A 62,094-nucleotide genomic window follows, 5' to 3' on the forward strand; every position below is an offset into this window, starting at 1 on the left:
AAAAATTGGTTCTCTTGTTTTAAATTTATTGGATTTTAGTTAGATTTATTTTATGATTTTTAACTTGTGAAATTTAATTTGATGTGCTTTCTTAGTATTAATTATTGTTTTGAGTTTAAATTTCTCTTTAATTTAAATATAAATAAGTTTATTTTTGAATTTTAAATTATTGTGTTGTTGGTTTTTATTATTTATTTTTATTTTAGCTACTTAATGCATTTAAATTAATTTATTAATTTTACTGTTTTAAAGTTAATTTCGCTGGATCAGTTTTGTGATCCAAGTGGTAAGGATTGGATCGCATTTATTTCCATTCCTTTTTCTTTTTCTCCTTTTTTTCTCTTATCTTTTTCTTTTCTTTCCCCTTGCTTCTCCCGCGCACGAGCAGCTCCTTTCCGTTTCTCCTTGTGCGCATCCAGCTCGCCGCCGTGTGCCGCCGTCCGTGCGACACCTTCTAGCCCACTAGCTTCCCCTGACCTCTCCCACCCCAACCTGCCTTCCCCACGCTCTCTCTCTCTCTCTCTCTCCTCCCCGTTAACCGTGCAAAACCCATTTGGGTTATGGGTTGTTGCATAGCCGTGCGCCACCCATTGCTGTGGTCGTTGCTCCCATTTTCTTCCCCATCAGCCAGCAACCTCACCCCTCTATTTTCAGCTCTCCAAACGCTGCTATTAGCCTCCACGCATGACTGCAAGCAGCGGCCCAAAATCCTCCCCGCGCCACTGTCGCACCACCATCATCCACCATTTCTTCACTACATCATCACCAGCCTCCCAGCAACCCAAACCACCCTTTCCTAGCCCTGATCCGCTACTTTTGAAGCCTCACCATCTCTATCTCCAATTTGCCTCTTTTGGCCTCCAACCACCGTCTACGCCACCACCCATGCCCAACCACCACCACTAATAGCTTCACCAACACACCTAAGCTCTACCCTAGCTTTCCCTAGTCTTCGTTTGTCCCCATTCAAATTTGCGTATTTTTTAGACCCATGACCACAGTTCATTTTGCACTGTGATGTTGCTTTCTGCCGCCTTTTGGAGCTCAATGATCTTTCAGAAATTATTTTATAGCACTATAAGTATTTTCTGAACAACTCTTAAGATTTAAATATATTTTGCATTAACAATACTTGTGATTTGGTTGGTTGTACCAGACTGAGTCCGAAGAGTTTGGGAGTCGGTTGGATTGGAAGACGGAGTTGTGTATATGATTGATTGATGTTGGGATTTGTTGTTGTGGGATATTTTTTTATCTTTTCCTATGCATTGCATGTTCATGTTTGTAAAATGAAAACTGGATTTTCGGGTAATTGCATTCATGTTCATGTGTTGGAAATGAAAACTGGGTTTTCATGTGTTAAATGGATTTATGAGTGTGTGCGTATCATGACCCCAAGCTGAGATGAGGTATTATCTCGGTGGAGCTTGACTGGTCACTCGGAAGCGGAATATACTGAGTGACATCCCCTGGGTTGTCACTGGGCTACAACGGGATCGGACGGGATAGTAATGCTCTCGTGCCGACTCCATGACTTTTCTACTGGTGGGGGCTAAGGGATGCTTGGCTACGAATGGACTGAGCACTGAATTAGGCTTCGCTCGTTACGAAATCACACACATGGTCATTACCCATGGTGTGGTGAAAGGAGCCAAGCTGTGCGAATGATCCCTAGGGAAAATCATGGTGCATACAGTAAAATGGATAATGGCTCATTTTCTGGAAAAATGGCGAGATTTGGTTAAAGGATATGTGAACATTTTTTTGAGAAAATTGTGGATTTTATGTTAGGCCATTTTCTGGAAAAATAGCAGATATTTTAATGGATATGTTTTTTTGGGCCAAATGAGATTTTGGTACACGTGGAAAATTATTCATTTGGGAAATGATGATTTTTTGGTCTCATGCATATGGCATCACGTTTATGCATATTGTTGTTGTTGGAATGTATTTTTATCTTGTGAGCTATTTGGTTTATTACTTACTTGCGGTACCATTTCTTGGTGCCATTGATTTTGTTGCAGATGGGGATGCAGAGCCTGAGGATGCGGCTCTGCCGGAGAAGTGATTGGGGATCACTTTCTAGGAGGATGGGATTTGTGTCTTTCTTTGGTTATTATATTTTGGTTTGTTTATGTTTTCATTGGATATCTGTATAACTTTTAAAGGCTTTTTATTTTAAAATTTGTATTTTAAAAATTTTAGTACTTAGTTAACTGACTTTATTTATCCGGTGCATTGTTTTTGTTGTACACTTATTGCATGTACACACACTTAGCACTTATTGATGAGATGCGTGACCTGTGTTGTCATCATCCTGACGCCTCGATCTCCACATGTCCGTACTTGGGAGTTGGGGGCGTCACAAGTTGTATGTTACATCAATCTGCACAAAATATTTTCAAATTACTTACCTTAATGGGGTCTTGATATTGTCTAATAACAAAAAAGAATCTATATTATTGAATTTTACATAAAATATTAAATATTATCAAATTTCCTAAGTTTATTCTTTCCCAAATTTATTTAATTCAAAATTTTTTAATTAAATTGGAAAATTCATCAACAATATTTTTGAATTATTGATAATTAGAAAATTATCAATAATAGAAAAAGAGAGATGTTGGACCAGGTATAGTGTAAAACTCATTTTTACACAAAACTACCACATCATAGGTCTATGAAAAAAAATTTACATGCCTACCTTGCACAATCTTGCCTCCCCTCCCATCAACCCCCCCCCCCCCCCCCCCCCCCCCCCCTCTCTCAAGCCTAAGCCTCTCTTTCCTCAAGCAGATCGACATGTATGCAAATTGAAGTGGATCCCACAACAAATCAATTCAACAAGTTTGCAATTCTAAAATCTTAAACTATATTAGAATCGCTTTTTGAAATTTGTAAGATCGATGAACTTATATCCAATAATAAAACAATCGACTCCCGAAACTTTCAAAATCTAAAACATTAAATAATAACAAATCATTTCGTAAAGTCTGTAAAACCTTAAACCTTTGGTGAAATTCTCATAAATCTATCCTTGAATTCCATAGCTCCCACTGTAGGCGAGAATCTCATGTGGGACTACCACAATCCCTGTTTACCACCATCCCTACCACGTACACCGTTGGCAGGAATCACAGGCGGGACTTTACCACCGTCCATGCTTATCACTCTATCTTTACTAACCACCATCGCTACGGTGTGCATCGTAGGTGAGAATCACAGACGGAACTATCACTATCCTTATAGTTCCCACTGTAGGAAGGGATCGCAGGCGGGACTACTATCATCCCTGTTTACCACCATCCCTACTGCGTGCACTATAGGCAGGAATCACATACGAGATTCTACCACCATCCCTACTTACCACCATCCCCACATGTCCTTTTTCCTCTCTCTCTCTCTCTCTCTCTCTCTCTCTCTCTCTCTCTCTCAATCATTTCAATTCATTCATTACAAACATACCAGATATCCTGATGACTTGCAAAATTTCATATTGCAGAATTCACAAGATCGCTCGAGCGGAGGCTTTTGGCCGCTCGAGCGAATTCAGGCAGATTCAAACGCTCGACTACCGCTCGACAGGGAGCTCGAGCGAGTTGCTGGAAAACAAGGTTCGCTCGAGCGGAGACATTGGCCGCTTGAGCGAAATCAAGCAGAGTCGAACGCTCGACGTGCGCTCGATAGGACGCTCGAGCGAAATCAGGCAGAGTCGAACGTTCGATGTGTGCTCGACACCCCGCTCGAGCGAACATCATATTTTGACAGAATTAGGGTCTTCCGCCGTCAGACCATATAAAAGAGATTTTTTACTCTATGGCCGTGAGTTTTGACTGGAGAACACTTTTTGGGAGAGAAAAACATAGCTAGAGGGATTCAAATCATCTGTTTTGGAGAGGGAATTCCAATTTATTGCACGTACGTTGGAATCATACACGATCACAGACGGGAGAAAAGCGTTGAATCGTTCCCTTGAGCTTTTGACGACGAGTTGCGGCTGCAAGGAGGATTTTTCAGTGTTTATTTTCTTCCAATCTTCTCAGAACAATTATGGTGAATTTTTTTATGTTGAATTCCATTTCTAGCATGAGCTAAATTTTCTTCATTTTAGGAAAACGATGTAACCTATTTCCGAACTATGCTTGATTGTCTATGCTAATTTAATGCAATTCTCTCTTTGTTTATCTGAGTTATTCTGAGTTTATTGCTTCTAATTAACTGGCCATTGATTAGATGATAAGTAATCTTGTGATTTGCTATCGAAAGAGGGAATCATAGGGTAGATCTTGAATATTTCAGCATAGGTAAGTATAGAGATCGAAAGACTTGTATGAACCTATGTAGTAATTAAATCATTGATCTTATTGCTTTCTTGATTATTTAATTTGCATACTCTTGTGTGAATTGATAAACTAGAATCACTTCCAATTGACTATCGAAAGAGGCTTTTGGATGAATTAGAGATTTGCTAATAGATAAAAGAGAATTAAATTAAGTTAGCTGGATGAGAAAAACATAGTGAAGAATTAGGTGAAATCGATTTCCTAGAAGTTTTCTTCCCATTAATTTGATCTTCAAATATCAGTTTTATTTCCTTTGCATATTTCTTTTGAGTCGATTTTAGTTTAAATTGCAACTACAAAAATCTTAGTGATTCCTCTAAATAAAATCAAGTTTAGTATGATTTTGGTATTTGGCAAACGTAAGGTACCAATTCCTGAGGACGATACTCTTCTTATTTCTTTACTATAAAACTACGATACTGTGCACTTGCAGTTTTGCACCGATCACCTACTTACCACCATCCCCACATGTCCTTTTTCCTCTCTCTCTCTCTCTCTCTCTCTCTCTCTCTCTCAATCATTTCAATTCATTCATTACAAGCATACCAGATATCCTTTCTCACATGAAAACCCCGTTTTCATTTCTGACACATAAACATGCATGAACACAAAGATTAATGCCAAGACATTGAACACCACATATATGATATACAAACATGACATAAAATCAGCAAACATAAACCAATTCAATAACCAATCTTCTCCTCCAATCCAACCGACCCCCCATACTCATCGGACTCCAAGTCAGACACAACCAACCAACCAACCAAATTGCAATAAATACGTTAGACCAAATATATATTTAAATCTCAAAACGATTCTTTGGAAAATTACTTACAATGACGAAAGGCAACTATGGAAGATTAAGGCAATGCCAAAAGAGGCGGAGCAGTGTTTTACAAGGAGTGGCTGTGGGTCTCAAAATAGGAAATTTCGAAGGGAGAGCTTGGCTGGCTATGGAGGGGCATGAAGGAGCTAAGAAAGGTGCTGGGAGGCAGGTGGTGGCCGCTTGGAGCCATGGGTGGTGGCGCACGAGATTGGCCAAGAAGAGTGGTGAGAGGCCTTGGAAGATTGAGAGAAGGTGGAGGCTCGGCTTGGGGAGGCAAGGGGAGACTCACTGGGGAGAGGGGAAGCTGATGCTGGTAGTGCAATGGATAGAAAGTGGCGAATGGTGGCCGAAAGTGGAGAAAACGGTGGGGGTTCGTGGGCTTCGCTAGAGCAAATGACGATGAGTTAGGGGCTGAGCTTGGTGGAGGATGTTAGCCAGCGAAAGAGGAAGCTATGGTGGTAGTGGTGGTGCTATTGGGCAATGCACGGTGCCGCAGTAAATTTATATCCCATTCGAGCTCTACATTGCTAAGAGAGAGAAGGAGGGGGCGTGGGGGTGGTGGCCAGGGTAGGTGAGCTCACCAGAGGGTGGTGGAGGGGATGGGCTGGGTGGTGGCGCACAGTGGCACTGAGGGTAGTGAGAGAGAGATGCATGAGAGGGTGAGGGAGAGGGGTCGAGCGGGAAAGCATGGCAGAAAGGGAAAGAAGAAGAAAAAGAAAGAAAGAAGAAAATGAGAAAAAGGAAAGGGAAAGTGATTGACTCCAAGGTAGACCGAGTCTTAAAGATCTTTTACAAGTTTCAAATGATGCAATCACAAGATCGAGAGATAAGAAAGTCAAGAAAACTATGCAAGGATGGGTGCAATTCACTTAGGATGAAGCTAACAAGACTCTAACATTCAAGATGGCCTTGAAGGAAGGAGATGTAGTCTTGATTCATTTGATGTAAGCTATGGAAGAGTGCAACATGACTTAAGATTTAAAGATTTATTATTTGGGGCTATTGTTATGTTTATGTAATTGAAGGTCTTGTACTTGTTTATTTCATTAAAATTGTTTATTTTATTAGTCATAGAAATTAGCTAGAATAATTGGGCTTGACGATGCTTGGCTCACATATGTTTTGTTTTGTTGAACTAGGGTTTCAAGAGGGTTACTATAGCAGTAATGTAGCAATGAACTATTCACTTAGGGGTATTTGTGGACGATGGAGATTTAATTCGGTTAGAGTTTTAATTAGGTTTTGGTTTAAATACTCTTTGTGGCGTCATTTTAACAATTTTATGAAACTTTATGAAATTTTGTAATTATTTCATTGTGAATTGAGTTTTATCTTATCTTGTTCTACATTGAACTTTTGAACTTATCGAAAGTAAATCACAACTTTTGTGGCGTTCCTCCTTTGTAATCTGGGTTCTTGAGACAGGTTTTTCAACGGGTCTAGATTTTAATATAATCTTAGTTCTTGAACTGAGTTCTTCAACGGGTCTAGATTCTTCTATCCATTGATTTGATTTTGACTTTCTTATATGAGTTTTCAAATTGATTGTGGGTTCAAGGGATTCTACGGCTTCATATCATTTGGTATTTAGAGCAAGATTTTCATTCAGGTCTAATTCTATATTTTAATTCTTGCAATTTTAATTTTAATTCTATGGCTTAATTGTTCTAGGGTTGCAAAAAAAAAAAGTGCAGAAATTTCCTTGTTCCTCTAGGGCTGCTGAATTACTCTATCATTAGGGTTCTTTGTGTTTTGGTCTTGGGCTGTCATATTAACTAGGGGCCGAAAATTGCATCATCTAGGGTTTCTTGAATCTCTAAGCTTGTCAATTGCTTGGAGTGCCGTTTCATTGATTCTCCTCTATTTCCTTGTCAATTTTTGTTTGTTTGAATTTAATTATTTGATTGTCACAATTGAATATTGTTGTTTGTGATTGAATTAGTGAGAAAAGAAAAGAAAATAAAATAAAAGAAAGGAAAATAAAATAAAAGGGAAAAGAAAAATTCGAAAAAAAAAAAAGAGAAATAAAAGGATTTTGGGTATAGTTGTTTGAAATACTTAAAATTCAAAAATTGAGTGATTTGGCATTGATTGAGCTTTATTATCAAATGGGCTTAATACATCTTTCTAGTTGGTGTCTTGTTTTGTAGTTAATTTTTTTCACGTATAAATTCCTTAAATCTCATGTCAATTTATTCCTTCCTTATTTGTTGATCTTGTTTTTTGGATCTAATTACTGGGTGGAATAATACAAGATTGTATTATCTTGATTTAATTCAACTAGTTCTTAAAGAACTTGAGTGGGAAAACTATTGAGGTAAAAGGCAAGAGAGTGTGAGATTATTATCGAGAAAAAGTCAATTAAGAATGAAATACGAGTGGAGTGCCACTATTTGAGTGTAAGCATGTAAGGGAGTGTGTGAGGTTTTCCACTAACATTCTTTTGTGCAGCGCATTACAATGTCTCACAAGAGGGACTCATCACCCAATGGGGTAGTAGACAATCCATTATTTGTGTTGCAGTCCATGCAACAAAAGTTTTTTGAATGCTTGAATTTGGCGTCAGGGGAAGTGAGGAATATGATAGATCAATGAGGTGCAGTGATTAGAAATCTGTAAGGTGGGAGAAATACGAGTACACGTGAGTCTAGTATTGAGAACAGATATGAGTATGAAGAATATGGTCAGTCTCTTATTGCTAGGTGCGCACTCAATGCACAAATTAAGATGGATGATACAGAGTAGTAAAGAGAGAACCTTTTTTCATACTAGATACCACATTAACAACAAGGTATGTAGTATGATTATTGATGGAGGGAGTTGTACTAATGTGGCTAGCACTACTTTAGTTAAGCAATTGAATTTACCTACCTTGAAACACCCTAAACCGTATAAGTTGCAGTGGTTAAATGATTGTAGGGAGATTAGGGTAAATAAGCAAGTATTAGTTTCTTTTTTAATTGGGAAGTACAATGATGAGATGTTTTGTAATGTAGTACCTATGCTTGCTGGCCATATCTTGTTGGGGAGGATGTTGCAGTATGATAGGAGGGTGATCCATGATGGGGTAAAAAACATAAACAACTTTGTAAAGGATGAAAAAACAATCAACCTTGCTCCTTTAAAGAAACAACTTTGTTGAGGCCGAGATGTTGAAAAAGAGAGTGAAAGAAAAGAGAGTGAAGAAAAGAGAGTGAAAAAGAGAAAAAAGAGTGAAAAGAAAAATGAGAGTGAAAATAAAGCGAGAGTGAAGAAAGTAAGATAGAAACAAAGAGAGAATTGAGTTTTTATGCTATGAAAAATTTTAATACTAACGAATTTAATGAATCTTTGTCTAGTGTTGTTATTTATTTATTGCAGGGATATGAGGTAATGATTCCTAGTGGTGTGTTTAGTGGATTGAGACTTATTAGAGAGATAGAGCATTACATTAATTTTGTGCCAGGTATGACAATCCCTACCTGACCTTTCTTTGAAGAACATGAGTCCTTGATGCATTTGAAGGGACAAGATAAGTTGATTAGGATGCGTGCCAAGTGAGAGGAATGTATTGAGACTTTTCCTCATGTAATCAAGTACACACATAGTAGGGAAAATTTTGTGATTGATGCATTACTAAGAAGGTATGTCCTTATCTTTATTTTAGATGCAAAGTTATTGAGATTTGAATATGATAAGGAATTGCATGCTAATGATGATGATTTTGTTAGTGTGGACGGAGCATGTAAGAAGGTATTGCTTGGTAAGCACTGTAGAATAGATTGGTATTTGTTTAGAGAGAATAAATTTTGTGAGCCTACTAGTTTTATGCGTGAGTTGGTTGTGCATGGATGTGGTTTGTTGGAACATTTTGGTATGAAGAAGATTTTAAACGTGTTGCATGACCATTGGTGGGAGTATTTTTCACCATTCATTGAGTTTGCATATAATTGGAACGATCAGTTTGGTGTAAAGAAGATTTTTGACATGTTGCATGCACGCTTGTGGGAGTATTATTTGCCATTTATAGAGTTTGCATATAACAGGATCATGCATACTACTATTTCTTATTCTCCTTTCGAAATTATTTATGATCTTAATCCAGTTACTCCTTTAACTTTGATACTTTTTGTCGATAACATAAGTAGTTTGGATGGACTTTTCAAAATTCTTGATAAAATTAATGATAATTCATATCAAGTGGATCTTCTAGGTAAGTATCATGTTTCTGTTGTTTTCAATGTTATTGATCTTTTTTCCTTTGATACAGGTGGGGATTTGAGGTCGAATCCTTTTGAGGAGAGAGGGAATGATGGGCTTCAAACTGGACCGAGTATTAAAGATCATTTACAAGTTTCAGATGGGGCAATTACAAGATCAAGAGCTAAAAAAGTCAAGGAAATTATGCAAGGATGGGTGCAATTTACTTAGAATGAAGCTAACAAGACTCCAACATTCAAGATAGACTTGAAGGAAGGAGAATTAGTTTTGATCCATTTGATGCAAGTTATGAAAGAGTGCAACATGACTTAGGATTTAAGGATTTATTATTTGGACCTATTATTATGTTTATGTGATTGAAGGCCATGAACTTGTTTATTTCATTAAAATGGTTTATTTTATTAGTCTAGAATAATTGGACTTGAAGATGTTTGGCCCACATATGTTTTATTTTGTTGAACTAGAGTTTCAAGAGGGTTACTCTAGCGGTATTGTAGCCGCACACTATTCACTCAAGGGTAATTTTGGAAGTGGAGATTTATTTGGCTAGGGTTTTAATTAGGTTTTGGTTTAAATACTCTTTGTAGCCTCATTTTAACAAGTTTATGAAACTTTATGAAATTTGGTAATTATTTCCGTTGCATTTTTGTTATACACTTTTTACATCTACACACACTTGACACTTGACACTTTCCATGTGTCCGTACGTGGGAGTTGGGGCTGTCACAAGTGGTATAATAATAGTTTGGCTCTAGATAAAACCACATGTCCCATAGGTGCAGTACCAGAAAATTTTAAAGGTTTAATTTGAAATTATTTTATTTATTTAGTTTGAATTTTTTATTTAATTTGATTCGATTTTATTTGATTTGAAATTATTTTATTAAATTTGAATTTACTTTATTTAATTTCATTTGATTTGATTTTATTTGAGTTGATTTGAAATTATGTTATGCAATTTATGTAATTTATTTTATTTTATTTTATTTTGTTTTTATTTATTTTGTTTTGTTTTGTCCGGAGTTGAAAAGTGGGTTAGGAGGAGTTACGCTATGGTAAGAATATGGTACGACCGAGAATGCCATTGTTAGGTGTGAATGCTTAGTGTAGTAGGCTTGAATTTCAATCGGCTTGGGTTCTTTTTATAATATCGAGGCTTAAAGGGAACGACGTGGTCTAGGTGATCTCTTTGGGGAGTAGGATAATTGAGGTTTTAGGTTTCATGGAGTTTATGAAATGGTCTATAAAATAGTAGGTTGTAAGTTCAATGAACTTCAAAGATAGATTTATGGAAGTTTCACCAAAGGTTTAAGGTTTTGCAAACTTTAGGAAATGAGTTGTCATTATTTAATGTTTTAGATTTTTAAAGTTTTGGGAGTTGATTGTTTTGTTATCAGAAATAAGTTCATTGATCTAACAAATTCTGGAAAATGAATTTTGTATAATTTAAGGTTTTAGGATTGTAGATTTGAAGGACCTATTTATAATAAGATTTGAGATTTTACTTTCGTAGGTTTGGCGTGCTAGCTTGATTTATTTTGGAGATTGATTAGGTTGTAATCATTAAAATGGGGTTGATCATAGTTGAATGATGGATATAGGAATTTTCAAAGAGAATATTTCTTTGGGGATTAAAGGTATTGATTTAGTTTGTGTAATTCTCTAAGGATTAAAGATTTGGATCGAATTTGGGAAAATAATTGTTATAGCTCGAGGTTATAGTGGCAGGTTTTCTGATTGATCCATATCAAGTTTGAGGATAATAGATGGTGCAGATTTAGGAAATGATTATTTTTGGTTTTGAGAGTATAGCTGTGGATGATGAAGATGGTATGAATGGATGACTTGTATGTTGGAGGAGTATTGGTTTTGACTAAGGATGCATGAGATCGATGTGTAACAATTGTCAGTGTGTGGATTTGGAGTGTACAAGTCCTTGTTTCATTTTGACTTGGAAGAAGTGGTTTGGTAGGTGTTAATTTATAAGGACATAATTTTATACATGTGGCGAATTATCAGAATGCACAACATAAGTGTGATATTTTGTGAAAATTGGATTCAAATTTTGTGCTGATTTTGAGGAATTAGTGGTGACTTGAAGTTTTAGTGGGAGATTAATCATTTGGTTGTACAAATTATGCTTATTGATGGCTTACTTTGGAAGTGGCTATTAGGTTACCAAGGTGTAGTATACAATGAAGGTTTCAAGGTTATAGCATAGGAGTCGATTGAAGTTAGTACAGTTTATTGTAGGAAAATAATAATTATTGGAATTTACTGGGTTTTATATAAGGTTCTTGTGCAAGTGGAGATTTCGGATGACATGGCTGCCCTAGGAGTTCTAGACGTGATGTGCCAATGGGGTTCTAGTGCGAATATGATGGAATCGCCTATAGGAGTAGATTTGAGAGAGCATTTCTCATGCTTGTATGGGAATAGTTGATGGTATGTTTTCTCAAGTGTTCTGAGTTGTATCTTGTATCCTGCTTGGTGTTGATGTTTGACCTCACAAATTTCGTGAACGAAATTTATGGATGTGATACCCCGTATTTTGGTGTATTTTTATTGAATGAGTATTTTAATTGATTTAAAAAATTGGTTTTCTTATTTTAAATTTATCGAATTGTTGTTAGATTTATTTTATGATTTTTAATTTGTAAAATTTATTTTGATGTGCTTTCTTAATATTAACTATTTTTTTGCATTTAAAATGCTCTTTATTTTAAATTAGTTTTTTGTTAGATTTTATCATTTTATTTTATTAAGTCACCGTGTTTAAATTATTTTATTTAACTCGCTATTTTAAAATTTATTTTCGTTGGATCAGTTTGAGACCTTGAATTGGAAAAGGTTGGACCTCATTTCTTTCCCTTGTTCTTTTTCCCTATTTTTCTTTTCCCTTTTCTCTTTCTTCTTTCTTTTTCTCCTTTCTTTTTCTTCTCCCTATTTCTCCCCCAGCCCGCACACAACGCCTTCTTCTTCTCTCCCTCGTTTGTTTCTTCTCCTCCAACCAACGTCGTCGTGCATGGCCCGTGGCTATCACCTCCGCTCCCACCTAGTTCCCCTCCGGCTGGCGAACACCCTCACCCATTTTCAGTCCACCCCGTGCCGCCGTTAGCCACCATGCATGGTTGGAAGCCGCGACCTCTTTCTCTTCCAACTCCGTTGTGCGCCTCCCATTGCTATCACCGCTGCTCCCATTCTCTTCCCCACCAGCCGGCGACCTCGCCCCTTTGTTTTCAGCCCCTCTCGTGCTGCCAAACTCCTCAACGCACGACTGCAAGCCGCATGGCTTTTGTGCTCCAACGCCACCGTCGCTCCACCATCATCTTCACCACTTCATCATCAGTCCTCCAGCAACCCAAACCACCATTCCCCATTCTCGATCTGCCACCGGTGAAGCCCAGCCATCTCATTTTTTTTATTTAACCTTTTTGGCTTTCAACCACTCTCTATGTCACCACCAACAGCCAACCACCACCACCATTAGCTTCACCAACACCCCTAAGCCCTACCCTAGCCTTCCTTAGTCTTCATTTGTCTTCGTTCAAATTTGGGTATTTTGAGACCCACGGCTATAGTGCATTTTGCATTGTGACGTTGCTTTGCTAACACCTTTTGCAGCTCATTGATCCTCCTAAAATTATATTATATCGTGGTAAGTATTTTTTGAATAACTTTTGAGATTTAAATATATTTTGCATTAACAATTATTCTATGAAATTGGTTAGTTGTGCCAGACTGGGTCCGAGGAGTCAGGGGTCAGTTGGAATGGAGAACATAGTTGTTTGTGTGATTGGTTGATGTTGCGATTTGTTGATTGTTGGTTGTTGGATATTTATTTCGTGTCCTATATTGCATAGTGCACGCATGTTCTTGTTTGCAAAATGAAAATTGGGTTTTCGCATAATGGCATGCATATTCATGTGTGTATTTAAAAACTGAGTTTTTTATGCGAGAAATGACTTTTGGTGTGTTTAAAATGAACGGATTGAATGGTGTGAAAGAGAGTTACTGTAAGGATGGTGGTAAGCAGGGACGGTGGTAGAGTCCTGCATGTGATTATCGCCTATGGTGCACGCTATAGAGACGGTGATAGAGTCCCGCTTGCTATTCCCATCTACGGTGCAAGCGGTAGGAATGATGGTAAGCAGGGATGGTGGTAGAGTCCCGCCTATGATTCCTGCCTACAGTGCTCTGATAGATTAAAAGAGAGGTACAAGGATTTGTAGGGATGATGGTAAGCAAGGACAGTGGTAGTGTCCCGCCTGTGATTCCCGCCTACGGTGCATGCGGTAGGGAGGGTGGTAGAGTCTTGCCTGTGATTCCCACCTACAATGTTAATTAGATATTTGGGCCATTTTCTGGTAAAATTGCATGATTTGATGTTGGGCCATTTTCTGAAAAAATGATGGATGTTTTAATGGACTATATATGTTTTTGGTACAAATTGAGACTTTGGCGTATGTTGGAAAATATTCATTTTTGGAAAAAATGATTTTTGGGTTTCGTGCATTTTTCATCATGTGCATGCATATTATTATTGTATGAATGTATTTTTATCTTGCGGGCTGTTTAGATTATTACTTACCTGCGGTACTGTTTCTTGGTGCCGTAGATTTTGTTGCAGATGAGGATGTAGAGCCTGAGAATGCGGCTTCGCTGGAGGAGTGATCAGGGATCACTTTCTCGTGGGTTGGGATTTATGTCCCGCTTTTGGTTATTATAATTTGGTTTAATTATTTTTTTCATCAGATAATTGTAATACTTTTGTAAAGTTTGTATTTAATTGAATTTGTATTTGAAAAATTCTAGTACTTAGTTGATCGACTTTAATTGTTCCGTTGTATTTTTGTTGTATACTTTTTGTATGTGCACACACTTGGTACTTAGCGATGGGATGCGTGACCTGTGTTGTCATCATCCCGACACCTCGATTTCCACGTGTCAGTACGTGGGAGTTCGTGGCATCACAGCAGCACTCAAACGTACTCTTATATGCTAATAAATTGATAATGCTAAGAAGAACATATTAATGGCCATAAATAGGATTCATTCTAATAACTATCTATCTTTCTCCCACTTAATTGAGACGTCAAATTTATATACAAACTTGAATGGATCTTGATCTTTCTATACATGAGAGCCAAATCTATATTCTTGAGATCAATGTCTACTGCTAATATAAATATTTCGAGCAGTTATAAATGTTAAAAGACACACTTGATGTATTTAGCTCTCTCCCACGTGAAACCTTCAAGTCGGGGGAAGTGCATTATAGAATTGCTTCCATATTTTTTCATAAGTTAAGCCAAACCAAATTACAACATTTATTATTGTTAGTATAATTAAATTTTTTGATAATTTTAAATACTAATCAATTGCTACTATAATATCTATGTAATATTGTCCCTGTATATAGCACCTGAGGGATACGGTGCATTATTAATTTATATACAAAACATGGAGAAAAGGCGACTCCTTCTCCCTCCCACTCTCATAAAAAATCAATGGCTCTAGTCTGATTTGGAGCCTTTAATTTTCGAATGAGGAGAAAGGGGCATTGACTTCCTCCTCCTAATCCTCCCTCTACTTCCCTTATTTATCCGGTCAACCATCTTGCCTATCAATGTTTCTTTTGTTTAGTTTTATTTTACTTTCTTCAAGTTCAGAAAAGACAGATCTTCAGGTTTCTGACAACTCCTGTGAGACACGCTTGTCACAAGCAGATTCACAAGTCAAAAATCATTTGAAGGAAGGGGTGATTTTGTGAAAATCACTGCACGTGGTTCTCACGCACCGCCCCCATCTACACATGGTCCTCACACGCCACCCCTTTTGGCAACTCTTTTCGACATACGTGCAAGATTACTAGACTTACCACCACCAGACCTTTCAAATATGACATTTTTGCTTAAAAAGAGACAAGTGTGTTGCCTTCATAGGCTTTCACATATTCTAAAGTCTATTGGAGTTGGTCCAAACTGTAATCTGTCCTTTGTCGAATCTATCTTACTGCTTTCCTTTTTGGTTTCCCTATTGTTAATTAAAATAAAAAAGAGTTCATCTCTTCGACATTTGTCTGTAGAGGTTAAATCATCTCTTTTTATGAAGGATGAGGTTGAGTCTCTATTTAGACAGAGAGTGTTATCTCTTAGACGTTTGTCTATAGAGAGTATTAGCAATAATGAAGACCAAATCAGTCACAAAAGTAAATAATGTACTAGTGAAGCTCTAAATTCATTATTTTAGTTTATAATGTCATATTTGATATAGGGACATCCCAAAATGTATCCGGTTATCGATGTAAGTTTCTCTCATGAATGATGCAAGTTCTGCACGTAAGTAACCTCAATGCTCAAACGTCCATGGGACGTTCGGACATACATTTTTTCACATTCAAATATAAAGAAAATCATCGCTTGTATCTAGTGATGGTTTCCACAAATTGTCACAGAAAATACCTTTTGGTGACAGTTGTTGGACTGTCTCAATTTCCAAACCGTCACTAAAAACTATTTCTATTGTCGTGTCTATATTAATATTAAAATATTATATATGCATGCAGGTCATTTTGGATCCTTTTAGTCGTCAATAATGACTTGATTGATCATCATCTCCTTAGAGTGCTTGACCATATCTCATTTTTCAGTTAAGGATTCTAGATCATGAATTTCTTATATATATATATATATATATATATATATCTATTTGTTTCATTCTACTTATATATAATACGTGTTTTTGAATTGTTCAGCTGGATTTGAATGTTTACCAGCTAGTCCTTAATTGATAGGAAAACGTCTGCATGACGACCCATTACATGAGTACTGAGAAACCAAAGCAAAAGCCTGGCCACTATCTTCTTTTCATATATATATGTTCAATTTCTTGTTTAAGACAAGACCTTGGAAATCAGGTGAACGTCGTCCTTAATTTGGCTAGAAGAAGCTTGGGGTAACATTTACACCTTATCAGCTGGCATTCTTAATGGCAGCTCGATCAGTAAGGCAGGATTAGGTAGGAAGTCTATCAAAGCCAAAGAAGTCGACGCTAACAAGTTCGGCCCCCAACCTCAATCAACTTTATATATAAGTCAACCTCAATCTAAAGTCTTCAATAGAGGAGTGCTATAGTTACAAAGAGAATACATAAAAATAATCTCATAAACTGATATGATTTCATGTGATCCGTCAGATTTATTTGACAATAAAAATAAGTTTACAATCTGAAAAATCACATCAAATTACATCAATTTGTGAGATTATTTTTGTGTAATATATATGGATATAAAACAGTGAGTTGCCGCTTACTCATTACGTAGCATATTTAATGGAGTGGGAGAGTTGGCAATTTTGCAGACTATAAGAATATTATTAAATTTTTAATAAAATTAATGGGGGTAATATAAATTTATGTCAAAGATATACACAGTAAAGATATCACGTAATATGCATAAAGTATTTCCCAAAATATATATTTCAACCATTACGAAATTTACACAAAATTAATACTAAAGAGTCACTTATCTAGTTTGCTAATCTAAATATATTATTTTAATTTATGATGTCATGTTTGATATAAAGATATCTCAAAATATATCTGGTTATGGTTATAAGTTTCTCTGATAAATTAATGATGATATTTTTTCTTAAGAAAAAAATGTATATATAAAACTGCATCACATGATGTGTAATACTACTCAAGTTTTCTGTGTGTTGATTCTCGTTTAGGTAACTTATATTTTAATACAAAATATTGATAAAGACTTATTTTTCTAAGAAGGCTGCATGTATAAATATATATATATATATATATATTTATATAAATACACACAAATATTTTACGAAGTCCGTTACAGGAACGTGTACGAAGGGTCCTTAATTTCCATCGCGGAGGTCAAGCTAGCTGGCGGCAAACCGCAGGAGGGATTTTATTAGGGATACTAGCTGCTAGAGGGGTATGCTATCAAATTGTAATTCACGCAGCAAACATATATATGAGACAAATACGTAGTGTACATTAATATTAGAATATTATAATATATGCATACAGGTCATGATTTTGGCTTCTTTTAGTCATCAATAATGACTTGATATTAATTAATTTATACAAATATATTAATTTATGTAAATAATTGATTTTCGGAAACTAGTTAGAACACGCCGCTTTCTTGTCATATAATTATATATTTTGGTTCCAAGAATAAATAAATAAATAATCCAGCATGCAACCAAAGAGATCGATTATCATCAACTCAAAAAGGTGAATCATTTGGACTGGTTTGGCTTTACAAATCTTTTTTTTTTTTTAATAACAATACTGCATTCATTAATCAACTTGCAACAAGATTTGATACATCACTCAAAATAGAGTTCATAACCACCAAGGGTCCACTCTCAATCCACACCCTCTCGTTGGACTCCTTAATAGCTAGCCTTGCTGCATTATGAGCAGCACCATTAGCAGACCTATAAGCAAAAGACAGCTTCCAACCCGGATGAAGCCTCATCACATGTTGCAAATCATCTGTATCTTGGCCACCCCACGAACAATCCTCATTCCTTGAATTGACAGCCTTTATGATTGCCTTTGCATTCCCTTCGAAAACAACTCGGTTCATGTCCATGTCTAGACACATATCTAAAGCCTTTTGCAGTGCTGTTTTTTCTGCTTGGGCAGTTGAGAATACCTGGCACCTTGATGTTGTTAGGCATGCTTTTAAATTTCCTTCACTGTCTCTCACTACTATGCCTATTCCCACTCTATTCAAAATCTTATCATATGCTGCATCAAAATTTACCTCTACAGCAGGCCAGACAGGTGGCCACCACTGCTTACTTTCCACTGCTACTGACCTTCCCTCTTCCAACCTGCTACTAACCTGAAGTTTTACCTCCCTTAGCACTGTAACTTCAGCCTGAGCCATTGCTGTAATGGTTTCAGGACTCATGAACTGGTCTTTGAAGATAAAAGCATTTCTCCTGCTCCATAGAAGGTAACACAGTACTGCAGCCATCTGTAGATCCTCTCTGTCGAGTCTTGTTGACATTTCTTCCCATAGCTGCTGGAAATCACAGAAGGAGTTGTTCCACTTCTTGAGCTTGCAACTATCAACTCCCCACACATCTCGAGCTACTGGACAGGTCCACAGGGTATGTATTACAGTTTCAGCCTCTCTTGTACAGATAGAACAGAGGTTACACTCCATAATGCTCTTTCTAAACAGCATATCTTTTGTTGGAAGTATGTTGGATAGGCTCCTCCATACAAACATTCTGATTTTCCCCGGGGCTTCTAACTTCCATAGATCCTTCCACATCCCTGCATATTCCCCTCTTGAAGAAGACTCTCCCCTACTCCTTTTTGAAAGATTAGTGTCCATGTAGTAAGCACTTTTGACTGTGAAAATGCCCTTAGAAGACCCTGCCTATATCCTTTTGTCACTAGCCCCCCTCTTGCTAATAGGGAGTGAACAAATCAAGTTTGCTTCCTCTTCACTGAAAATGGCCTTGACTAAACTCCCCTTCCACGACTTAGTAACTACATTGATTAATGCATTCACCTTACAGTTTGAATCTAAAGTATTGGTGGGGATCTGTACTTGATAGGTTACTGGTCGAGGCAGCCACTTTTCCTTCCATATTGGTGTATCTCTTCCATTTCCGACCCTCCACACTAATCCTTCTTTCACCAGGTTCCTACTAGACCAACTACTTCTCCATATATATGATGGAGAACCCTTCAACTCACCCTCCATCACATCACAATTCAGGAAGTACTTCTCTTTGAAAACCCTTGAGACTAAGGACAGTGGCTCTTTTATCATTCTCCACAGTTGCTTTGCTAAGAGGGCTCTGTTGAAACCATTAAAGTCCCTGAAACCTAACCCACCTTGGTTTTTAACTGTCCCCATACTGCTCCATGATTTCCAATGGATACCCTTTCCTACCTCTTTTTGATTCCACCAGAATTTGGCTATAATAGCTTCAATTTCTTTTAGTAGCTTTCCAGGTATCTTGAACACACTCATAGCATAGGCTGGGATGGCTTGTAACACACTTTTAATAAGAATTTCCTTCCCTGCTGAGGATAGAAACTTGTGCTTCCAGCAGTTGACCCTCTTCCACACCTTTTCCTTAAGACTTTTGAAGGTGTTGTATTTTGATCTGCCCACAATTGTTGGAAGCCTGAGATACCTGTTATAATTGTTACACCTTGAGCCATTTACCTGTTGCAAGATAAAATTCTTTGTTTCCACCTTTGTATTAGAGCTAAAAAATACACTTGTCTTCTCTTTATTCAGTGTTTGACCTGATGCTTCCTCATATACTGACAAAAGGCCCTTGATCTGGTACCATTCAACCAGCTTAGCTCTACAAAAAATAGCACAGTCATCGGCAAAAAGAAGGTGGTTTATTCTGATGCCATTCCTTGATACTGCAACCCCCTTGATGAGGTCTCTCTGTTCAGCACTACTCAAAAGTGAGTTAAGAGCTTCAGCACATAAAAGGAATAGATAAGGTGACAAGGGGTCACCTTGTCTCAAACCTCTTGTAGGTGTGATTACCTCTCCTGGGATGCCATTCAAGATGGTGGAGTAAGTGACTGTTTTGACACAGTTCATCAGAAGGTTAGTCCACTTTATGCCGAAACCCAACTTAATCAGGATGGCCTCTAAAAAATCCCACTCCACCCTATCATAGGCTTTTGACATATCTAACTTAATTGCCATAGAACCCTCCCTTCCTTTCTTTTTTGACTGCATGGTGTGTAACAGCTCGTATGCCACCATTATATTGTCTGTGATAAGCCTATTGGGTAGAAAAGCACTTTGGTTCCACGAAATAACCTTCTCCAAGACACCTATCATCCTATTTGCTAAGACTTTGGAGACTAGCTTGTAAGCAACGTTACATAATGATATAGGTCTGAAGTCATGAACTGAAATAGGCTGGTTTACCTTAAGAATAAGGACTAGATGGGTATGGTTCAAACTCCATGGCATTACCCCTGAACTCAGAAACTCCATTACTGCACTGGACACATCCTGCCCCACAATCTTCCAATGTTCTTGATAGAAACCTGCACTATACCCATCGGGTCCAGGTGACTTAAAAGGAGACATATGCTTTAGAGCCAATTCTACTTCCTTTGCAGTGAAATTCCTTTCCAGATTAGATTTCATTTCATTGGTTACCTTTTGTTCTATTCCTTGCAGACACATATTAATGCATGTAGAATCAGGCTGAGTGGACTGATAAACTGAGTTGAAGTAAACCTTGAAACCTTTTGCTATAGCATCTCTCTCTACTAATTCATTCCCATTCATATCCTTCACTCTCTTGATGGCATTTTTCTTTTTTCTTTGGTTCACACAAGCATGATAGAATTTAGTGTTTCTGTCTCCTTCTACCAGCCAGTGTCTTTTTGCCCTTTGTTTCCACTTTATGTCCTCTTGATTTAATAGATGATTAAGGTCCAATTGAAGCTATTTCTGTTCTCTTGAGTTCTCAGACCCTACATTCCTTTGTAAAGTATCCAGTTGGTGTGTCTTTTCTTTTATTGCCTCTAGCCTTTCTCTATTCAAGTTCCTACTCCACTGGCTGAGTTTCCTTTGGGTGGTTTCTAACTTCCACATCAACCCTTCCATCCTGCTCCTCTCTCCCATACGTTTTCTCCATGCTTCTGCTACAACCTCACTGCAACCCTCCTCATTGTTCCAGCTGGCCTCATACTTGAAGAAATGATGCCATCTTCGAAATGAGCACCTCTCAATACTGTAATTTAAAAATATTGGGCTGTGATCAGAACAGATGGCTGGGAGAGTCTCAACTGTATGCACCGGGTATAGAGATTTCCAATCAACATTAGCTATTGCTCTATCCAATCTCTCTTTAGTGAAAGATTCATCTTCATGGCAATTGCTCCAGGTGAATTTGTTTCTAGCCCACCCCAAATCACACAAGCTGCCTTCCTCCATCACCTCCCTAAATTTTCTCATCAAATATTCACTCCTAGGATTTCCTCCTTCCTTTTCATTATTGTAAAGAACTTCATTGAAATCCCCTATGACTCCCCACCCACCAATCTCAGGCTTAAAAGATGATAATAAGCTCCAAGTCTTACTTCTTAAACTTGAAACAGGATGACCATAGAAGCAAGATAGCAACCACCTATTACTGCCTGATTCATCACTTACTCGCACATTAATGTGATGTTGGGAATAGTTGATGAGTTCTAACAAATTCTCTTCCTTCCACATGAGCATAAGCCCCCCCCTTCTTCCTACTACATCTACAACTACACCGCCTTGGAACCTGAACCTCTTCGAAATCCTATAAGCTTTTGTATACGACAGCTTGGTCTCCATTAAAAAGACCACCTCGGGCTTCTTTTCCTTAATCAACATACCAAGGTATTGAACTGTTTGGGGGTTCCCAAGCCCCCTACAGTTCCAGCTTAGGATCCTCATAACCCCTGGTGGGGCTGCCTTGCAGCCTCCACCATATCCACTGAGAGTGCTTCCTCTCCAAGTTTGCCATTCAAAGCACCTAACTTATGTTTTTTCAGGGGGCTAAAGTTTGCCAAACTTACCTTAGCTAGGCGTTTTTCCCCTTGGGATCGGGTAACAACAGTTGAGGAGGATGGTTGCTTCAGATCTCTTGCTAGCCTCTTCCATCTTCGACCAGCTCTTTGACTCTGTGTATCCTGTACAGAACATGCAACTCTGTCGATCCCATTGGCAAGAGAACTAGCCGTTGAGGTTGATAGCATCTGGCTTATGGGCTTTGGGGCCGAGAGGTTTTTTATTGGGTCCCCTTCAGGCCCAACATAGAAACCCGGCCTGCTGTCCTTTTCCTCAAATAGCTTGTCTTCCCGCCCTTTTCTTTCCCGCTGCTGGCCTGCTTTCACTATATCCCCCATACCGGGTTGTTGCACTTCAACCAAGGTCGCCATACCTTCCCCTGACACTGCTGAGGTTCGTACTGTTTCCTTTTCCACTGTTCTTCTTCCCTCTTCGACCGTCACTGGTCCCTGTGTGTGGGAGTAGGTTGATGATGAGTGCATGTTCCTTCCACTGGCTTGCCGTCCTCCTTCCCCGCTTCCCTCGCCACCCTCCACCTCGGCCTGACCACTAATATCTCTCGTGTACAAATCCTCCCTTCCTTTATTATGTCTGTAAGAATTTGGGTTGCGCTTCGAGAAGCTCTCTGCCCTTAGCCAGGACCCGAACTGAGGCTCCGTCCCTCCCTCCTCTGCTTGGTCTGCATGCTTAGCCAGGCAACCCATCTCTCCATGAACAATCCATCCGCACTTAAGACAGATTCTGGGTAGGTTTTCATAACGGAAATTAACCCAGTGCTTTGTTTGCTCTACATTGATAAAACGACCCCTCGGGATAGCCTTCATCAATGCTAACTCTAATTTTACCCTTAGACACCTTCCCCATCCAGTGCCATCTTCTTCCACGTCGACCTCTATGACCCTTCCCACTGATCTTCCAATTTGCTTTCCCCATTCCATAGACATGCAACCTAGTGGCATGTTATGGATTTGTAGCCAAAAGGTTTCTTTGTCAAAAGCCATATCCCTGAGACATAACTTCCCCTCTTATGGGATCAGAACGAACAGAGATGAATCAAAAGACCACGGTTTCCCTTCAAGGATTCTGTACATATCTGCATGAGTTTCGAATGAGACTACGAATGTATTCCTTTCCACCTCTTGGAAGACTACCCTTCTGCTGATCCGCCATATTTTTGCCATGGTATTTCTAATCAAAGTTTTGCTTACTGGACGGTCTGAACAGACCTTTCCTATCAGACTCTTTTCTCCCTTACGATCAATCTCTTCTTTTCCAGTTCGCATTATCTCTACTACTTCTTCTTCCTCCTCAGTTAGTTTGAGCTTTCTCCACTAAGCCATTAATCCTTCCGTTCCACCTCGTTCTCCGCTTGCCATGAAAACCAACGGGACTGTAAACTCACCACCTCCGGAGCTTTTTGAAACTCGCTCTAGAGAGGAGACTTTCACAACATGATTTTATATATCTTTTAAACTATGTCATCACATCTCAATATCTGAATATCATATAAAGATAATTATTTTTCAATTTTAAATTTTCAACTTGTTTATCTAATCATTACAGTACTTAATTATGATAATTTTTCTAAATTTTCTAACAAAATATAAAAAATAATTCAACTTTTTTAAATTTATAAAAGAAATTATATTAAAAAATTATATTCTAATATTATTTTAATTTTATAATTTTCTATTTAACTTTTTCTCTCTCATTTTCTAAAATTTCATAAAAATCAACTCTATGTTATGAAACTAAAAGAGAAATGATATTGTAAAAGCAAACGTTGTTATTCAATGCAAAACTTCTTCATATACAAGTGAATGATACTCATATATATAAGAGTACAAATGGGTTTATGTATAACTTAAGTCATAATTGATGGCTAAATATGGTCTTAATTGATGGCTAAAGATTGGTTTTAATTGATGGCTAAATAGTCTTAATTGATGGCTAAAGATGGTATTAATTTATGGCTAAAGATGGTCATACAAATCAGTTTATAACACTCCCCTTTGGATGACCATACATAAATAATATGTATTGTTAAAATCTTGCCAAGGAAAAACCCAGTGGGAAAAAACTAATGGTCAAAGAAAAAGAGTACAACATTCATATGTACTGTCAAATGCTTTAAGATTACCTCATTAAAACCTTACAAAGAAAAACCCAGTGGGATAAAACCTTAGCGAAGGAAAGGAGTACAATGAGCATAAGTCTTCAAGACAGTTACTCCCCTGAAAAGTGCATGATAATAGGTCTTAAGTCTCAGCATTCTAATGTTCTGCACAATCTTCTTAAATGTTGCAGTTGGTAATGCTTTAGTGAATAAATCTGCTAGATTATTACTTGACCGTATCTGCTTGACATTAATTTCACCTTTCTCCTGAAATTCAAGGGTATAAAAGAATTTAGGTGAAATATATTTGGTTCTATTACCTTTGATATATTTTCATCTAATTTGGGTAATACAAGCTTCATTATCTTCGTATAAAATTGTTGGGCTATCATTAATTACTGGAAGACCACACTTTTCTTGAATATGTTGAATCAATGATCTTAGCCAAATACATTCTCGACTTGCCTCATGAATTGTAATAATCTCTGAGTGATTTGAAGAGGTACCAGATAGTGTTTGCTTGACAGATCTCCATGATATAGCAGAATTTTCATAAGTAAATACATATTCAGTTTGAGATCTACCTTTGTGTAAATCTGAAAGATAACCTGCATTCACATATCCAACTAATTGTGGACTTGATCCATGTTGACAAAATAATCCCATATCAACCGTACTTTGGAGGTACCGAAAGACATATTTAATACCATTTAAATGTCTTAGAGTTGGTGCAGAACTATATCTTGCAAGTAAATTAACTAAAAATGCAATATCAGGCCAAGTGCAATTTGCAAGATACATCAGGGCTCCAATTGCACTGAAATAAGGTATTTTAGGACCAAGAAATTCTTCATCGTCTTCATAAGGATGAAATGGATCTTTCTGCATATCAAGTGATCGAACCACTATTGGAGTACTCAGGTGATGAGATTTGTCCATGTAAAAGTGCTTCAAGACTTTCACTGTATAATTTGACTGATGAATGAGAATTCCATTTTGCAAATGTAGGAGTTGCAGGCAGAAACAAAATTTCGTTTTGCCAAGGTCTTTCATTTCAAATTCATTCTTTAAATATGTAGCGGTTCTTCTGATTTCTTCAAGAGTTCCAACAAGATTTAGATCATCAACATAAATTGCAATAATAACAAATCCGGAGTCTGATTTCTTAATAAAAACACATGGGCATAGTGGATTATTCTCAAATCCTTCTTTCAATAGATATTCGCTAAGACGTTTATACCACATGCGTCCGGATTGCTTTAACCCATATAAAGATCTTTAAAGTTTAATAGGATACATAATTTTAGATTTACTCATATTAGAAGCTTCAGGCATTTTATATCTTTCAGGGATTTTCATATATATGTCATGATCTAATGATCCATATAAATATGCAGTGACCACACTCATCAACTGCATATCCAATCTTTTTGTAACTACCAAACTAATCAAAAATCTGAATGTGATAGCATCTATAACAGGAGAGTATGTATCCTCATAATCAATCTCTGGTTTCTGCAGGAAACCTTGTGCAACAAGTCGTGCTTTATATCGCACAATTTCATTGCTCTCATTACACTTACGTATAAATACCCATTTATATCCAACAGGCATTACACCCTTTGGTGTTTGTAAAATTGGTCCAAAGACCTCTCGCTTTGCCAGCGAGTTTAATTCAGCTTCAATAGCTGATTTCCATTTTGGCTAGTCATTTCTACGTCGACATTCTTTGACAGTGCTTGGCTCAATTTCTTCATTACTTCTGGTAATGTCAAGGGCCATTTTATATGAAAATATATTGTCGACAGCAGTTTTATTTCTATCCAAAATTTCTCCAGTACTCATGAAATGTATCGAGATCTCGTTATTTTCAGGTACCTGTCCCTCTTCAAGGGAAGACATTTCATGAAATACCTCTTCAGGAGCATCAATTACTCTTATGGCCTGTGTTGTGGGTATGGACTCTTCAGGAGTACCAAATTCATTTTGTATTTTTCTCTTCCGAGAAATTTTGTCCTTTGCACCAATAGGCCGTCCAGCTTCAGAAGTGTCTTAGACTCACCTATTGCTGTTTTGGCAACTTGTCCTTCAGGGACTGCAATCCTTACTTGAACATTAACAGCAGGAATATATAATTTTGTCACACCTTTAATGTCAGTAAATACATCCGGTAATTGATTTGTAACACTTTGCAAATAAAAAATCTTTTGAATCTCTAGTTTACATTCATTTATACGAGACTCAAATTGGAAAATGGCTTTATTTTTCCAAGTAATCTCCTGTCGTGCTTAAGGCACCAACTTCTCATTACCCAATGTTAAAAAAATGGATTCGTCAAAATGAAAATTCTCAAAACGTGCCTTAAACATATCCTCTGTAAGAGGCTCAATGTATCTAATAATAGATAGAGAATCTAACCCAACATATATCCCAAGTCTACGTTGAGGACCCATATTTGTACATTGTGGAGGTGCAATTGGAACATATACTGTACATCCAAAAATACGAAGATGAGAAATATTTGATTGTTGACTAACTCGAATCAACGATGTTGCATGAAGTATAGCATGTCCCCAGGCAGAAATATAAAGTTTTGATTATATAAGTAAAGGTCTAGCAATTAGCTGAAACCTTTTAATTAATGATTCAGCTAAACCGTTTTAAGTATATGTGTGGGCAACTGGATGTTCAACATCTATTCCTATTGACATGCAATAGTTATCAAAAGTTTGAGATGTAAATTTTCCTGCATTATCTAATCGAATAGTTTTAATTGGATAGTTAGGGAATTGTGCTCGTAGTTTAATTATTTGGGCAAGAAGTTTAGCAAATGCAATATTTCTAGTGGAAAGTAGACAAACATGTGACCATCGACTTGATGCATCAATTAAAACCATAAAGTATGTAAACGGTCCACTTGATGGTTGAATAGGCCCACATATATCCACATGAATCATTTGTAAAAATGATGGAGATTCAAAAACAACTTTTGAGAGAGTTGGTTTGATAATCAATTTACCTCGAGAACATGCAGAGCACGGATATTCATTGGGTAAGATAATCTTCTAATTCTTTAGGGGATGCCCATACGAATTATCAATTATTCGTTTCATCATTATTGATCTCGGATGTCCAAGGTGATCATGCCAAGTCATAAATACTTTTGGATCAATGCACTTTTGGTGCATTACCACATGTGATTCGATTGTTCTCATTTCTGTATAATACAATTCATATGAGAAAGTAGACAGTTTTTCTAATACGAGCTTCTGGCTCGAAATTATTTTAGTAATAAGAAGATGCTCTTTACTACCTTCATTAGTAGTTTCAATATGACAACCATTATGACGTATATCCTTAAAACTCAATAAATTTCTTCTGGATCGTGAAGAAAATAGAGCATCATCAATACAAAATCTGGTGCCATTAGACAACACAATATAAGCTCTTCCGGAGCCTTCAATTAGATTCGATGAACTAGATATGGAATTGACGTAGGCTTTACTTAATGTTAGATTTTGAAAATATTTTTTATCTTTAAGAATTGTGTGAGTAGTAGTACTGTCAGCCAGACATAAATCTCTATTATTTATCTCATAGATAAAAAGTTCATCAGTAAGACTTATGATTCTATAAAATATATAAAACTTTCATTACTACAAAACATTGCAAAATATAAAAAAGTTTTACTATAAGATAAAGAAAATACATTAATTAAAAATGAATACTTTCATCACCAATCAAATGATCAACTCTACCACTAGAATCCTCAAAGAAATCAGAAACATCAAGGTTTGTAATATTTTCTCCATCTATAGAAACTAAAGCATCTGATGATTCAGCAAAATTTGTTTCAAACATTTTTGTCTTCTCTTTTATAGAAACTTGGTATAAGTCAACCAAATGCTTAGCTGTATGATAGGTATGAGACCAATGTCCAGTCATACCACATCTATGACACCTATCTTCACCTTTCTTTGAAAATTTGGTTTGAGAACCTTTACCCTTCTCTGAGTTGAACCACTTCTGGTGGTACAATGTATATCTATTATTATCCCTTTTAGTGTGGTCGCTTCTAGAATATCCACTTCTATAGTTTTTCCTACCACGTCCACACTCTTGAAAATATACACCATTCGCTTCTGGGAATGGTGTAAATCTAGTACCATTCATTTCTGGGAATGATATAGAACCAATAGGATGTGACTGATGATTTCTTAACAAAAGCTCATTATTTTGCTCAGCCACTAGAAGACAAGATATAAGTTCATAATACTTTTTGAACTTTCGTCTCGATACTGCTGCTGCAGGAGCACATTCGATACATGAAAAGTAATATACGTCTTCTCTAACAAGTCATCATCAGTGACTTTTTCATCACATAATTTCAAGATTGAGCTAATTTTAAAGAGTGTAGAGTTATACTCACTCACACTCTTAAAGTCTTGCAACCTCAGGTGCATCCAATCATGACGAGCTTTTGGGAGGATTACAGTTTTCTGATGCTCATATTTCTCCCTTAAATCATTCTACAAAATAAGAGGATCTTTCATCGTGAGATACTCAGTTTTTAATTCTTCATGAAGATGGTGTCGAAGGAAAATCATTGCCTTAGTGCGGTCCTGCCTGGACCCTTGATTTCCTTTTTTAATTGTATCTCTCAGGTTTATCGCATCCAGTGGATCTCAGCATCAAGGATCCAAGACAAATAATTTTTTCCAAAAATGTCAAGACCAACGAATTCTAATTTTGTAAGATTTGACATTTTCTACATATATAAATCAGAAAATAAGTATATTTATATTGTAAATAAGAAATACATTCATAAAATCATGAGAATAAATATAGAATTTTATCATATAATAATAAGTAATGTAACATTTTATATTCATTTTGGGAACTACAAATAATATATTGAAAAATTTACTTAAAGTAGAAGACTACTAGCTTCAAAATCGTCAGAATATTCGTGCTGATAACATGTTATGAAACTAAAAGAGAAATGATATTGCAAGAGAAAGTGTTGTTATTTAATGTAAAACTTTTTTATATACAAATGAATGATACCCATATATATAGGAGTACAAAAGGGTTTATATATAGCTTAAGTCATAATTGATGGCTAAAGATGATCTTAATTGATGGCTAAAGATTGGTCTTAATTGATGGCTAAATAGTCTTAATTGATAATTAAATAATCTTAATTAATGGCTAAATGTGATACTCCGTTTTTACGTGTATTTTCACTGAAGGAATATTTTAATTTAATTAATATATTAGTTCTTTTATTTTAATTTATTGTATTTTAATTGGTTTTATTTGAGTTTGATGTGGTGTTTAATTTATTTTAGTCGTTTTATAGTTTTTATATTTGTTTTCGTCGGATCAGTTTTTGGACTCCGGAGGTGAGGATTGGACCTCATTTCTTTTCTCCATCTTTTCTTCTCTTTTTCCTTTTCCCTTTTTCCTTTTTTCTTTCTTTTTTTCTTCTTTTCTTCTTTCTTTCTTTTCTTTCTTCTTCTTTTTCCTCTCCTCCTCGCGTGCGCTACGTCTCTCTCTCTCTCTCCTCTAACGCCGTCCGGCTTGTGCAGCCCAGACCACCGCCGTGACTGACACCACCCCCACCGATCGACTCCCCTCCGGCCAGCGCACCTCCCCACCAAAAATCAGCCCCTCCCGTGCCGCCGTTAGCCACCTAGAGCCCATCTAAGCCGCACGGCTTTTGGCCATTTCCGGCGCCGTCGCTCCACCTCCGGCCACCATCTTTTCACCACTTCATCCTCTACCTCTTGCCGTCCTAACCCACCCATTTTCGGCCTCGATCCGTCACCGGAGCAGCTCCCACGAGCTCAACTCCGATTTGCCCTTTTTCCGCTTCCACCGCCACCCACGGCCAAAACTCACTTCCATTAGCTTCATAAACATCTCTAGACCATTCCCTATCAATTTCAAGTCTTGGTTTGTCCCCGTTCGAAAGTGGGTATTTTACAACCCACAGCCACAGTGTAAAATACACTGTTACGTTGCTTTTTCTCCGTCGTTTGCAACGTCGTGATCCTTCGAAAAATACCTTATAGCACTGTAAATATTTTCCAAACTTTATTTTAGATTTAAATATATTATTGCTCTTACAATTAATTATTTGACTGGTTGGTTAATTCCGAACTGAGTCCAAGGAGTCGGGGGTCAGATGGATTGAGGACGGAGTTGTTTGGTTTTGTTGGTTTCATGTTTGGTTGGATGATTTGTATCTTGATGTGTGCATTGCATAATGCATTCATGTGCATTGCATAATGCATTCATGTGCATTTATTAAATTGAGAAAAACCGGTGTTATTTGTGTAAATGGATTTTCGGGTGCGTGAATATCACGACCCCAAGCCGGGATGGGGTATTATCTCGGTGGAGCTCCTCTGGTCACTCGGGAGTGGATAATACTGAGTGACATCCCCTGTATTGTCGCTGGGCGACGACCGGATCGAACGATACGGTAACGCTGTCGTGTCGACTCCGTGGTCCCTAGAGTGGCGGGGACTAGAGGATGGCCTGGTCCAGATACGTTCTGGGCGCGAGAACTGGGCATCGCTCGTTTAGGTGTCACACGCATAGTCGTTACCTGCGATGTGGCACAGGAGCCAGAGTGTGCGGATGATCCCTAGGGGAGATCATGGTGCATGCAATAATTAGATCGGATTTTTGGATATTGGATACGGGCCATTTTCTAGGAAAATGGCGAGGTTATGTTTGAGGCTTTGTGATCCATTTTCTGGGAAAATGATGGTTTCTTGATTTAGGCCATTATCTGGGATAATGGCGAGGACTGGTTTTAAAGGTTATGTTTTGGGCCAAAATGGGATTTTGGCGTGCGTGGAAAAATGTGGTTTTATGGATTATGTGTATTTAGTATTCTTTCATGCATATTGTTAAGTTTAATATGTTTTTATCTTGTGGCGTTTGGATATTTACTTACCTGCGGCACCATTTTGGTATCGTAGATTTTGATGCAGAGGTCGAGGAGGAGGAGGAAGAGGCTGAGCCCGAGGAGGCGGCTCCGCCGGAGAATTGATTTGGAGTTTATGCCTTGTAGTTTGGTTTGAAACGATATTTGTGGCTTGTAATATTTTATTATATATGTTTTGAACGGGTTTGTATTAAACAAAGAAAAATTCTGATACTTAGTTATAAGACTTTTATTATCCACTGCGTGTTTTTATTTACACACTTGTTGCATGTATACACACTTGGCACTTGGCGATAGGGTGGTAACCCGTGTTGTCATCATCCCGACGCCTCGATTTTCCCGTATCCGTACGTGAGATTTGAGGGCGTCACACTAAAAATGATCTTAATTGATAACTAAAGATAATCATACAAATCAATTTATAATACTCTTAACTATTATCTCATTTATGTAACCAAATTTATACAGAGCCACTTTAATTATCTCGTTTGCTAATCCAACGTCCAGCCAAAGTTCCTCGAGTTAATGAAATAGATAACTAGAACCTAGTCGACCATAAAGAAAGATATTAATCCTTACCCCTTGAATAGACATGCTCTAACTTATCCACATATATAATTGATTAACTTCACCCTCAATAAAATAAACAAGCATCGGAATAAAATAATAATATATATTAGAACTTGTTAAAGAGTTGTCAAATGATCAATCTGCATAAAAATAAAAAAGTTCAAATTAATTAGTTACATTGTTGGGGTCTCGTCGTCCTGATTTTTATAAGAAAAATATAGTTGCAAGTATAATTGTGTACTGTACATTAATATTATGTGATTGGTCAAAAAGTAAATTTTATTAAAAACAGTGTTAATTTAAATTTTAAGTATGAATAAATCAGTATTAATATACAGATTAGTACGCGACTGTGCTTGTACGTAGCAAGACTCTTTTTATAAAAATAATAAATAAATAAATAACATTATAAATTATTCTTCATACTATTAACTTAGATATATCAGTCAACGGCCTCTTGGCAGCGAAGCATCTCTACAACCTGGGTCATGGTGGGCCTATCATTCTTGTCTTCTGCAACGCATTGCAAAGCCACCTTGAGCAGAAGTTCCATTTTAGCCGAGTCATATCTGCCGCCCATGCTTGGATCTACAATTTCCTCAATATTCCATGACTCCCTTGAAGCTTCACCATCAGCATAAATTATCTCCTCCCTCACCTGCGTGTTCAATCTAGCATGCTCTTTCGCCCCTCCGCCACCAGAGCTATGCTGCGTACATGTGGGGCTCTTTCCAGTAACCATTTCCAGCACCACAATCCCATAGCTATAGACATCAACTTTAGAGGTGATAGGAAGATTATAAACCCATTCAGGAGCCATATAACCTCTAGTTCCTCTCATCTTTGAGAAGCTTGAATGATCATGCTCACCTCTATTCAGTAGTTTGGACAGACCAAAATCTGCTACCTTTGGTTGATAGTTGGAGTCCAAGAGTATGTTATGAGGCTTTACATCACAATGTAAAACCCACTCTAGGCACTCTTCATGCAAATAAGCTAGGCCCTTCGCTGTGCCCACTGCAATATCAAACCTCTTTTTCCAATCAAGTTCGTTAGAAGTAAGTTTTTCTGCTAAGGATCCATGCTCCATGTACTCGTACACCAGAAGCCTATGCTTTCCCTCTGCGCAGTATCCCCAGATTTCTATCAAGTTCATGTGGTTAAGCCTCCCAATGGTATTTACTTCTGCTAGGAATTCGGCTTCTCCTTGGTTAGCTTCGTCGAGTCTTTTGATTGCTGCAACTCGCTTATCGGGCAGTATACCTTTGTATACTACCCCTCCCCCTCCTCGTCCAATCACTTCAACGAATCCCCGTGTGGCCTTCTTCAGCTCAGAAAAGTTAAATCGCTTGAATCTAGACATCAGGAGGTATCCTTCTGCAACTGGGTCGGAATTCTTACTGCTCATGAATAAGGAAAAGAACACAAGGAAAATGCAGATTACCTCTAGGCCTCCCACTGCAGTAGCCAACCATAGCGAAAGCTTCACTGTCTTATTTTCATACGTTCCCCCAACTTGCCTGCTAAGTTCGGCTATGCAATTCAACCTTGATTCGGAGGCATCCAGCGTCTGGTTATATAAAAAACCAGCTTTGGGTACTTTTAAATAAAAGTCTCCCTCAAAATTTGGTGTAAGTTGTCCATTGTATAACTCATACTTGGGGTAACATAAATAGCCCCCGTCAGCTGCGCTAAATTTAAATTGGAAACCTTTGCAAGCACACGTCGTCAGGCATTCGTTTTTACAGTGTTGTAAGGTCACATTCGGCTGGAACTCTATATCATAGCCTTAGAACTCAACATGAGAAAGTTGGAGAAAACTAGACAGCTTTTCATGACTCTGATTGCAAGGGAGATTGAAGTCTGCTTCACACCCAAAAGACCAATCAGTTGGATCTTTGATCTTGAATCCCTGCAAGCAAGAGCATCTCCTGCCGGAAGCATGATCATAACTACAAACACTATTGGGCCCACATATGCCATGAATCGTGCATGGATCCAACACCGCTTGCCATGTGACAACCCAATCCCACCCCTCATTCATTGCTTCCAGGCTGTATAATCGAAGGTTACCATCACGATGAAGAGTTAATCTTCTGTGAGTTTTCACACCAAAATCTGTAGCTAGGATCACCAAATGATCAGATGACCAGAAATAGCCCCGACTCGTTCAGTACTGCAGCTCTACTAGAGTTGTACATAGACCTTCCGGCTAGTCCAGGATCACTAAGCCATGGTTCAGGCCAGTAGAGACTGGATACAACAGGACCTTGGTACAACAGACGAAGGACATTATCGTTGTCAAAAAATAGCTTATAGTAGCCAGAAGAATAGTTTACTTTGCTTGATTTTGAGAAAAGGGTTGAAATCCTGGTTAGCGTTTGTTGTGGAAGAAGAGTATCTGTTGGTGAATCAAAGCTCTGCCAGATGACACCACTCTGAGAATGATTTAGAACAAGATTTCCGGTGTTTTGGAGCTGTAGTTGCAATTTCGAGGACTCTAAAGGGGTCGAGGCTGCTGTTCTGGTGGCCCAAACGGTTATACCGACCGAGTTTGTTAGGCGAAGCTTGCCATCTTTGATATTGCATAGTCCACGCATGTTCATGTTTGCAAAATGAAAATTAGATTTTCGCATAATGGCATGCATATTCATGTGTATATTTGAAAACTGGGTTTTTATACGAGAAATGATTTTGGGTGTGTTTGAAATGAACGGATTGAACAGTGTGAGAGAGAGTTACTGTAGGGATGGTGGTAAGCAGGGACGGTGATAGAGTTCTGCCTATGATTCTCTCTTATGGTGCACTTGGTAGGGATGGTAGTAAGCAAGGATGGTAGTAGAGTCCGCTTGCGATTCCCATCTACGGTGCACATGGTAGGGATGGTGGTAAGCAGGGATGATGGTAGAGTTCCGCCTATGATTCTCACCTACAGTGCTCTGATAGATTGAAAGAGAGGTAAAAGGAACTGTAGGGATGGTAGTAAATAAGGACAATAGTAGGGTCCTACCTGTGATTTCCGCCTACGGTGCACACGGTAGGGATGGTGATAGAGTTTTGCCTGCGATTGCCGCCTACAATTTTAATTAGATATTTTGGCCATTTTTTGGTAAAATTGCAAGATTTGATGTTGGGCCATTTTCTAGAAAAATGACAAATATTTTAATGGACTATATATGTTTTTGGGCCAAATTGAGATTTTGGTGTATGTTAGAAAATATTCATTTTTGGAGAAAATGATTTTTGGGTTTCGTGCATCTGTCATCATGTGTAATGCATATTATTATTGTATGAATGTATTTTTATCTTGCGTGCTGTTTGGATTATTACTTACCTGCGGTACCATTTCTTGGTGTCATAGATTTTGTTGCAGATGAGGATGTAGAGCCTGAGGATGCGGCTCCACTGGAGGAGTGATCAGGGATCACTTTCTCGTGGGTTGGGATTTATGTCCCGCTTTTGGTTATTATATTTTGGTTTAATTATTTTTGTCATCAGATAATTGTAATACTTTTGTAAAGTTTGTATTTAATTGAATTTGTATTTAAACAATTCTAGTACTTACTTGACCGACTTTAACTATTCTGTTGTATTTTTGTTGTACACTTTTTGCATGTGCACACACTTGGAATTTAGTGATGGGATGCGTGACCTGTGTTGTCATCATCCCAATGTCTCGATTTCCACGTGTCAGTACGTGAGAGTTGGTGGCATCACAGGAGCACTCAAACGTACTCTTATATGCTAATAAATTGATAATGCTAAGAAGAACATATTAATGGCCATAAATAGGATTCATTCTAATAACTATCTATCTTACTCTCACTTAATTGAGACGTCAAATTTATATACAAACTTGAATATCTTGATCTTTCTATACATGAGAGCCAAATCTATATTCTTGAGATCAATGTCTAGTGCCGATATAAATATTTCAAGCAGTTATAAATGTTAAAAGACACACTTGACGTATTTAGCTCTTTCCCATGTGAAACCTTCAAGTCAGGGGAAGTGCATTATAGAATTGCTTCCATATTTTTTCATATGTTAAGCCAAACCAAATTACAACATTTATTATTGTTAGTATAATTAAATTTTTTGATAATTTTAAATACTGATCAATTACTACTATAATATCTATGTAATATTGTCGCTGTATATATCACCCGAGGGATACGGTGCATTATTAATTTATATACAAAACATGGAGGAAAGGCAACTCCTTCTCCCTCCCTCTCTCATAAAAAATCAACGGCTCCAGTCTGATTTTCGAATGAGGAGAAGGAGGCATCGACTTCCTCCTCCTAGTCCTCCCTCTACTTCTCATATTTTTCTGTTCAACCATCTTGTCTATAAATGTTTCTTTTGTTTAGTTTTATTTTACTTTCTTCAAGTTCAAAAAAGACAGATCTTCAGGTTTCCGACAACTCCTATGAGACATGCGTGGCACAAGCAGATTCACAAGTCAAAAATCATTCAAAGGAATGGGTGATTTTGTGAAAATCACTGCACGTAGTTCTCACGCACCACCCCTATCTGCACATGATCCTCACACGCCACCCATTTTGACAACTCTTTTCGACACACGCACAAGATTACTGGACTTGCCACCACCAAACCTTTCATATCTGACCTTTGTGCCTGAAAAAAGACAAGTGTGTTGCCTTCATGGGCTTTCACATATTCTAAAGTCTATCGGAGTTGGTCCAAACTGTAATCCGTCCTTTGTCGCATCTATCTTACTGCTTTCCTTTTTGGTTTCTCTATTGTTAATTAAAATAAAAAAGAGTTCATCTCTCCTTAGTGTACTTGACCATATATATCACATTTTTCAGATTCTACTTATATATAATGTGTAGGGGTGTAAAAAAAAACCGATAAATCGGTAAACTGGACCGGACCGGACAAAACCGGTGGCATTGGTCCGGTTCCGAGATTGGTTCGGTCCGGTACCGGTTTTAGTTTTCTTAAAACTGGTCAAAATCTGTCCGGTTCTAATTTTTCTTTTTCTAAAACCGGACCGGACCGATTTATATATATTTTTTAATTTGTTATATTGTATATAATATTTATATATAATATATAACTATATATAAAATAGTTTTGTACTATATGATAAATTACTAATTAATATAATATTAAATTTTAAAATCTTATATCATTTTGCTTATTATATTAATAGTTATACTAATATTATATAGTGCATATTAATAGTTGAGGAATGCTACACAACGTCCCAACACTCCACACTCCACTTTTTTTTAAATTTTTAATATTTTTTTAATATTTTTTTTTTGAATTTATTCTTTTTAAATTAATTTAATTCTTTTATTCATTATTTATATATTAAATATTTGATAAAAGATAAAATAATAAAAATTAAAAAAAAATATAGAGTGTGGAGTGTTGGGAGGTTGTGAAGATTTTTTCTTAATAGTTATACTTATATTATATCACTATATATTATAATATAATATAATATATCATTATATAATATATTATAATATATCATTATAGTCTATAATACAATTATAATATATATTATAATATATTATAATATATTATCACTATAGTATTATATACTATATTATATATATTATATAATATATAATATAGTACATTAAAACCGGTAAAATCGGATCGAACCGTACTGGAAATCGGTAAAACCGGAGTACCGGTTTAGGAGGATAACCGGTGCGTAATCGGTTTTGAAAAATATAAAACCGGTATATACCGGTTCGGTCCTAAATTTTGTTTAAAACCGGACCAAACCGGACCGGTTACACCCCTATTAATGTGTTTTTAAATTGTTCAATTCTAGTTGTAGTATTAATGAGAAATATATTAATTAATTTATAAAAACATATTAATTTATGTATATAATTGATTTTTTGAAACTAGTTGGAACACGCGGCTTCCTTGCCATATAATTATATATTTTGGTTTCAAGAATAAATAAATAAATAATCCAATATGCAACTAAAGAGATCGATTATCATCAACTTGAAAAGGTGAATCACTTGGACTGGTTTGATTTTACAAATCTTTCAAACTATGTCATCACATTTCAATATTCGAATATTATTTAAAAACGTTTATTTTTTAATTATTAACTTGTTTATCTAATTATTATAGTAATTAATTATTATAACTTTTTTCAATTTTTAAATAAAATATAAAAAATAATTCAACTTTTTTAAATCTAAAAAAGAAAATTATATTATAATATTATATTATCTTTATAATTTTTTATTTAACTTTTTCTCTCTCAATTTTTTAAAATCTCATAAAAATTAACTCTAACTATTATCTCATTTATGTAACCAAAATTTATACTAAAGACTAAAGAGCCACTTGTCTCGTTTGCGAATCCAACGTCCAGCCAAAGTTACCACTTGAATAGACATGCTCTAACTTATCCGCATATATAATTGATTAAATTCAGTACCCTAAATAAAATAAATAACTAACATTATAAATTATTCTTCATACTATTAACTTAGATATATCAGTTGACGGCCTCTTGGCAGCGAAGCATTTCTACAACCTGGGTCATGGTTGGCCTATCATTCTTGTCTTCTGCAACGCATTGCAAAGCCACCTTGAGCAGAAGTTCCATCTTAGCCAAGTCATATCTGCCGCCCATGCTTGGATCTACAATCTCCTCGATATTCCACGACTCCCTTGAAGCTTCACCAACAGCATGCATGATCTTCTCCCTCACCTGCGTGTTCAATCTAGTATGCTCTTTCGCCCCGCCGCCACCAGAGCTATGCTGCGTACCTGTGGGGCTCTTTCCAGTAACCATTTCCAGCACCACAATCCCATAGCTATAGACATCAACTTTAGAGGTGATAGGAAGATTATAAACCCATTCAGGAGCCATATAACCTCTAGTTCCTCTCATCTTTGAGAAGCTTGAATGATCATGCTCACCTCTATTCAGTAGTTTGGACAGACCAAAATCTGCTACCTTTGGTTGATAGTTGGAGTCCAAGAGTATGTTATGAGGCTTTACATCACAATGTAAAACCCACTCTAGGCACTCTTCATGCAAATAAGCTAGGCCCTTCGCTGTGCCCACTGCAATATCAAACCTCTTTTTCCAATCAAGTTCGTTAGAAGTAAGTTTTTCTGCTAAGGATATTCCATGTGACAAGAATTCGATCAAGTGAGGAAAGAACTTGAAAAACAGAGGAAAGAAGAGAATTCTGAATTGCATTAATGAAAAGAAGTACTTTACAAGTCTGATATGGTACTCTATTTATAGCAAAATAACAGATTTAACTAACTATATTGTATTGACTATTTTAGCCTTTTCTACTTTGGATTTTAACTCCATATTATCAATATGTGATGCAATACTCCAACACCCCCCCTCAAGATGAACATGAATGTTAATAATGTTCATCTTGCGAAGAGTATGGTGAAAAGGCAATGATCCAAGTGGCTTTGTGAAAATGTCTGCCAATTGTAGCCGAGAGGGAATATAGAACAGCTTGATGAGCTTTTCCTGCAGCTTCTCTCGAACTAAATGACAATCAATTTGTATGTGTTTGGTTCTTTCATGTTGGACTGGGTTTGTGGCAATGGACATAGCAGATTTGCTGTCTGTATATAGGAGGGTTGGTTGAGAGTGGTCAATCTGTAAGTCTTGGAGTGCATGGAGTAACCACTGTATTTCACAAGTTGTAGTTGCAAGAGCCCTGTACTCAGCTTCAGCAGAGGATCGACTAATAGTGGCTTGCTTTTTAGACTTCCATGAGATCAAAGAGTTTCCCAAGAACACTGCAAAGCCTGTTATGCTTTTCCTAGTATCAATGCAGCCTGCCCAGTCACTGTCTGAAAAGGCTTTCAACTGAAGTTCTGAAGATGAAGAGAAGAGTAAACCCTGTCCAGGTGTGGCCTTTAAGTATCTAAGTACCCTTATTGCTGCTTTGTGATGATTGACTGTTGGTTTAGCTAGAAATTGGCTCAAAACTTGAACAGAATATGCAATATCTGGTCTGGTAATTGTTAAGTATAACAATCTGCCAACCAGTTTTCTATAAGATGATGGATCTTCATATGGTGCTGAATCATCAATAGCCAGCTTGAGATTGGATTCCATAGGAAATGCTGCAGGTTTGGAACCAATGAGGCTAGTATCTTGTAGAATGTCCAGTGTATATTTTCGTTGGCAAAGAGAGATCCCAGTGTGAGATCTTGCTACCTCTAGTCCAAGAAAATATTTTAATGGCCCCAAGTCTTTGATTGTAAACTGTTCATCCAGAAACTTCTTCAATAGTTTAATATCTTGTAAACTATCACTTGCTAACAATACATCATCAACATATACTATCAATGCCATAAATGATGTTGTTGACTTTTTGATGAATAAGGAACAATCAGATTTACCTTGAGAGAAGCCATAGCTGATGAGAGAGTTGGACAGTTTTTCAAACCACTGTCTAGAGGCCTGTTTAAGACCATAAAGACTTTTTAAAAGTTTACAAACTTTGTTGTTCTGATTAGGCAGACCAGGAGGCAAATCCATGTAGACCTCTTCATGTAGTTCACCATGTAAAAACGCATTGTTCACATCTAACTGATGAATATGCCAGTTCTTAATTGCAACAACAGCAAGTAAAAGTCTAATAGAAGTGATCTTAGCAACAGGTGAGAAGGTGTCAAAGAAATCTAGACCTTCTTGTTGAGTGTAACCTTTTGCTACTAATCTTGCCTTATGTCTCTCTATGGTTCCATCAGCTTTGTATTTGATTTTAAACACCCATTTACAACCAATGGTCTGTTTATGTTTAGGTAAAGTAACAAGCTCCCATGTTTTGTTTAATTCTAAAGCTTTAAGTTCATTTTGCATAGCTTTTTGCCATTCTGGAAATTGAGCAGCCTGTTTATATGTTTTAGGCTCTAATGAAGTTGTGATAGAATCAAGAAAGGCTTTATGAGATGAAGAAAGTCTATTTGCAGAAAGAAAAGGAGAGATAGAGTAGAAATTACCTTGTTTAGAACCATCACATGAAGAGATTGAAGGAGCTGCATTTGAAGAAACTTGACTACAATAATAATCCTGCAGAAAATGAGGTGCTTGTCTAAGTCGAGTGGATTTTCTGAGTTGTGGAGTATTGTTTGAAATATCATTGTTCTGAGGTATAGAAGAATTTTGATGATCATCATTATGGTCATCATTGATATGTGGATGATTTATCTGTGAAGTTGATAATACAGGTGGATTATCAACTGGATTACTATGGAAAGTATCATAACTGTATGAATTTTCTGATGGAGGAAATAGAAATGTGTGATTTTTAGGATCAGATGGTATAGCTGTAAAAGGAAGAATGTTTTCATGAAATATAACATTTCTAGAGATGAAAACTTTCTTAGTATGGAGATCCATTATTTTGTAGCCTTTTATATCAGAGGGATACCCAAGAAATATGCACTTGACAGCTCTAGGATCAAATTTTTGTCTGTGATGTTGAAGTGTTGAAGCAAAGCAAAGACAACCAAATATTTTTAGATGAGTAAGTTTTGGTGTTTTATTAAAAAGCATTTCATAGGGAGTTTTGTTTTTAAGAAGAGGAGTGGGGATCCTATTAATAATATGAGCTGCTGTGAGAACACAGTCACTCCAAAAAGATAGTGGAATATTTGCTTGAAACATTAAAGCCCTAGCTGTACTAAGCAAGTGTTGATGTTTTCTTTCTACTAGGCCATTTTGCTGTGGGGTTTCTACACAACTTCTTTGGTGTAAAATTCCATTTTCATGATAAAAATCTGTTATTAGGAACTCGGGTCCATTGTCTGATCTTATTATTTTGACAGCAACATCAAACTGTGTTTTAATCATTTTGCAGAAACCTTTAAGTAGGAATGAAACTTCAGATTTTGTTTTAAGCATATAAACCCAAGTACAACGTGTAAAATCATCAACAATTGTTAAGAAATATTTATAACCTGAATAAGAAATGGTTCCAAAAGGACCCCATATGTCACAGTGAATCAAATCAAACATTTTATTAGATTTGCTATGTGATACAGGAAATGAAAGTTTTCTTTGCTTTGCTAATGGACAGATATCACATACATTTTGACAATCCATAGAGATAGAAGGATCAAGATGTTTAAGAGAAGAAAGTCTAGAAAGAGATACATGGCCTAATCTGTAATGCCATAAATCCAATGATTTTTGAGATGTAGCAGAAAAATGAGGTGGATTAGCTTTAGAAGTTTCAGAGGCAGAATTGAAGTAGTATAAGCCTTGTTTCTCAAATGCAATCCCAATCATCTTCTTCAGTGATTGGTCCTGTAAAAGGCAATGAGTACGAAAGAAAGACAAAGAAATATTAGAATCTTTGGTTAGCTTAGAAATAGACAAAAGATTAAAGGTAAAAGATGGTACAAATAAGACATTTTGCAAGAAAAGATTGGTAGAAATGCAAATTGTTCCTATGTGTGTTGCTGGTATAGCTTGTCCATTGGGTAAACTGACAGATAAATTTATTTGTTTAGGAGGAAAACAATAGAAGGAAGGTGAACAGATCATGTGATCTGTTGCACCAGTATCTAATATCCAAGAACATTTAGATTTTGCAATGGTAGAAACTGAATTGCAAGAAGATTTACCAGAAAATTGAGAGGAGGTAACAAGGTTGCAAGATGATATACTCTGGGTGTTTGATGGGATTTGAGGTGACTGAGATGACTGAGAGGAATTGGCAATAGCTGGCAGCTTATTGAAATCTTCAGAAGTCAAAGAAACCATGTGAGACTCATTACTGTTTTGTTGACAGACATCATTAGTTGTAATTGCAGCATGAGCAGCAGAATGAATTCTCTTTCCTTTCGGTCCAGTCCACCCAGGAGGATATCCATGAAGCTGGAAGCACTTGTCCACTGTGTGTCCATTGTATCCACAATGTGTACAATGAAGAATGGACTTCTTGGATTTTTCTTTGGAAAATCTGTACTGATTTGCTGCAGAAGTCGACTGTTTAACCATCAATGCATGAGTTTCAGTAGAAACTGAGTTGGTTAGCTGTCTTTGGCTCTCTTCTTGAAGTAACAAACAAAAGACCTTGGCCATAGGTGGTAATGGTATTGAAAGAAGTAACTGGCTTCTTATGGATGCAAAAGAATCATTTAAACCAACCAGAAATTTCAGAACATAGTCTGATTGTTGCCTTTGTAGTAAAAAAGAGAAGAGATCACATGTACAACTTGACATTTTTCCACAAGTACATGTTGGAAAAGGACGAAAGCTTACATATTCATCCCATAATGTTTTAAAAGCACTGAAATACTCAGTGACAGATGAAGAACCTTGGTTGATGCAACTCAAAGATTTTTCAAGGTGAAAAACCCTTGGTCCATCACTTCTCAAGTATCTAGTCTTCAATTCATTCCAAAGATCAAGAGATGAATTTACATATAGCAAACTGTTTCGAATATCTTTGGAAATTGAGTTTATAAGCCAAGAAAGTACCAAGTTATTTGCCCTTAACCAAGCTGTGTGAAGAACAGATTCAGAAAAATGTGGAGGTCGAATTGTACCATCGATGAATGCCACTTTGTTCTTGACAGATAAAGCAATGGTAATTGATCTGCTCCAAGCAACATAGTTATCTCCAGTAAAGATCTCTGAGACAAGAAGGGCACCAGGGTTATCACTAGGATGCAGATAGTATGGACTTGATGAAAGATCTGATGGATTTATGCTTGGGACAGAATCAACAGAAGCTTCAGATCCCATTTCAAGAAAGATCAAGAAGCACGATCTTGGAGTGTGTAATGTAGAAAAATCACTACAAATTCTTGAGGAATCTGTAATGCAGAAAGATCACTACAAATTTTCTGAGAAATCTGTAATGCAGAGAAGAAAGATCACTACAAATTCTTGAGGAATTTGTAATGCAGAGAACAAAGTGTAATGAAAAGAGAAGAAGATGGATCGAATCCCAGAAGAGAAAGGTGCGGAAATTCTAATCTGATACCATGACAAGAATTCGATCAAGTGAGGAAAGAACTTGAAAAACAGAGGAAAGAAGAGAATTCTGAATTGCATTAATGAAAAGAAGTACTTTACAAGTCTGATATGGTACTCTATTTATAGCAAAATAACAGATTTAACTAACTATATTGTATTGACTATTTTAGCCTTTTCTACTTTGGATTTTAACTCCATATTATCAATATGTGATGCAATACTCCAACACCATGCTCCATGTACTCGTACACCAGAAGCCTATGCTTTCCCTCTGCGCAGTATCCCCAGATTTCTATCAAGTTCATGTGGTTAAGCCTCCCAATGGTATTTACTTCTGCTAGGACTTCGGCTTCTCCTTGGTTAGCTTCGTCGAGCCTTTTAATTGCTGCAACTCGCTTATCGGGCAGTATACCTTTGTATACTACCCCTCCCCCTCCTCGTCCAATCACTTCAACGAATCCCCGTGTGGCCTTCTTCAGCTCAGAAAAGTTGAATCGCTTGAATCTAGACATCAGGAGGTATCCTTCTGCAACTGGGTCGGAATTCTTACTGCTCATGAATAAGGAAAAGAACACAAGGAAAATGCAGATTACCTCTAGGCCTCCCACTGCAGTAGCAAACCAAAGCAAAAGCTTCACTGTCTTATTTTCATACGTTCCTCCAACTTGCCTGCTAAGTTCGGCTATGCAATTCAACCTTGATTCGGAGGCATCCAGCGTCTGGTTATAGAAAAAACCAGCTTTGGGTACTTTTAAATAAAAGTCTCCCTCAAAATTTGGTGTAAGTTGTCCATTGTATAACTCATACTTGGGGTAACATAAATAGCCCCCGTCAGCTGCGCTAAATTTAAATTGGAAACCTTTGCAACCACACGTCGTCAGGCATTTGTTTTTACAGTGTTGTAAGGTCACATTAGGCTGGAACTCTATATCATAGCCATAGAACTCAACATGAGAAAGTTGGAGAAAACTAGACAGCTTTTCATGACTCTGATTGCAAGGGAGATTGAAGTCTGCTTCACACCCAAAAGACCAATCAGTTGGATCTTTGATCTTGAATCCCTGCAAGCAAGAGCATCTCCTGCCGGAAGCATGATCATAACTACAAAAACTATTGGGCCCACATATGCCATGAATCGTGCAAGGATCGGACAGCGCTTGCCATGTGACAACCCAATCCCACCCTTCATTCATTGTGTTGAGGGAAAAATGAGTGTATTGGCATATTCTTGTGAAAACCTGTGTAAAAGAGTGTTGTAATAAGTGTCGTTGCGGAAAGCTTGAAGTGTGCTCATTATTGGTCAAAAGAAGCAACTTCGCTCAACCCTCGCTCGACATAGCGCTCGAGCGAACTTGGGCAGATTGCACTGCTCGATCCTCGCTCGACATGCAGCTCGAGCGAATTCAGACAGATTCAACCGCTCGACCCTCGCTCGACATACAGCTCGAGCGAACCCAGGCAGAGTGTTTCGCTCGACTCTCGCTCGACACTGAGCTCGAGCGAACTCAGGCAGAGTCGACCGCTCGATGCTCGCTCGACATGGCGCTCGAGCGAACTTAGGCAGAATTCGGCGCTCGACTTTCGCTCGACACCTCGCTCGAGCCAATGTTCCAGATCACTCACAATGTAGGGTTTTGAACGCCTCATTTGATGGGAACTATAAATAGAACAGCATGGCTTCTGTTCTAGGTGTGGAGAATCAGAGCAAAAACCCTAAGGGCCTCCAAGAACATCTTAGAGCAATCTCTCCCCCATTTGATTGATTCTTTCTTGGAAAAACATTTCTCCACCACAACATACACAAAAATCAGCTTTTACTTGAGTCCATTGAAGTGGACATTTTTGTTGGCCGGAAGAGTCCGAAGCTGCCGTTGATGCAGAGATCGAGAGGTTCTCGTGGGAAGCTATAGGAAGGTCGGAGTTCCGACACTACATGCGTGTAGAGATCGAGTGGGTCACTCGTGGTGTTGCAAGCCAAGTTTAGCTACTACAAAGGTTTTGTGAGTGTTCTAAATTGGTTGTAACAAACTAAAGTTTCTATAGTGGATTTGAGGTGGTGTCTTACACCCGGAGTGGTTTTAGATTTTGAAGAGGTTCTTCAAATGAGTTTCCACTCCGTGAACAAAATCATGTGTTGATTATTTGTGTTATTTGTTTCATTTATTATCTGCTTGTTTGATTAATTTTCAAAAGGCCATAAAAATTAGATTACGCCTATTCACCCCCCTCTAGGTGTAGTGTTGTGTAGAACCACTGCTTTATCACATTGCTTCCAGGCTGTATAATCGAAGGTTACCATCACGATCAAGAGTCAATCTTCTGTGAGTTTTCACACCAAAATCTGTAGCTAGGATTACCAAATGATCGGATGACCAGAAATAACCCGACTCGTTCAGTACTGCAGCTCTACTAGAGTTGTACATAGACCTTCCGGCTAGCCCAGGATTACTAAGCCAAGGTTCAGGCCAGTAGAGACTGGATACAACAGGACCTTGGTACAACAGACTAAGGACATTATCGTTGTCAAAAAATAGCTTATAGTAGCCAGAAGAATAGTCTACTTTGCTTGATTTTGAAACAAGGGTTGAAATCCTGGTTAGCGTTTGTTGTGGAAGAAGAGTATCTGTTGGTGAATCAAAGCTCTGCCAGATGACACCACTCTGAGAATGATTTAGAACAAGATTTCCGGTGTTTTGGAGCTGTAGTTGCAATTTCGAGGACTCTAAAGGGGTCGAGGCTGCTGTTCTGGTGGCCCAAACGGTTATGCCGACCGAGTTTGTTAGGCGAAGCTTGCCATCTTTCGAAAGCGAAAGCTGTGAACCTGTTCCATCAACCGGATCATCTCGGTTTGCCATCCAAACAACGGTCGGAGCTGAGGACCTTGTCAACCATATGGCAAAGCAGAAAGCATTTTCACCTACCGGGAAAAATCCTGCAGAGAAATCACCATTGAGAGAAACCAGTTTGTCGCTTGGGTTCTCAACAGATAAAGATGAGCCTCTGAGAAAGTCAGATGTTTTTGATGATGAAGATATTAGAGGAGTTTGGATGAGCGTAAGAAGAAGGAAGAAAATTGAGATATCCATGACGAGAATGCAAGAGGTTACGTAGTCTGATAGATACATATATAGGAGAAGAATGCAAATGTTAGCAGACGGCCGCCACTTGTTTTCCCATTCCTCAGACAAAGACTTACTCCCAAAATGGCTATGGGTGAGAAACCTGGACCGGAAATCACTTGTCAAGTGGACGTCCATTGTTTTATTATTGTACGTCAGTGTTGATTTTTCGAACTCAAATGGCGATTTTAAGATCGTTAATGTGTTTTTTTTTAACGTCATTATTTAGACAAGAACGAAGTCGATTGAAATCTTAAGGAACATTTTCTGATTAATGGAGGTGTAATTCAGCGATGGACATCATGTAGTCAAAGTATAGCTTAAAACCTCAATCATGGCCTTGCTTGATGGTGCAAGTTTACGTTGACTCTCGCTTAGGGTTATCTGATTAATGCTAATGTTATGGACATGAAGTACTTTTAAATGTATAAATTTATTTTATAAAAAATGTTAATTTCAATATAAAAAATTGAATTTTTTTTAAAGTAAAATCTACTTTGTTGCAAAAATGCTGTGTAAAATTTATAAATTTAAAACTTATATATATCATTATTCTCTTTAATTTAAAAAATGATACGAATAAGACTTAGTTTTCTAAGCGGGCTTCAATGTCTGTTACAGGATGATGGTCTATACATGGAGGGTCCTGTTCATCGTGGCAAGCAAGGCGGCGATCGAGGAGTGATTTTATTAGGGGTTGTGACCTGTGGGGTATGCTACCAGAGGCTACCGTGGTCCGCGCATCGCGCATTTGAATGCACAGTACTACCGTGTTTATTGGCCGGACAGCTTCTTTTCTTTTTCTTCTTTTCTTTTTTTTTTATTAGAAAGTAGACAGCTTATTTTTAGAGTGCAGCTTGACCATAAATATATATATATATATATATTATTTTTTAATTGAGGATTCTAGAGGATTTTTTTTTATTTAATTTCTTTCTTTTTCTCATATAAGTATTGGCTACAATTGATTTTTGGTTCATTTATATATATACATATATATCGGCTCCAGGAATAAATAAAATATAGCATATAGCCAACCTATATATATATAAATATAAATTAATATAATATAGGATTGAAGCAAAATGAGACTTCTTCACTAGCTATATATAATATTTCATGTGGTTTGAGACTTTGGTGAATCATTTTTTGGGTCAAATGTTGAATAACGATCGAAAACGACCTATTTTGGGGTGTATATATATATATATATGGTTGGGTGTTTCGATGTCCATGGTACTGTACGTAGTCCAATGTGCGTGGTATGCTCATTGGTCATGATCGATGAGTCATGACAACCAAGTTGTGGAAGATATTACGCTCGATTTAATTAACCAAGTTGTACAAATAATTAATCTCGTATTATTTAAATCTTATATAAATTAAATTATGTCACATGGTATGTAATACTCATGTAAAAATCTTTTAATAAAATTATTTTATAAAATAAAAATATTATTAAAATAAAATAAATCTGGGCCATCAATATTATTTGCCATCTTTTCCCTGCTTCCCTTGTTAAATTCCAATAAAAATAAAAGAACAAGACAAGAACTGAGGTACCTTGCTGGCTAATTCGATCGTGATGATCTATATTTTGAGGCCGGGTTTTTTTTTTTTTTTTTTAAAGGTGATCTCAATGAATGAATAAACAAGCTACTTTGCAAAAGCTTCAAATTACAATAAGATTTTACTCAAAAAATAAAAATAAAAAATAAAAAGGCACGACTTGTTCTTGAAGTGGTCAGAATGGACCAATGTGCTTTGAAATGCGCACTAGCTTCAAAGCACAATACACTATAACAAAAATGAGATTTTCGGACCATTTTGGTTTGGAATAAAAAGAAAATCGTCTCAAAAAATGAGATTATGGATGAATTGAAAATTTTGTGCCCAAAAAACGACGGTCCTTTACTCCGACAGCATCTAGGTTTCTCAAACAATATGATATCTCACACCGGATAAATCCTTAACCCTTCCCCCTCTTACTAAGACTACAGAATGTTCTTTTAAATTATGGCTAATACCAAGTATATAAGTAGTGATTTCAAATCCAGAGGTTAAGCGTACTCTAGCAACTTTACGTAAGGCAGAGTTTGGTTTTTTTGGGGTGATAGTAGGAAAGTTGACAGATAAGTCACCCTTACTACCACTCTACAGAATCGTACATGAGATTTTCACCTCATACGGCTTCTTGTTCAATTCTTTCGAAATCATTGGATCATTTTCCTCATTCGAGTAACTGGGACCAATTCAGTATGCATCAAAAGGTGCACGTATGGTTCCTAAAGATACAATTTTATCCTAATCAACCAACTTTATCGAGAAAGATTACTTATTTTAGGCCAAGAGGTTAATAGCAAGATCTTACATTCGAATTATGGAAATAATTTGTCCCTAATAATAAAATCATTCAAGCTTATAATTTAATTGTTTGAACAAGATTTATATTTGGTCGAACAATAATTTGGCATGTTAAGTGAAAAAAATTTAGTAGGATATTGAATTACTGTTCGAATGGTACATAATCAATGTTGGATCCTAATTTGTATTCAAACTGTGATCATAGTTCTTTTTTTTTTCGAATTATATTTATATTAACTAGTAATTTATAAGAAATTTATCAATTAAATAATAGGAATAATATAAATTAATAATTAATTCAAAAAATTAATACTAATTCATAATTAAATACTTAATTAACAAAACATAAGATATTGTCCATTCCAACAAAAAAAAAAATGAAAGATAAAAAAAATACTAAGACCCCAACTCTCTATACACATTCTCAACTGTAGCTTCTGTTCCTCTATCTGTGCCAGTCTAGTACTGATCGTGACCTGAGTCGCAAACATGACATCAAACTCTGTATGTAAGTCAGAGATGCTAGCATTAATCTCTGTACATAACTATGATATGGCAGTACGAACCTCCATACGCACTGCATCGATCACTGCCGATGTCTGTCCAGTGATTGCTGCACGCACTTATCGCCAATCTCCTCACGAGTAGCTGTGTGTGATGCCTCGACCTGGGTGGATGTCTCACCAGCCGATACTCTATGATCTCCCGCCTGTGCATCTCTGTGAGGATCAACCAGGTCCTGAACAGGTCCATGAAGATGTAGCCTTGAGTGTCCCATGCTGCGTGAGAGTGTGGTACTATTGATCGATCCTATCAACTCCCGTTTATGCTCAATAACATTAGGCATGATCTCGGCATATAGCAAAAATCAGGTGATCGGAATCTCAAATGGTAGTATATCTTTCGAACTATATCGGGACTCTGACCGAATCCTATCGAATATATACCCCCACCAAGTCGATAAGAATGTCACGAGCGACCCGTATCATAAATTTCATCCAATCAATGCCAATCTCTGTCTTTTGCTACCGAGAGTCAATATTGTTGGTGATTATCAGATTCATGATCTTGAAGAAAGAAGATAGATTTGCTTGCTTGATGCTCTTCGTTCCATCATACAAAAGAAGCATCTAGACCAACAACAAAATCTCTCACCTCATGATCAGCAAAGGCATCGAGCTCATCTGTATAAACTGATACCTCATCCTCAGTTGTTTCTACATCACCTGAAGGATCAGACTCTCTAGGCACCACGTTTGGATATGCATCGCGCAGCCTAGGAATACCAAGATATTTAGTGAGTTCGTCTGCTAAAAATATAACTGCAACTCCTTGGATAGAGATCCTACATGCCTCTCCGTCATTTGGGCTGGCACCACCGAGCTGTCTATAGAACTCAGCAACGATGTCGATATAGGCCACGATCTCCCATGCTTCTTCCCGCCGATCTAGAATAGGTCCCCAATCACGATCGCTGAAAACTAATGGCAGGGAATGACCTTCCCAGACTAGACTCTGAAAGTCAAAAATCTTCACCTACCGCTCTAGTGAAATAGTCCTCTCTCTACTTGTTTGGATGCTAGTCTCGCTTGGATGGTGTTGCTTACGTACTGGCCTAGATGAAGACATTATCAGCATCAAATTTTAAAAAGAAATTATATATGCAACATTAGTGATAAAAATATAATAAATACACTATTCACTAAATTATATACTAGTAGCAATTTAATAAAGTTAAGACATTGTGAATAACAAAATTTTATAAAACCAATATCACATTATTTAATATTAATTAAATTACATTAATAGTAATTTAATATTAACAAAATGTCTATATCAATTTAATTATAATATAATGTGCATTCTCATGTATATTGATAGAACTACAAAACGTGATAAAAATAAACTGGAGTCTTAGTATTAATTAGAAATTAATATCTAGTCATTTTGTTTTTAGATAAGAATATCTAGTCATTTAATATAAGCCTAAATTGGTTTATCCCGTTCGAACTCTTACAACAACGTTCAAACAGTTATCTTGGCTAATACCGTTCGCACTCCAATCACTCACGTTCAAACGGTATGCTAATCGAACGGTATGCCAATCACCAGCATTCAAAGGATATGCAAATCGAACTCAGCAATGGCTGAGTCAACTCAACCATGAAAACCCATGGAATCTGATTCCATGGGTTTTCCAACAAAATACAACCCTATAATAATAAATAAACATCCCACAATGAATTTAAGCAAACCTATGATGAGGATTGATGGACAAATGCTTCTATCCTAATTCAAACAAATAACCCAACAAAACTTAAATATAAACAGTAAAATAACTAGAAAAAGAATGTACCGGTACTTAGAGGAAGAGGCTTCGATGGGGGTGTGGTTACACCGATGATGAGTTCGATGGTGAAAACTGTTTGGAGAGCTATGGGGCAGTGCGGTGGCACTCCAAAAGTTGACCCCTCCTCGATAACTTATACATATAGTTCTATTCAAACGGTGTATAGTTTCAAATAATATAATACATATAGTAATTAGTATATATTCTGAGATATATTAATATCTAAACAGTACTATATCTTATTTAATATATTATAATATATCATAATTATTTATTATATAGTATATATTGAATGTGAGATATATTATAGTCTAATATAATTAAATTATACTATAATACTTAATAATTAAATTAATACTATAATTCTTAATACTTAATACTACTTATATGATATATATAGTTAATACTATATATTCCATTATACTATAATACTTAATACTATAATGCTTAATACTTAATGTCATACACTTAACTTAATACTATTTTCCTTATAATCTAATATAGATGACACTATATCTGATACCATATATATGTTACTATAGTCTAATTAGATGACACTATATAAGTTACTTATAGTCTAATATATATGTTACTTATAGTCTAATTTGATAATACTATATATGATACCATATATATGTTACTATAGTCTAATTAGATGAAACTATATATGATACTATAGATGACACTATATAAGTTACTTCTAGTCTAATATATATGACACTATATATGTTACTTATAGTCTAATTAGATGACACTATACATGTTACTTATAGTCTAATATATATGATACTATTTTGTGATTTACTTAAAAAAATGTGTCTATATATATTATACTATAAGTCTATAATAATTAAAAAAATATAGATGACATTATATATTAAACTATAATCTTAATTAATGTGTAATGTAAAAAAAAAATTACATAACCATTCGAATGTTTGGCTCCTCCTAAAAGTTGTGAAGCGGGAAAGTTTGGCGCTGAAATTATTTCACATTCTAACGGTTATTATTAACCATTTGAACGTGAAATGTTCTGATACAATTATAGAACCCCCAAACTTTCCACACTCATTCGAGCCTTCTCCATTCAACTCAGCCCCTCTCTCCTTAACCCAGTCCCTCTCCCCTTCAATCCAGCGTCATTCTCCCTCAATCCATATCCTAAATCCTTCATTCTTCATTTTACTTAATCATTATTCTCCCACTAATTTTCTTTGTTCATTGATTTTTGGTGGAGATTGTGGTCATTAATTTTTCATTTCATCTCCTTCAATCCAGGTATGTTCTTCAACCCACTAATTTTCTTTGTTCATTCATTTTTGGTGGAGATTGTGCAATGTTTTACTGTGTTTGTGGTTCAAATTGTTGTTTGTTCTTGAATATTGTTCTCTATTCTTGAAGACGTCTAGAATCTAGATTAAATCAATTCGAATGAGTATTTGATACCGTTCAAACGTGACTGGTACGTTCGAGTAGGTAGCGTATTTCCCACTGCTTTTTCAACTCCTTTATATTTAATTTAAAATACTTAATATTTAAATTAAAACAAACATACTTAAGACTTAATAATAGTTAAATATTTAATATTAAAATTAATATTACTTAAATTTATATTAAAATACTTAATATTTAAATTAAAATACACATACTTAAGACTTAATGATACACATACTTAATATTTAAATGAAAATACAAATAGTTAAGACTTAATAATACTTAAATACTTAACTATTTAACTAAATAATACTTAAATTTACATTAAAATATTTATAGTACTTAAATATTTAAGTAAATTAAAATACTTCCTAATACTTAATAATTTTGTTTTTGCTGTATTGTTATATTACTCATATGTTTTTGTTATTTGATATATGTTAGCATATTTTGCATTGTTGTTTCATCAAAATAAACGTTAGACCCGTTCGAGAGTTATCAATCTAGATGAAAACTTGATTGATAACTCTTGAATTTTTCAGATTGGTCAGTTTGGGATTGTAAGATTATTCTCGCAAACTATCAAACTGAATCTGTTAGAATCCAACATTATGATTTTGGTAGAGTCATCTCTTGTTCTCCGGATATGCAGTTTCGGTGATGGTACATCGACATGTTACGCGTCAATGCACACGACCAAATAAGCATATTTGGGGAACTATGGAGAGATGCTGTTGAAATTTTGTTGGAAGTGATAGATAATAGTTTCTAGGTTGGCGACTATGATCTTACAATCCTGAATAGGATAGGACCAACTACTCAGTGAAACATGGCATACTGCACACGTGATAGATGATTGTCATGCTAGTTTGTTGATGCACACGTGAATGTTTGTAATAAGATGGTCGACATGGATAAGAGTTGGATGTAAGTTAGTGAACGATTGAGTCAGAATTACAATATATATGCTAAAGGTGTTAAGAAATTTTTGGAGTTCGCATTGGATACATGTGATAGGAATGGGCATATTAGATGCCCATGCCGGGAATGCATTCTCATAAGATAGACTTTGTGAGAGAGAATCTATTTGTCAAAGGTATTGACAAGGGTTATACTGATTGGGTCTTATATGGAGAACCATATCCAACGTTATTCGAGGCTCCACATGCAGAAGAAAACATTGATGAAGATGTATATCCAGAGGTTGTTGGAGATGAATACAATGAGGATATGGAACAAATATTGGATGACATTGGAGTGGAAATATTTGTGGATAATGGTGACACACAGACACATCAAGTTCAAATGATGCGGGCCATAACACTTTCTCTTGTTGTAGAATGATTCACACCATGAGCTATACCCAGGATGTAAAAGACATAGTAAGTTGTCATTTTTCATAAGACTACTTCATATAAAATCAATGTGCCGATTATCTATTAAGGCTGTCAATATATATGTTGCTCTAACTGTTTAAAGAGGCACTACCATTAGACAATAGTTTACCTTGTATAAAAAGTTGCAATGAGGACTCAAGTTTGATTACAACATAATACATGCACGTAAAAATGATTGCATATTATTTTGGCAAGAGAATGAGTAGTTGATCGAGTGTCTCATATGCCACGAATCAAGATGGACATCTAAGAAGCAGAATATGCCGTAAAAGGTCGTACACCACTTTCCATTAATGCCTAGATTATAACGATTATTTATGTCACGCACAATGGCTATAGACATGACATGAAACTCATCATCTAGAGTCATGAACGAGGATGTTTTGTCACATCTTGCTGACACTCAGATGTGGAAGGAATTTGATTAGGAATACCCATGATTTGTTGAAGAACAGCATAATGTGTGACTTGGGTTGGCAACACGAGTACTAGTCATAATACTTGGCCGATAGTACTTATGCCGTATAATCTACCACTGTGGAAGTATGTGAAAGATCAATATTTCATGATGAGTTTGCTCATTCCAAATCCAAGATCCTCAGGAAACGATATAGACATACACTTACAGCCATTGATTGCAGAATAGAAAGATTTGTGGGAGAATAGAGTTGTCACATTTGATTAATCAACAAACAAGTCATTCAAGACACATGATGTCGTGTTATAGGTAATAAATGATTTTTCCACTAATAAAAACTTGATAGGTTGGAGTACTAAGAGAAAAATGGTATGTCAACTTGTAACAAACATACACAGTCTGAATGGCTAATATATGGGAGGAAATTATGTTTCATGGGCCTAGGAGTGTAAAAATAAACCAAAAAATTGGCCCAAACTGGACCCGTTGGTTTCATCTGGTTTTCAACCGGTTCGGTCCAGAATTAGTTCTTTCATTTTAAAAACTGGTCAAATCTGGTCTGGAATTGGTTTTACGTTTTCCAACACCGGACTCGACCGATTCACATGTTATATATATTTTTATTAATTTTTAATATTATATATAATATATTTTATATATAATATATATGATTATGTATGAGAAAATATATTATAATTTATAACATAACATTTTAATCTTAAACATAAATATTTATTTGATCATATGTTTTAAATATAAATATATATATTAAATACATTTTATTGTCTAATAAATTCTCAATACATTTCTTTCAATAAATATATTAGTTATACTAATATACTTAATATATTAAAATTAGAAAACTAGACTGAATTGGACCGAAACCGATAAAATCGGATGTACCTGTTTACGAGGGTAATTGGTACATAATTGGTTTTTAAAAATATAAAATCGGAACATACCGGTTTAGACCTAGATTTTGTCCAAAACTGAACCGGACCAGATTGGTTACACCCCTACATAGGTCATTGTCAATTTTTACCTAGTGACCATAAATGGCATGAAAATTCTAGAATGTTTGATGGCACTGTTAAATGGTGCAATCCTCCACCATATTTGTCTGGCGAAGATGTACTTGCACAATTTATAGATGTCGGTTGCAATGAATTTGGTAAAAAATAATAAAAGAAAAAATAAATTACAAATGAGTTGAATTGGACAAAGAAGAGTATATTTTTTGATCTCCCATACTAGTCAAAGTTTAAATTGCAGCATAGTCTCGATGTTATGTATGTTGAAAAAATATCTACTAATCCGTGTCAGGAACATTAATATCAATTGAAGGAAAAATGAAGGATACATTAAACTTAAGGAAGGATCTAAGCAGTTGGGAATAAGACCGAAAATGCACTTACAACAAAATTGTTCGTCTGTCTACTTGCCAATTGGATGGTATACATTGTCAAGGAACAAAGGGGCTACATTTTGTGAGTACATTTTGTGAGTGGATAATGAAGATTAAATTACCGGATGGTTATGCCTCGAACCTAACAAGGTGTGTGCGAACAAATTACTGGAAAATAACTGGATTAAAAAGTCATAATTGTTGTAACAGTCCGTTAGAAATTCAAGGGTAGAATTTCTGTAAGCTTTAGAAACCTCGTAAAAATCCCATAAGTTTTCACAAATCGACTAATCGCATAAGTTTTAGTCTGCCAGCATAATCAATATTATCACTCACTATGGTGTCAAAAGTGTGATTTTATTTATTTGAAATAGTTAGAAGTGTCTGAATTCATTATGGTTTATGCCATTAGACTCAGTTGATTATTCAGGATTTTATAGTGCAATAATCCCATTTTTAGTTTTCGGAAGATATGCTAGTTCAAAAATGCATTTTTGTTTCTTTGAGGCACTTCGGGGTAGAAATTCGATAAACGAATTGCACAGTAGGTTTGTACAAATATCTAAGATTTTTTCAATGTAAAGTTTATTTTTCACCTTTTCGAAGTGAATAGTAATCTCAATAGTACCACCTAGTGTTGTGTTTTCAAAAGGATAGTGTGGTATGTTCAAATTAGGTTAGACAAGTTTTATTTGGATACTTGACAAGATCTTAACCACACTTGATGAATAGTATTGGACACTTGGCACCATGAGGAACCATTAGATGGATTTGTGAAAGAAATCAAGGTGTGAGATCATGCATTTCATATGATCAACCAAACTTTTCCAAACCAAAGCAAGTTTATACCCTAGTGAAACTCTAAATGGTTGGAATTCAATTGAAACCCCAAAAGTTTGGTTGAAACCAAAACCCTAAACAATTTTCCCAAACCCTAAAGTTGGCCTCCCAAATCTGATTTCTAGCATTATGTTAATCACTTGATTAAATCACTTTCACATGCTATTAATTCATCAAATCCTTGTTATGAAATCATTATCCAACTTTTTAAACCTTAAAAATTTGATTGGGCTAAGAAAAATTAGATTTGGGCTTAACAGCATCCCAAACCCTAAATTGAAGCCTACTTTGTTGAGGCCCATGAATTTGGTCACCTTGGCAAAACTTTTTGAAGAAATTTCCTCCTTCACATGGCAGAATATCCATTACCCTTGGCTGCATCCAATAGTGCTTTGATGTGAAGGAGAAATCTACCTCATCACCCTCCACACCTCACAGCTGCAGGAGGGCAGTCCTTGCCCCTCATTATTCTCCACTTTATGTGACATAGCCACCTCCAATCAAGAGTCATTCAAGCCCATAACTTCCTCCTCCAGAGGTCTAAATTCGTGCAAGACACATCTCACTCTTTTTTATCACTTTTTCACTCCATTCTTAGAGATAAGCCCAAAAGAGCTCTCTTGGGCAAATTTCTGGGTCTCTTTGTGTGGCCATTGTCAACCCTTTGTAAGTATTTTCTCACTATGAATCCTTCATAAAAGTTGTTCATAGTTGTGTTTAGTTTCCTTGGATATCTTATTCATCTCATTCCATGGTTATTAGATTGGTAAAAAGTATTTTTAACCATATAAATGTCATTCTGGGTGTGAAACAGGAGAGTATGTTATGTTTTGTAATTTTTGACCAAGCTAATGACCATATCTTGGTCAAAAAATTTTATGCAGTGGTATTAGCATGTGTTTATGAATGTTGATTGAGGTTATATTGCATAACTAAAGTTTTTATGATAGATTTCTATAGATCTAGAAACTTGAAAACTGTAAGTGAAAAGACAGTATTTGTTTTGAGAAAGTTTGAATATTTCATGATCTAATCTTACTCCAGAGGTTTTGATATTTTTATGTCATGATCCTTAGCCTCTTATATACATATTAGGATGTTATTGTAAAGATATTTAGTATTGGTTTCAAAGATATGATTTTTCTATGCAAGAGAATTTCGGTTAGGCCTAAGATTTGATATTTTTGGGTTATATCCACATTTTATTAATTTTTAGCCATGTGACTTTAAGTTTGATGGTTGAATATTCATTAGAACACATTTTAAATAATGTGATGTTTTAGTTTGAAAATCTCATCTTTTTAAGCCATTGATCAAGAGATTTATCAAAGTTAGTTAAGAAAAATTGGACTAAGTGTAAAACCAAAACTCCAAGTGTTGTTTTGTGATTTTTGGTAACTTTTGTTTGATGATTTAAAGCATCATTGATCTTAGGATGATGTTATGAATATGTTAGAAGTAAAATTTGATATTTTTTGAATTCTTGGAGATTTTTTGATTAAGGTCAAAACTTGTGATTCAAGGGTTTGGTTTGTTGTTAAAATTTTTTGGTCTTTTTACAAAAACGTTTGGTGTTGATGATTAGCTTTTTCTTAATGAATGTTTTAAGTATTATTTTAAACTTAGGATTTGAAGAGATTTGTTACAAAATTTTGGTTTAATCACGAGTTTTAAAGTTAGAAGAAATTGCAATAAAAATCAAGAGAAATGACATATGAATGTTTCAACCATAGTGAGTTTCTCATAGTTTTAAATTGTTTTAAATTTTTCCAAACTGATATTTGAGTTTAGGATAAATTTTAAATGAAGAATATAAATTTTGATAATTTTTGGAGTTACGATATGAAATCCTTAAGTTAGAGGTAAAATGATCATTTTTTTACATATAAAGAGTAAAATGGTATTTTATCATAAGTTGTTTCTTTTATACGTTTCTAATTGTTAGTAATTAAATTTATAATTTTTAGAATACCCTCTTACAGTTCCTTAAGTTTCGCATTTTATTTTCGTAGAGCGCTACAATCGAGGTAAGTTAGCTCTTAACTTATTATCAGTTTACTGTGTTTGTGTGATGGGTAAGGAAACTATAGTTTATATTTGTATGTTGGCCTATATGTCATACCATGCCATGTCATTACATGTTTATCTGTTATACGAATTATTTTGTCACCAAATACTTATCTGTTACACAATATATTCTATTACATATTGCTAGCTATTATAAGTATGTCACATTACGTTTTCCATCTATTACATGTATGTCATGTCACGTAATATTCACTATTACATGTTACAAAATATTGTTTGTACATATTATGACATGTTACAAAATATTGTCTGTTATATGTATGCCATGTTATGAAATGTTTTCTATTATGTCTATATCTCAAAGTACATCATGTCTATCATCTTACGTTCATGTCATGTTAGGACTTATGTCCTCTCATATTCATGTCACGCCCCATCTTGAATACTATTTCTGTATCTCGAGAACAGCCATGTTAAGTTATTTATGTCAATCACGACCCTAAGTGCTAGGATGAGGTAATATCCTATTCGAACTCTTTTGTTCATGTTAGAGTGTCTAAATAGGTGTAGAATTTTCTAAGTTGATGAAGTACAGTCAACAGGTTGCAAATAAAACCTAACTAACTAGTCATCGGAGCACTTCAGGCACAAACATCGATGGAACAATATTTTACTTGACGTGTGTCCATAGCAATTGTGACACAAATAATTCATGAGGCCGCAACAATTGTGAAGTATGAAGTATGGGGCCACAACAACTGTGGTGCATACACTACGTGAGACACATCAATTGTGACACGTAGAATAAATGGGGCTATAATAACTGTGGAGTATGTATTAATGCACTCATAGTTGGTGTAGATGTCTGTGTTGTGATGCAGTAATCGGTAGGAACACATGGCTCTAGAGGACCTAAGTAGCACCCTATTGACTTTAATTGTGCATTCATGCCTTTACTGCCATGCATGCATTATTAATCTGTGTGTGAGTTTTTTGTTAACTTGATGAGATTTGTAATCAAATCTCACCGTAGTAGTCCCAACTACCATTCCCTTGAATGGTAGGCGATGTGTCACAATCAGAGCAGGTAGCAGACACTAGGAGACTAAAGAAGATTGACTAGATGCTGCAAACGTGACGTAGAGCTTACAGCTTCCATAGTTAGCCTTGTTATGCAAGTTACTTGATGAACTCGCTTAAAAGTATATTTTGATAATGTAAATATGGAGTCTGGTCTTCCTTATTTTGAGATTGCAGTCTTTTGAGACTCGTATTATAATCATGGATGTTTATTTTGTTAAGTATGTATGGATTACGCTTTGAGATATTATAAGTTTGTTGTATAGTATTGCTCAAAAAAAGTTATCCAAATGCTAGATGCATGTTAGGATCATTGTATCTTATATGTCATGAAAAGGGGCAGGTAACCTTGTCCTTTTATGGATAATTCTGGTAGAACATAATTTAATTCAAACGAAGGGCCTTCACGACACACCTCTAATACTTCGATACACCCTAACTTCGACGAGTTGCTAGGAATTGCAAGAAAGCCACTTTATCCAAACTGTACAAACTTCTCAAAGCTATCATTCTTATTCAAATTATTTCACATAAAGACAGTTGGTGGTTGGACTGTGAAGTCTTTTGACATAGTTATAAAGCTTTTGCAAGCAGCATTTCCTCATGCTCTGTTCCCTGCCTCATACCATGAGGCTCGCCACTTACAGCAGGGTTTGGGCTTTAGTTACACAAAGATATATGTATGCCCAAATGATTGTGTCTTGTTTTGGAAGGATCATACTGATAAAGATTAGTGCTCTAAATGTAATGCATCTAGGTGGGCCTCAAGTAAAATTAACCAACAGAGGATATTCCAAAAAGTCCTCCGATATTTCCCTTTGAAGCTACGATTGCAAAGGTTGTTTATGTTAAAGAAGACTGCCCAAGATATGAGATGGCATGTAGAAGAGCATCTTGACGATCCCAACTTCATGAAACATCCAGTTGATTCTAGGGTATGGAAAGACTTTGATTAAAAACATGCTTGGTTTGCCCAAGATCCTGTAATGTCAGACTTGGTCTAGCGAGTGATGGGTTCAACCTATTTAATTACATGAGCAAACCGTACAGCATTTGGCCAGTGCTACTTGTGCCTTACAATGTGCCCCCTTGGTCATGCATGAAAGATCCATACTTGATGATGTCATTGTCAATCCCTGGACCAAAGGCACCGGGAGATGATATTGGCATGTTCTTGCGTTCCCTAATAGATGAGTTGACAAAATTATGGGAAGAGGGAATTTGTACTTATGATGCATACAAACGAGAATCGTTTCAGTTGAGGGAAGCATTGCTCTGGACCATCAATGATTTTCCTGCATATGCAAATCTTTCAAGTTGGAGCACAAAGGGTAAGATGGCATGCCCTACATGTAACTTAGAAACAGATTCACTGTGGCTTGTGCATGGCCGAAAACATTGTTATATGGTTCATCGTTGGTGGTTGGTGCTAGATCACAATTGAAGAAGGAAAAAGTCAACTTTTAATGGTAAGGATGAACACTATCTCCAACCTAAAATGAAAGCAGGACATGCTTTAATGGAGCAATTACATGAGGTGTCAAACATGTAGTTTGGTAAATCAGCAAAGAGGAGGAAACGTACACCCAATGAAATTAATTGGACAAAAAAAAGTATCTTCTTTGAGCTTCCTTACTGGTTAGACTTGGGATTGCGACATAACTTGGACGTCATGCATATTGAGAAAAATATTTGTGACAACGTTTTGGGAACCTTAATGAATATTGAAGGAAAAAGTAAGAATATCGCGAATGTGCGTAGGGATTTAGAAGATCATGGACTAAAGAAATAATTACATTTACAGTATGATGGTAATCATACTTCTACGAGTCTTGCTTGTTACATGTTAAATGTAAACGAACGAAGGAGTTTTTGTGCACGCTTGTGAGAAGTTAAATTTCCTTATGGTTTTGCCTCAAATATTGTCCAGTGTGTCAATGTTACTGAAGGAAAAATCATGGTAATGAAGAGCCATGATTGTCATATCTTCATGTAATATTTGTTGCCGGTTGTTATTGGTGGGTAGCTACGACCCGATGTGAGTCAATCTTTAATAGAGTTG

General features: G+C 36.3%; 2 protein-coding genes and 1 pseudogene across 2 annotated transcripts in view; all 3 read right to left on the reverse strand.

Annotated features, from left to right (window-relative positions):
* The window catches only part of LOC122274682 (putative receptor protein kinase ZmPK1), an 8,102-nt gene extending 4,910 nt beyond the window's left edge, over positions 1 to 3,192 (reverse strand). Inside the window, exon 1 of the mRNA XM_043083698.1 lies at positions 3,102 to 3,192. Within this exon, the coding sequence (XP_042939632.1) occupies positions 3,102 to 3,192 (91 nt within the window). The remainder of the gene's footprint in view (positions 1 to 3,101) is intronic.
* Positions 3,193 to 20,863: 17,671 nt separating this feature from the next.
* LOC122274684 lies at positions 20,864 to 21,847 on the reverse strand. The gene has a single exon (XM_043083700.1). The coding sequence runs from the start codon at positions 21,845 to 21,847 to the stop codon at positions 20,864 to 20,866; it is 984 nt and encodes a 327-aa protein (XP_042939634.1).
* A 10,141-nt stretch (positions 21,848 to 31,988) lies between these two features.
* Positions 31,989 to 46,622, reverse strand: LOC122317990 (annotated as a pseudogene).
* Between the last annotated feature and the right edge of the window lie 15,472 nt (positions 46,623 to 62,094).

This window comes from Carya illinoinensis, chromosome 8 (assembly GCF_018687715.1).
Source record: "Carya illinoinensis cultivar Pawnee chromosome 8, C.illinoinensisPawnee_v1, whole genome shotgun sequence".
Classification (NCBI taxonomy): Eukaryota; Viridiplantae; Streptophyta; class Magnoliopsida; order Fagales; family Juglandaceae; genus Carya; species Carya illinoinensis.

Excerpts from the sequence above, each read along its gene's own strand:
- LOC122274684 (XM_043083700.1), bottom strand. The coding sequence starts at position 21,847 with ATGAGGATCCTAAGCTGGAACTGTAGGGGGCTTGGGAACCCCCAAACA.